This window comes from Mus caroli, unplaced genomic scaffold, assembly GCF_978045245.1.
Source record: "Mus caroli unplaced genomic scaffold, Mus_caroli_1 scaffold_8, whole genome shotgun sequence".
Taxonomy (NCBI): domain Eukaryota; kingdom Metazoa; phylum Chordata; class Mammalia; order Rodentia; family Muridae; genus Mus; species Mus caroli.
Genome location: NW_028227263.1, coordinates 39813479 through 39885567, shown reverse-complemented (window position 1 = coordinate 39885567; position 72089 = coordinate 39813479). Strand labels below are relative to the sequence as shown.

The following is a 72089-nucleotide window of genomic DNA, read 5'->3' as shown; positions in this document are numbered from 1 at the left end:
AAAAGACAACCAAACTGGTAGAAGTCCTTAAAGAAAAACAGGAAAACACATTCAAACAGGTGATGGAAATGAACAAAACCATACTAGACCTAAAAAGGGAAGTAGACACAATAAAGAAAACCCAAAATGAGGCAACACTGGAGATAGAAACCCTAGGAAAGAAATCTGGAACCATAGATGTGAGCATCAGCAACAGAATACAAGAGATGGAAGAGAGAATCTCAGGTGCAAAAGATTCCATAGAGAACATCAGCACAACAATCAAAGAAAATGGAAAATGCAAAAAGATCCTAACTCAAAACATCCAGGAAATCCAGGACACAATGAGAAGACCAAACCTACGGATAATAGGAGTGGATGAGAATGAAGATTTTCAACTCAAAGGACCAGCAAACATCTTCAACAAAATTATAGAAGAAAACTTCCCAAATCTAAAGAAAGAGATGCCCATGAACATACAAGAAGCCTACAGAACTCCAAATAGATTGGACCAGAAAATAAATACCTCCTGTCAGAACAGCAAATGCAATAAATAAAGATAGAATACTAAAAGCAGTAAGAGAAAAAGGCCAAGTAACATATAAATGCAAGCCTATCAGAATTACACCAGATTTTTCACCAGAGACTATGAAAGCCAGAAGATCCTGGACAGATGTTATACAGACACTAAAAAACACAAATTCCAGCCCAGGCTACTACCCAGCCAAACTCTCAATTAACATAGATGGAGAAACCAAAGTATTCCACGACAAAACCAAATTCACACGTTATCTTTCCACGAATCCAGCCATTCAAAGGATAATAACAGAAAAAAAAAAAAAAAAAAACAATACAAGGACGGGAACCACGCCCTAGAAAAAACAAGAAGGTAATCCCTCAACAAACCTAAAAGAAGACAGCCACAAGAACAGAATGCCAACTTTAACAACAAAAATAACGGGATGGAACAATTACTTTTCCTTAATATCTCTTAATATCAATGGACTCAACTCCCCAATAAAAAGACATAGACTAACAAACTGGCTACATAAAAAAGACCCAACATTTTGCTGCTTACAGGAAACTCATCTCAGAGAAAAAAAAGACACTACCTCAGAGTGAAAGGCTGGAAAACAATTTTCCAAGCAAATGGTCTGAAGAAACAAGCTGGAGTAGCCATTCTGATATCTGATAAGTTCGACTTCCAACCCAAAGTCATCAAAAAAGACAGGGAGGGACACTTCATACTCATCAAAGGTAAAATCCTCCAAGAGGAACTATCAATTCTGAATATCTATGCTCCAAATACAAAGGCAGCCACATTCATTAAAGACACATTAGTAAAGCTCAAAGCACACATTGCACCTCACACAATAATAGTGGGAGACTTCAACACACCACTTTCACCAATGGACAGATCATGGAAACAGAAACTAAACAGGGACACAGTGAAACTAACAGAAGTTATGAATCAAATGGATCTGGCAGATATCTACAGAACATTCTATCCTAAAACAAAAGGATATACCTTCTTCTCAGCACCTCATGGTACCTTCTCCAAAATTGACCACATAATTGGTCACAAAACAGGCCTCAACAGATACAAAAATATTGAAATTGTCCCATGCATCCTATTAGTCTCAGGTTCTTAACCATCCCATCTGAGCAATGTTGGGCATTAGTTCAAAAGTTTTGTGTGGGAATGCTTTTCTGTTTTTAAACCCTAAAGGTCTCTTGCTTATGTATGCAATAAAGTTTTTTTTTAAAGCTGAACCTATAGTTATGCTTTTAGGAGCAAAATATAAACTGAATGGGTTCTATTTAGCAATATAAACTTATATACTAACAATATTATAAACATATTGATATATGTCTGCAGTAACAATTAGTGAAAAAAAAGTGAATTTGAAGAAGAGTGGAGAGAGGTATATGAGAGGGTTTGAAGGAAAGGAGGGGGGAGAAAGCCATGTGATCAAGTAATAATCTGAAATATTAAAAAAGAAAGAAAAATATTCTGAAACAAAATAACAAACAAGAATTAAATAATAAATGAAAATTATGAACATTTAAAAATAATTATTTCAATACTTTAAAGATAATCAAAAATAATAGAAAAAGGAAAGAAAAGGAGAAAATAAGGAAGGTAAGTATACATGTTTATATTTAGTGTTTTTCTTTTTCCTTTTTTTTTTTCAGTCCAGATTTATAGACCTATTGTTCCATATCCCAAACCTTTCCAGCCCAATGCCTCTTTGGGGATGCCCCACTCCCATCCCCAACCCCACCGACACTTCTCCATGCCCTAAGCCCTCCAGTCTCTTGATGGTTAGGTGCATCTTTTCTAATTGAGTCCAGACCCAGGAATCCTCTGCTCTATGTTGAGAGCCATAAAGACAACACAAATGTCCTGATCTCTTAATCGGGCCTCTCCCCCCGAGAAGAAAAGGGGGTTAAGAGTGAGCCACCGACACAGTGACTCCGAGAACAACCACAGAATGTTCCAGTCCTAAGTCATCACCGATGTCCTGACCACACCCTGATACCACCAAGTTCCTGCTTCCCCGTGTAGCTGCAAATAGAAAAAAATTCTATTGCCCCCCCTCCCACTGATAAGTACTTCTCCTTTTGCTTGTACAATTCTATTGCCCCATCCCTCCCACTGATAAGTATCTGTACTTCCCCTTTTGCTTGTGCATTTAAACCTTGGGCCTGGCTAATACATTGTGGTCTTGATGCAATTCAGAACGTTTCCGTGTCGTTATTTACACAAGACCCTTCTCTCTCTACCACCCCCCCCATTTGGTTCTTAGGAGAAGGTCCCCTCGAGACCCTCGAATAACTGGACCTGCTGGACGGGTCAGCTCTATATGTGTTGAGGGCCTCCTATCAGCTGGTGTATGCTGCCTGGTTAGTGGCTCTGTGTCTGAGAGATCTTGGGGGTACAGGGCAGTTGAGACTGCTGGTCTTCTTATAAGGTTGCCCTCCTCCTCAGCTTCTTCCAGCTTTCCCCTAATTCAACCACAGGGGTCACTGGCTTCTATCCATGGTTTGGTTGTAAATATCTGCATCAGACTCTTTCAGCTGTTTGTTGGGACTTTTGCAGGGCAGCCATGATAGGCCCCATTTTTGTGAGCACACCATAGCATCAGTAATCATGTCAGGACTTGGGGCCTCCCCATGAGCTGGATCCAAATTTGGGCCCTTTCTGAACTTCTTTTTCCTCAGACTTTTCTCCATTTTTCTCCCTGCAGTTCTTACAGTAGGAACAATTCTGAGTCAGAGTTTTCTTTCCTTTCCTTTCCTTTTCTTTCCTTTTCTTTTCTTTTCTTTTCTTTTCTTTTCTCTTCTTTTCCTTCCCTTCCCTTCCCTTCCCTTCCTTTCTTTTCTTTTCTTTTCTTTTCTTCTTTTTTATCAGATATTTTCTTTATTTACATGTCAAATGTCATCTCCTTTCCTGGTTTTCCCACCTTCTGGAAACGCCCTAATGCTACATTCACTCTAGTAGTGACTTGTATGACAGGCCTAGAAACCTGGACACAGTTCTGAGGTGAAAAGTTCACAGAAACTTAGTCTCCTAGAACCGTGGTATCCCTTATAATGAATGCTCCAAAATTGTCCTTGCGAACGGATCTGTGTGCTTTCTTTCAGAGTTGTTTTATTATAGGCACCTCCAAACAATGACTTGTCAAATACATAAGCAAAATCAAACTTTGCTTCCTGGCCTTCACCAATGCCCTAGGTAGTCCTTGAGCCGACCCTGAGCTTGGAATTCAGTAAGAATGTTGCCTATTCGGTGACATTCAGAATTGCCTCTAGTATTTTAAGAGAAATAGTGAAAGAAATCAGGCATTACTATCTACTACATAGAAATCTCAGGGCAAACTTAGCAAAGTAAGTTTAGAATTCTTATAATAGTTATGTATGGCAGACTATATTACTTATTAGTAAAAAGTCCCCACACACAATCACTTAGAAAAATAGCCGAGTTACTCCCATATACAAGAATTTACAAGGACCTAGGAAGATGGAAGGTTGTGGTCTAAGAAGGAACTAGAGTAAATACTTAGAACTATAGATAGCTGAGTTACACCCATACACAGGAATTTACAATAGCCTAGGGAGAAGATGGACTATACCATAGACTAGAATTGGAACTATGGCAAGGGCATGAAGCCCTTGCCTCTGACTTCTAAGAGTAAGCTGACTTTAGGTGGGGTTGCTTTTGATCCCAGCTGTTAACATTGATTTTTATCCCAGTTGGCTCCAGTTAGCTTTTTGTATGCATTCCTCTGTTTTGTGTAAAAGTCACTTATAAGACTGGCGTTAGCTTTGAGACACATCACATCCAGATACAGCACTCCTTTGTGTCTGTGTCTGTTTGTCACTCTTTTCATTGCCAACTCCTTGCACACCTGTCCGGAACCCTAATTTCTCCCTCAGATTTGGGGGGGGGGGCAACTGAGGCTAGTCCAAGGCACCCTAACACATCCCCCTCCCCCTGCTTCTATGAGGGTGTGTAGGTTCATTTTTGGGTCTTCAATTCTATTACATTGATCTTCATGCCTGTCTCTGTACCCATACCTTACCGTTTTGATCATTATTTCTCTGTAATAGAGCTTGAGGTCAGGGAGTGCTTTTATTGTTGAGAATAGTTTTCACTATCCTGGGTTTTTGTTATTCAAAATGAATTTAGAAATTGCTCTTTCTAAATCTATGAAGAATTGAGTTGGAATTTTTATGGGGATTGCATTGAATCTGTAGATGGCTTTTGGCAAGATGGCCATTTTTACTATATTAATCCTGCCAATCCATGAGCATGGGAGATCTTGCCATCTTCTGAGATCTTCTTTAATTTCTTTCTTTGGGGACTTGAAGTTCTTGTCATACAGATCTTTCACTTGCTTGGTTAGTGTCACAGCAAGGTATATAATACTCTTTGTGAATATCGTGAAGGGTGTCATTTTCCTAATTACTTTCTCAGACTGTTTATACTTTGAGTAGAGGAAGGCTTCTCCATTTGTTTGAGTTAATTTTATTTCCAGCCACTTTGCTGAAGTTGTTTATCAGCTTTAGGAGTTCTCTAGTGGAATTTTTGGGGTCACTTAAGTATACATCTGCAAAGAGTGAGATTTTAACTTCTTCCTTTCCAAATTGTATCCTTTTGGTCTCCCCCCCCCCTTTTTTTTTCTAACTGCCCTAGCTAGAACTTCAAATACTATGTTGTATAGATAGAGAGAGAGTTACTCAGCCTTGTCTAGTCCTTGATTTTAGTGGGATTACAAGAAGTTTCTCTCCATTTAGTTTGATGTTCGCTATTGATTTGCTGTATATAGCTTTTACTATGTTTACATATGGGCCTTGAATTCCTAATCATTCCAAGACTTTTAACATGAAGGGATTCTGAATTTTGTCAAATGCTTTTTCAGCATCTAATGAAATGTGTTATTCCTTTGCATTTGTTTATGTAGTGGATTATGTTGATGGATTTCTATACATTGAAACATCCCTGCATTCCTGGGATGAAGCCTAGTTGGTCTTGGTGAATGATCATTTTGATGTGTTCTTGAATTTGGTTTGCAAGAATTTTCTTGAGTAATTTTGCATCAATGTTCATAAAGGAGATTGGTCTAAAGTTCTCTTTCTTTGTTTCATCTCTGTGTAATTTTGGCATACATGCAATTATGGCTTCATAGAACAAATTGGGTAGTGTTCCTTCTGTTTTTCCTTTGTGTAATAGTTTGAGGAGTATTGGCATTGGGTCCTCTTTAAATGGCTGATATAATTCTCCAGTAAACTCATCTGGTCCTGGACTTTTTTTGCTTGGGAGACTATTTATACTTGATCTTAGCCAAAAGGCCGAGAAGCGATTAGGGAGACTATTTATGACTGCTTCTATTCCTTTCTGGGACAGTTTAGATGGTTTATCTGATTTGTTTTAATTTTGGCACCTTATATGTCTCTAGAAAATTGTCCATTTCATCCAGATTTTCCAGTTTAGTTGAGTAAAAGCTTTTATAGTAACATCTGATGATTATTTTGATTTCTACGGTTTCCATTGTTATGTTTCCCTTTTCATTTCTGATTTTGTTAATTTGGATACTGTCTCCGTGGCCTCTGGTTAGTCTGGTTAAGGGCTTATCTATCTTTTTGATTTTCTCAAAGAACCAGCTCCTGTTTTTTTGATTCTTTGTATAGTTTGTTTTGTTTTGTTTTTTGTTTTGTTTCTACTTGATCTCAGCCCAGCGTTTGATTATTTCCTGCCATCTACTCATTTGAGTATATTTGCTTCTTTTTGTTCTAGAGCTTTCAGATGTGCTGTCAATTTGCTAGTGTAAGATCACTCCAGTTTCTTTTGGGGGCACTTAGAGCTATTAGTTTTCCTGTTACCATTGCTTTGATTGTGTCCCATAATTTTTGGTATGTGTCTTCATTTTCATTAAATACTAAAAAGTCTTTAATTTCTTTCTCTACATCTTCCTTGACCAAGTTATCATTGAGTAGAGCATTGTTCACCTTCCATGTGTATGTGTGTTTTCAAGTTTTTCGTTTGTTTGTTTAGGGTTTTTTGTTTGTTTGGTTGGTTGGTTGGTTGGTTTTTTTTGTTTTTTTTTTTTGTTTTGTTTTGTTTTTTTGTGGTTGGAATTTAAGACAAGCCTTAGTCTGTGGTGATCTGATAGGTTGCATGGGATTATTTCAATCTTCTTGTATCTTTTGAGTGACCAATTATATGGTCAATTTTGGAGAAGGTACCATGAAGTGCTGAGAAGAAAATATATCCTTTTGCTGTAAGATGAAATATTCTATAAATATCTGTTAGATCCATTTGGTTCATAAGTTCTGTTAGTTTCAGTGTGTCTCTGTTTAGTTTCTGTTTCCATGATCTGTCCATTGCTGAGATGGGGTGTTAAAATCTCCCACTATTATTGGATGAATTATGATATGTACTTTGAGCTTTAGTAAAGTTTCTTGAATGAATGTGGGTGCCCTTGCATTTGGAGTATAGATGCTCAGAACTGAGGGTTCATCTTGGTAGATTTTTCCTTTCACCAGCATGTAGTGTCCTTCCTTATCCTTTTTGATAACTTTTGGTTGAAAATTGATTTTATTCAACATTAGAATGGCTACTCCAGCTTGTTTCTTTGGACCATTTGCTTGGAAAACTTTTCCAACCTTATAATCTGATGTAGTGTCTGACTTTGTCACTGAGGTGTGTTTCCTGTATGCTGTAAAATTCTGGGTCCTGTTTACATATATAGTCTGTCAGTGTCTTCTTTTTATTAGGAAATCGAGTCCATTGATATTAAGAGATATTAAGGAAAAGTGATTGTTGCTTCCTGTTATTTTTGTTGTTAGAGGTGGAATTATGTTTGTGTGGTTATCTTCTTTTGGGTTTGATGAATGATTACTTTCTTGTTTTTTCCTAGGGTGTAGTTTCCCTCCTAGTGTTAGTGTTTTCCATTTATTATTCTTTGTAGGAGTTGATGTATGGAAAGATAGGTTTAAATTTGGTTTTGTCATGGAATATCTTGGTTTTTCCATCTATGGCAAATAAGATTTTTGCTGAGTGTAGTAGCCTGGGCTTGCATTTGTGTTCTCTTAGGGTCCTTATGAAATCTGCCTAGAATCTTCTAGCTTTCATGATCTCTGGTGAGAATTCTGGTATAATTCCGGTAAGTCTGACTTTATACATTACTTGACTTTTTTCCTTTACTGCTTTTAATATTCTTTCCTTTCTAGTGCATCTGGTGTTTTGATTATTATGTGATGTAGGAATTTCTTTTCTGGTCCAATCTATTTGGAATCTGTATGCTTCTGTATGTTCATGGGCATCTCTTTCTTTAGGCTACAGAAGTTTTCTTCTATAATTTTATTGAAGATATTTGCAGGCTCTTTAAGTTGGGAATCTTCACTCTCTTCTATACCTGTTTTCCTTATGTTTTGTCTTCTCACTCTGTCCTGAATTTCAGAAATGCTTTGGATTAGGATCTTTTTGCTTTTTTGCATTTTCTTTGATGGTTATGTCACTGTTTTCTATGGAATCTTCTGAACCTGAGATTTTCTCTTGTATCTCTTGTATTCTGTTGGTGGTGCTTGCCTTTACAACTCCTGATCTCTTTTCTAGGTTTTCTAACTCCGAAGTTCTCTCTTTTGTGATATCGTTTTGTTTTTCCTTTGTTAGATCTTGGATGGTTTTGCTCATTACCTTTGCTTGTTTGATTGTGTTTTCCTGTAATTCTTTAAGGAATTTTTGTGTTTCCTCTTTAAGGGCTTTTAGCTGTTTACCTGTGTTCTACTGTATCTAAGGGAGTTATTTATGTCCTTTTAAAAGTTGTCTATCATCCTTTTGTGAAGTGATTTTAGATCTGAATCTTGCTTTTCTGGTGGGATCTGGTATCCAGGACTTGCTGTGGTGGAAGAATTGGGTTCTGATGATGCCAAGTAACCTTGGTTTCTATTGCTTATGTTCTTATGCTTGCCTCCTGCAATTTGATTATCTTGAGTACTACCTCCACTCACTATATCTGACTGGAGCCTGTCCTTCCTGTGATCCTGGTTGATTCAGAACTTCTCAGAGTTCAGCTGTCTCTGTGATCCTGTGATTCTGGGATCCAGTGATCCTGAGTTCCTGGGTATGTCAGAGCTCCTAGGAGTCAAGTTGCCTCTAGGACCCTGAGACCCTGGTGTCACCAAGCTCCTTGGATCCTGCACATGTTAGAGCACCTGGGAGTGGTGGTTCCTCTTGATGTTGTGGGACTTGCTGAAGTGTTTGAGCCCAATGTCTGCTCAGGGCACCGGCCCAGCCAAAAGGAACCTGGGCCACTGGTCAGGCAGAGGTCCTGGTGCCTGGATCCCAGAGGTCCCAGTTACTCCCCAGTGCTGGAGCAGATGTGTCCCTGTCACCTCTATTCCTATAGCATCTAGGACTCCTGATCTCTTTCCTATATTTTCTATCTCCATCGCTGTCTCCCTTTGTGATTTCTTTATTGTTTTATTTCTATTTAAAAATCCTGGATGGCTTTGTTCACTTCCTTCTCCTGTTTGGTTGTGTTTTCCTATAATTCTTTAAGGAATTTTGTAATTCTTCTTTAATGTCTTTTACCTGTTTACCTGTGTTCTCTTTTATTTCTTAAGGGAGTTATTTATGTAATTCTTAGAGTCCTCTATCATCATCATGAGATGTGATTTTAAATCAGAGTCTTGCTTTTCTGGTGTGTTGAGCTACCAGGGCCTGCTGTGGTGGGAGAACTGTGTTCTGATGATGCCAAGTAGCCTTGGTTTCTGTTGTTTATGTTCGTGTGCTTGCCTTTTGGTATCTGCTTGTCACTGTTCTTAGGTGGTCTTTTTGTCTCTGACTGTGGCTTCTCCTTCCTGCAAGCCTGTGTGTCAGTACTCCTGGGTGACCTGTTCTCACTGGGAAGAATTTGGGTATGGAGTGCTATGGTACAGGGGCAACTTTGGGGTGTAGACAGAAACTAGAAGGATCCTGTCCCCAGCTGATCCTTGGTTCCTGTGTCCTCATGGGTCTGGGAGGGTCCCTCTTAGGCCAAGAATTTGAAGAGAGGTTTTGGTCTTTCCTGTGATTGCAGGTATGTAGGCACTCCTGGGAGGACAGCTCTCTCCTGTCAGTATGTGTGTATGTAGCTGTGTGGCATAGGATCAACTCTGGGCACAGACAGAAACCAGAATACTCCTATCTCAGGCAGCTCCTTGGTTCCTGTGTCCTGATGGTTCTGGGTGAGTTCCTCTGAGCAGCAGTGGTGGTCTTACCTGTGTTCATAGGTCTGTCTGCTCTCTTGGGAGGCTAGCTCTCTCCTGGCATCATTTGGGTGTAGAACATTGTGGCAGAGAACCAGCTTCAGACACTGAAGAGGTTAATTGGCCCTTTGAGTTGGGAATCTTCAACACCTATTACTCTTAGGTTTGGATTTTTCATTGTGTACTGGATTTCCTTAGATATTTGGGGGTCAGGAGCTTTTTGCATTTTCCATTTTCCTTGATTGTTGTGTCAATGTTTTCTATGGTATCTTTTACACCTGAGATTCTCTCTTTTATCTCTTGTATTCTTTTGGTGATGCTTGCATCTATGACTCCTGATCTGTTCCCTAGTTTTTGCATCTTCAAGGTTGTCTCCCTTTGTGATTTTTTTATTTTTTCTATTTCCATTTTAAATTCCTGGATGGTTTTGTTCAATTCCTTCAGTTTTTTGGTTGTGTTTTTATCTAATTCTTCGAGGTCTCTATGTGTTTCCTCTTTAAGTGCTTCTACCTGTTTACCTGTGTTCTCCTGTATTTCTTTCACATTAAAAAAAGATGTATTTATTTTATGTATGTGAGTACACTGTTGCTATCTGTACACTGTTGATGTACTCAGACATACACAAAGTGGACATCAGATCCCTATCACAGATGGTTGTGAGCCAACATGTGTTCACTGGGAATTGAATTCGGGAACTTTGGAAGAGTATTCAGTGTGATTAACTACTGAGCCTGTCTCCAGTACTTTTTTGTATTTGTTTAAGGGAGTGAATGTCCTTTTTAAAGTCCTGTATCACCATCATGAGGAGGGGTTTTAAATCAGAATTTTGCTTTTCCAATGTGTTGAGATTTCCAGGACTTGCTCTGGTGGGAGAACCAGGTTCTGAGGATGGCAAGTAGCATATGTTCCTGTGTTTATATCCTTGTGCTTTCTTCTAGTCATCTGGTTAACTCTGGTGTTATCTTGACTTGCTGTCTCTGAATGTAGCATGACCCTCCCATGAGCTTGTGAACCTGGGTATGTCCAAAATCCTGAAGGTCAAGCTGTTTCTGTGTGTGATTGGTTTATGGAGGTCTATAGCACAGTGCCTGCTGCTTTGCATATTTGCAAACCGGAAGGGTCAAGCTAGTTTTTATTATAGATCATTGTGTTCATAACTAGATAATGCTATTTTTTTTCTCTCTTTATAGCATGCATAGCACTTTCTAATACTGGGAAAGCTAACTAATAAGACTGATGCTTATGTGCTCACTTCGCCAGCACATATACTAAAATTGGAACGATACAGAGAAGATTAGCATTGCCCCTGCGCAAGGATGATACACAAATTCGTGAAGCGTTCCATATTTTTGAAAGCACACATTAGCAACTTGACAAAACACCTAAAAGCACTAGAACAAAAGGAAGCAAATTCACCCAAGAGGAGTAGACAGCAGGAAATAATCAAACTCAGGGGCAAAATCAACCAAGTGGAAACAAGAAGAACTATTCAAAGAATCAACCAATCAAGGAGCTGGTTCTTTGAGAAAATCAACAAGATAGATAAACCCTTAGCCAGACTCACTAGAGGGCACAGGGAAAGCATTCTAATTAACAAAATCAGAAATGAAAAAGGAGACATATCAACAGATCCTGAAGACATCCAAAACACCAACAGATCCTTCTACAAAAGGCTATACTCAAAAAAACTGGAGAACCAGGATGAAATGGAGAAGTTTGTAGACAGATACCAGGTACCAAAGTTGAATCAACATCAGGTTAATGATCTAAACAGCCCTATATCCCCCAAAGAAATAGAAGCAGTCATTAATAGTCTCCCAACTAAAAAAAGCCCAGGACCAGATGGGTTTAGTGCAGAGTTCTATCAGACCTTCAAAGAAGATCTAATCCCAGTTCTTCACAAACTATTCCACAAAATAGAAACAGAAGGTACTCTACCCAACTCATTCTATGAAGCCACAATTACTCTGATACCTAAACCACAAAAAGACCCAACAAAGATAGAAAACTTCAGACCAATATCGCTTATGAATATTGATGCAAAAATCCTCAATAAAGTTCTTGCTAACCGAATCCAAGAACACATCAAAACAATCATCCATCCTGACCAAGTAGGTTTCATCCCAGGGATGCAGGGATGGTTCAATATATGGAAATCCATCAATGTAATCCAGTATATAAACAAACTCAAAGACAAAAACCACATGATCATCTCGTTAGATGCGGAAAAAGCATTTGACAAGATCCAACACCCATTCATAATAAAAGTCTTGGAAAGATCAGGAATTCAAGGCACATACCTAAACATGATAAAAGCAATCTACAGCAAACTAGTAGCCAGCATCAAAGTAAATCGTGAGAAGCTTGAAGCAATCCCTCTAAAATCAGGGACTAGACAAGGCTGTCCACTTTCTCCATACCTATTCAACATTGTACTTGAAGTCCTAGACAGAGCAATTCGACAACAAAAGGAGATCAAAGGGATACAAATTGGAAATGATGAAGTAAAAATATTACTTTTTGCAGATGATATGATAGTATATATAACTGACCCTAAAAATTCCACCAGAGAACTCCTAAACCTGATAAACAGCTTCGGTGAAGTAGCTGGATATAAAATTAACTCAAACAAATCAATGGCCTTTCTCTACACAAAGAATAAACAGGCTGAGAAAGAAATTAGGGAAACAACACCCTTCTCAATAGTCACAAATAATATAAAATATCTTGGCATGACTCTAACTAAGGAAGTGAAAGATCTGTATAATAAAAACTTCAAGTCTCTGAAGAAAGAAATTATAGAAGATCTCAGAAGATGGAAAGATCTTCCATGCTCATGGATTGGCAGGATCAACATTGTAAAAATGGCTATCTTGCCAAAAGCAATCTACAGATTGAATGCAATCCCCATCAAAATTCCAACTCAATTCTTCATCGAATTAGAAAGTACAATCTGCAAATTCATCTGGAATAATAAAAAACCTAGGATAGCAAAAACTCTTCTCAAGGATAAAAGAACCTCTGGTGGAATCACCATGCCGGACCTAAAGCTTTACTACAGAGCAATTGTGATACAAAGTGCATGGTACTGGAATAGTGACAGACAAGTAGACCAATGGAATAGAATTGAAGACCCAGAAATGAACCCACACACCTATGGTCACTTGATCTTCGACAAGGGAGCTAAAACCATACAGTGGAAGAAAGACAGCATTTTCAACAAATGGTGCTGGCACAACTGGTTGTTTTCATGTAGAAGAATGTGAATCGATCCATTCCTATCTCCTTGTACTAAGGTCAAATCTAAGTGGATCAAGGAACTTCACATAAAACCAGAGACAGTGAAACTTATAGAGGAGAAAGTGGGGAAAAGCCTTGAAGATATGGGCACAGGGGAAAAATTCTTGAATAGAACAGCAATGGCTTGTGTTGTAAGATCGAGAATTGAGAAGTGGAACCTCATGAAACTGCAAAGCTTCTGCAAGGCAAAAGACACCATCAATAAGACAAAAAAAACACCAACAGATTGGGAAAGGATCTTTACCTATCCTAAATCAGATAAGGGACTAATATCTAATATATATAAAGAACTCAAGAAGGTGGACACCAGAAAATCTAATAACCCCAATAAAAAATGGGGCTCAGAACTGAAAAAGAATTCTCACCTGAGGAATACCGAATGGCAGAGAAGCACCTGAAAAAATGTTCAACATCCTTAATCATCAGGGAAATGCAAATAAAAACAACCCTGAGATTCCACTTCACACAAGTCAGAATGGCTAAGATCAAAAATTCAGGTGACAGCAGGTGCTGGCGAGGATGTGGAGAAAGAGGAACACTCCTCCATTGTTGGTGGGATTGCAAGCTTGTACAACCACTCTGGAAAGCAGTCTGGCGGTTCCTCAGAAAATTGGAAATAGTACTACCTGAGGATCCAGAAATACCTCTCCTGGGCATATATCCAGAAGATGTCCCAACCGGTAAGAAGGACACATGCTCCACTATATTCACAGCAGCCTTATTTATAATAGCCAGAAGCTGGAAGGAACCCAGATGCCCCTCAACAGAGGAATGGATACAGAAAATATGGTACATTTACACAATGGAGTACTACTCAGCTATTAAAAAGAATGAATTTATGAAATTCCTAGCCAAATGGATGGACCTGGAGGGCATCATCTTGAGTGAGTTAACACAATCACAAAGGAACTCACACAATATGTATTCACTGATAAGTGGATATTAGCCCAAAACTTAGGATACCCACGATATAAGATACAATTTGCTAAATGTATGAAACTCAAGAAGAATGAAGACCAAAGTGTGGACACTATGCCCCTTCTTAGAATTGGGAACAAAACACCCATGGAAGGAGTTACAGAAACAAAGTTTGGAGCTGTGATGAAAGGATGGACCATCTAGAGACTGCCATATCCAGGGAGCCATCCCATAATCAGCTTCCAAACGCTGACACCATTGCATACACTAGCAAGATTTTGCTGAAAGGACCCAGATATAGCTGTCTCTTGTGAGACTATGCCGGGGCCTAGCAAACACAGAAGTGGATGCTCACAGTCAGCTATTGGATGGATCACAGGGCTCCCAATGGAGAAGCTAGAGAAAGTACCCAAGGAGCTAAAGGGATATGCAACCCTATAGGGGGAACAACATGATGAACTAACCAGTACCCCGGAGCTCTTGTCTCTAGCTGCATATGAATCGAAAGATGTCCTAGTCGGCCATCACTGGAAAGAGAGGCCCATTGGACTTGCAAACTTTATATGCCCCAATACAGGGGAATGTCAGGGCCAAAGAATGGGAATGGGTGGGTAGGGAAGTGGGGGAGGGTGTGTATGGCGGACTTTGGGGATAGCATTGGAAATGTAATTGAGGAAAAAAAAATCCTACATCAAAAAAAAAAAAAAAAAAAGACTGATGCTTCTAGGTCAGTACCAGCTTGTCTTTTCCATGGAATGATGACCTAAATATGTGGTGCCTTCACCAAGGGCTTCTTACTGTCAAGTTCTGGATGGTAAGTATGAGCAATGACAATAGTGTTTAATATTTAGGGATACTGGGGGACCACTGAAAATCAACTTGAACAATAGGCAGCTCATACCTGACACTGTGCTTTCTGTTTGATAACTTAAATTGTTTGTGGAAGCTCTCTCCCCTTTATAATGTAATTCAATTTCATTCAATTTTATATGTGTATATTTATGTATTTCAGGACACTTCTTCAGTAGTCTTTTTCTACATGCAATTTTCAAAGGACATTATCACTATACATTCCTTCTCATATTCTCTTCGTTGACTTAATTTCTCATTCCTTCATATCATTTAAATCCTTCATACTACCTGTTTTTTCTCACCTCCATTGGATGCTTACCATTTCATCCACTACATAGGTTAATTTTTTTAAATTCTATGGCAATTAAAATATAAACATACCTGTGTGAAAATTCAAAACTAGCATCCACATAGGAGAGGGAACATGAAGCCTTTGTCTTGCTACAGAGTTGTAGATATAAAGAGAGCATGGTACCACCACAAAACAGACATATTGATAAGTGCTATACAGCTGAAAACATAAATATAAGCCCACACTCTTTCAGCCAACTGATTCTTAACAAAGAGGCCAAAAGAAATATTGGAATAAAGACAGCATCTTCAACAAATGGTCTTGGTCATTTGCATGATTCCAGGTAGAAGAATGAAACTAGAACATTATCTCACCCTGGCAAAAAACTCAATCATACATGGATCAAGACCCTCAGCATAAAAGCTGTTTCCTAGTTTGCTTCTCTGTTGCTGTGATAAAAAAAAAAAAAAAACTTATTGAAACCAACGTGAAGAGGAACCAGTTCATTTGGCTTATGATTTCTCAGTATAGACCATTACTGAGAAAATTAAGAAGGAAGTTAGAGGGAAGAACTGAAGCAAAACCATGGAGGAATGTTGATTATTATCTTGTTCCTCAAGGCTTGCTGAGTTGCTTTTTTGTATAGTCTAGGATTACTAGTCCTGGAATTATAATAATAATAGTGGGTGGACCCTCCTATATCCATCATTATTTAAGAAAATGCCCCATAGACAGATACCCCCAGGAAAATATGAAACAGACAATTCTTAAATTGAAATTCTTTCCTGAGTTTCCCATATGACCCTAGTTTGTGTCAAGTGAAAATATTTAATCAGCACAACTTGATAATCTGATTTCAACAGAGGAGAAAGTAGAAAATGCCCTTCAACTTACATGCATAAGAAGCACATTCTGAACAATGACTGTGGTATCACAGTCATTGAGATCAAAACTGACAATGAGGACCTCTTGAGACCAAACAGCTTCTGGATAGAAAAGGACACCATGATGATGGAAACAAGAAAGAAGGTGAAAGTTTTCATCAATTTTGCATCTGACAGAGGGTTATCTATCTAGGATATATAAAGCATTAAATCATTGCAAAATGGATTATGGAGCTAAACACAGTTCTTAGAAGAAGAAATACAAATGATCAAAATATAGTTTAAGAAATATTCAATATCGGAGATCAGCCTGCTCAGGAGATTATGCAGGCTGCAGAAGCAAAATAGGCTCTTAGACAGGGTCCCTGTGGGCCTTCATCTTCAGCCAGGAGACAGAGCTGAGACCCAGACCTCTGTGCACTTTCCCCACCAGAGGAGAGCTTGCCTGCAGAGGGTATTCTGACCACTGAGACTCAGGAGAGAGTTGGACTCCCACGAGTGCTGACAGAGACTAACAGAACCACAGGAGGAACAAGCTACAGCCAGAGACAGCTATAACAATGAACACCAGAGATTACCAGATGGTGAAAGGCAAACATAAGAATGTTACTAACAGAAACCAACACCACTCAGCATCATCAGAACACAGCACTCCCACCACAGCGAGTCCTGGATACCGGAACACACCAAAAAAGCAAGATTTGGATTTAAAAATCATATCTCATGATGCTCATAGATGATTTTAAGAAAGACATTAATAACTCACTTAAAGAAATACAGAAGAACCTGCTAAACAGGTAAAAGTTCCTGAACAAGAAACACAAAAATCCCTTAAAGAATTAGAGGAAAACACAACCAAACAGGTGATGGAATTGAAAAAAAACCATCCCAAGATCTAAAAATGGAAGTAGAAACAATAAAGAAAGCCCAAAGGGAGACAGCTTTCCTGATAGAAACCCTAGGAAAGAAATCAGGAACCATAGATGGGAGCATCAGCAACAGAATACAAGAGATGGAAGAGAGAATCTCAGATGCAGAAGATTCCATAGAGAACATGGAAACAACTATCGAAGAAAATGCAAAATGCAAAAAGATTCTAACTCAAAACATCCAGGAAATCCAGGACACAATGAGAAGACCAAACCTATGGATAATAGAAGTAGATGAGAATGAAGATTTTCAACATAAAGGGCCAGCATATATTTTCAACAAAATTATAGAAGAAAACTTCCCTAACCTAAAGAAAGAGATGCCCATGAACATACACGAAGCCTACAGAACTTTAAATAGACTGGACCAGAAAAAAATTCCTCCTGACGCATAATAATCAGAACAAAAATGCACTAAATAAAGACAGAATATTAAAAGCAGTAAGGGAAAAAGGTCAAGTAACATATATAGGCAAACCTATCAGAATTACACCAGACTTCTCACCAGAGATTATGTAATCCAGAACATCCTGGACAGATGTTATACAGGCTCTATGAGAACACAAATGCCGGCCCAGGCTACTATACCCAACAAAACTCTCAATTACCTTAGATGGAGAAACCAAAGTATTCCATGACAAAACAAAAGTCACACATTATCTTTTCAAGAATCCAGCCCTTCCAAGGATAATAAAGGGAAAATTCCAACACAAGGACAGAAATTATGTCCTAGAAAGATCAAGAAAGTAATTCTTCAACAAATCTAAAAGAAGATAGCAGAAAGAACATAATCCCTACTCTATCAACTAAAATAACAGGAAGTAACAATTACTTTTCCTTAATATCTCTTAATATCAATGGACTCAATCCACCAATAAAAAGACATAGACAAACAGCCTGCTACACAAACAGGACCCGACATTGTGCTGCTTACAGGAAATCAACCTCAGGGAAAAGGACAGACACTACCTCAGAGTAAAAGATTGGAAATCAATTTTCCAAGCAAATGGTCCAAAGAATCAAGCTGGAGTAGCCATTCTAATATCGAATAAAATCGACTTCCATCCCAAAGTTATAAAAAATGACAAGGAGGGGCACTTCATACTCATCAAAGGTAAAGTCTTCCAAGATGACCTCTCAATTCTGAATATCTATGCTCCAAATGCAAGGAAATCCACATTCATTAAGGAAACTTTAATAAACCTCAAAGCACACATTGCATCTCACACAATAATAGTGGGAGACTTCAATACCTCATTGTCATCAATGGACAGATTCTGGAAACAGAAACTAAACAGAGCAAAAAGGAAGAAGTCAAAATATTAATATTTGCAGATGATATGGTAGTATATATCAATGACCCTAAAAATTCCACCAGAGAACTCTTAAACATGATAAACAACTTCAGTGAAGTAGCTGGATATACAATTAACTTAAACACATCAGTGGTCTTTCTCTACAGAAAGGATAAACAGGATGAGAAGGAAATTAGGGAAACAACATCCTTCACAATAGTCACATATAATATAAAATACCTTGGTGTGCCTCTAACTATGAAAGTGAAAGATCTGTATGACAAGAACTTCAAGTCTCTGAAGAAAGAAATAAAATATCTCACAAGATAGAAAGGTCTCCCATGCTCATGGACTGGCAGAATTAATATAGTAAAAATGGCTACCTGGCCAAAATCAACCTACAGATTCAATGTAATCCCCATCAAAATTCCAACTCAATTCTTCACAGTTTTAGAAAGGGCAATTTGCAAATTCATCTGGAATAACAATAAAGCTAGGATAGCAAAAACTATTCTCAACAGTAAAGAACTTCTGGTGGAATCGCCAATCCTGACCTCAAGCTGTACTACAGAGCAATTGTGATTAAAACTGCATGGTATTTGTACAAGGACACACAGGTGGATCAATGGGATAGATTTGAAGACCCAGAAATGAACCCACAATCCTATGGTCACTTGATCTTTGACAAAGGTGCTAAGACTATCCAGTGGTCAAAAGACATCATTTTAAACAAATGGTACTGGCTCAACTGGCAGCTATCATGTAGAAGAATGAGAATTGATCCATGCTTATCTCCTTGTACAAAGCTCAAGTCTAAGTGGATCAAGGACCTCCACATAAAACCAGAGATACTGAAACTTATAGGGGAGAAAGTGGGGAAAAGCCTCGAATATATGGGCACATGGGGAAAATACCTGAACAGAACAACAATGGCTTGTGCTTAAGATCGAGAATCAAAAAGTGGTACCTCATAAAACTGCAAAGATTCTGTAAGGCAAAAGGCACTCTCAATAAGACAAAAAGGCCTCCAACAGATTGGGAAAGGATCTTTACCAATCCTAAATCAGATAGGGGACTAATATCCAAGATATAAAGAACTCAAGAAGTTGGATTCCAGAAAAACAAATAACCCTATTAAAAAATGGGGTACAGAGCTAAACAAAGAATTCTCAACTGAGGAATACTGAAGGGCTGAGAAGCACCTGAAAAAATGTTCAACATCCTTAATCATCAGGGAAATGCAAATGAAAACAACCCTGAGATTCCATCTCACACCAGTCAGAATGGCTAAGATCAAAAATTCAGGTTACAGCAGATGCTGGTGAGGATGTAGAGAGACAGGAACACTTCTCCATTGTTGGTGGAATTGCAAGCTGGTACAACCACTCTGGAAATCAGTCCGGAGCTTCCTCAGAAAATTGGACATAGTTCTACTGGAAGATCCAGAAGTACCTCTCCTGGGCATATACCCAGAAGATGTTCCAACTTGTAATAATGATTCATGGTCCATTATGTTCATATCAGCCTTATTTATACTAGCCATAAGCTGGAAAGAACCCAGATGTCTTTCAGCAGAAAAATGGATACAGAAAATGTGGTACATTTATTTACAAAATGGAATACTACTCAGCAGTTAAAAACAATGAATTTATGAAATTCTTAGGCAAATTGATGGATCTGAAGGATATCATCCTGAGTGAGGTAACCAAATCACAAAAGAACACACATGATACACACTCACTGATAAGTGGATATTATCCCGGAAACTTAGAATACCCAAGATACAATTTGCAAAACACATGAAACTCAAGAAGAATGAACACCAAAGTGTAGATACTTCGTTCCTTCTTAGAATGTGGAACAAAATACTCATGGAAGGAGTTACAGAGACAAAGTTCAGAGTAGAGCCTGAAGGATGGATCATCCAGAGACTGCCCGACCCAGGGATCCATCCCATATACAATCAGCAAACCCAGACACTATTGCATATGCTAGAAAGATTTTGCTAACAGTACCCTGATATAGCTATCTCTTGTGAGGCTATGCCAGTGCCTGGAAAATACAGAAGTGGATGCTTACAGTTATCTATTGGATGAAACACAAGGCCACCAAGGAAGGAGCTAGAGAAAGTACCCAAGGAGCTAAAGGTTTCTGCAACCCTATAGGAGGAACAACAATATAAACTAACAAGTACCTCCCAGAGCTGTGTCTCTAGTTGCATATGTAGTAGAGGATGGCCTAGTTGCCCATCAATGGGTGGAGAGTCCCTTGGTCTTGGAAAGATCATATGCCCCAGTACAGGGGAACACCAGGGCCAGGAAGCAGGAGTGGGTGGGTTGGGGAGCAGGGAATGGGGAGGACATAGGGGACTCTCGGGATAGCATTTGAAATGTAAGTGAAGAAAATGTCTAAGAAAAAAAAGAAATATTCAGTATCCTTAACTATCAGGGAAATGTAAAGTAAATCTACTTTGGATTTCATTCAGAAATGAAACGACATTCAGAATGGCCAAAGTCAAAATACAAATCACAAGTCATGCTGGTGAGTATTCTGGGAAAGGGGAACACTTCTATTTTTGGTGGGAGTGCAAACTGTTGGATTCCCTTTAAGAATCTATGTGATTCTTTCTTGAAACTGTATACTACATGTTCCCAATTAGTTGAAGATATCTGGGGCATGAGCCAGATATCGGTGAAGGGGAGCCACATACAGAGAATGAAAACAGAATAAGTGAGAACTGTACATTGCAAGCAGCAGAGCTGAGGGCTGGATACACAGAATACTCCTTCGAGACTAAATATGGCTAGCGCAATCCTTATAAGGAAAACATTTAATTGTGGCTGGCTTAGAGGTTCAGAGGTTCAATCTAGTATCATCAAAGCAGGAACATAGCATTATCCAGGCAGGCATGGAGCAGCAGGAGCTGAGAGGTCTACATCTTCATCTGCTGGCCTCTAAGAGAAGACTGATTTGCTAGCTGGAAGTGGGTCGGATAGCCCACACCCACAGTGATACATCTACTCCAACAAGGCCACAGCTACTCTAATAGGGCCACACCTTGTAACAGTGCCACTCCCTGGGCCCAGCATATGCAAATCATCAGAGACATCATAGCCCTCCCCCCACATTTTTGACCTGATCACCATAACAGAAATTCAGGGATGATTCCTTTTCAGACCTATATATAACACAGGGCTTTAATTTTTATGTTCATTTTATTTTATTTGAAAATCTTTTTCTTTTTTTGTCTTTCATTTGTTAAAATTGTTAAAATTATTATTTTATTTATTTATATTCCAAATGAGGTCCCCTCCCCATTTTTTGCACCACATCACCAAGAACTTCATCCCACTCCCCCTCAACTTTGCCTCTGAGGGGATGGTCCCACACTCACCCATTCACCTTCACCTCACTTGCCAACAGGATCCCACACCTTCATGCATCAAGGCTCTACAGGATTAGGTGCCTCCTCTCACACTGAGACCAGACAATTCAGTCCTCTGCTACATGTGTGCCACTGGGCCACAGAGCAGCTCATGTATGGTTGGTAGCCCAACCTCGGCAAGCTCTGAGGGGTTCATATGCTATAATTTGATCATGTTTTCACTCTCTCCCAATTCATTTCAGGTCCTCTCCATTTCCCTACTACTACAATTTTATTATTATTTTTTTATTTCAAATAAACACACAAACTTACAATAAAAAAACAAACAATAAGAAACACATAATCTCCCAGAAGAACAAAAATAGAAAACAATCAAAATCAAAGTAAAAAAGCAAAAAAATAAGCCAAAACATATTTAGTACCTATGAATAAAGCAGGAGATATCAAATAGGAGAGAAATATAATCATATTCATAGAAATCTTCAAGTCTTGTAATAGTAACTAATTTATTTTTACTTACTTAATTTATAATGCAACTAAATTGATATTAGGATGTTGAAGACTGGCTATGTCAATGATCAAAGTAGGGCATGTGTAATTGGAGACAATGTAAAGTCAGTACATGCTCACACACTTGGTGAATGAAGCAAACTCCAACAAGTGAGCTCTAACAATGTTATTTTTCTCTTAGCCTTCTAACACCATCTAAGACAAAGTTCTCTATTTATGACAAAAATTACCTCATAGCAACAAGTTGCAAATTTTCTAAAAACAATCACCAAAACACATGTTCTTCAAAAAGACAATAAAATCATCACACAAAAGGAAATTACAAGAGGAGTATCAATTGTGTATTCCTCTTTTGAAACTCATAGCTAAGTAAACATATCTCATCTAACTTTATCTCATTTTTTTCTCCATAGTAACCCTAAAGCCATAATTCTTTTGTTTTGATTAACAAAGTTTAAGCAAGCCAAGTCTACAGTAGCCAGTTTTCCATATGCTTAGATGATGATCAATCTGTATTTACGAAGAAACAATCTCTTACATCTTATTTTTGAAGTCTTGTTCAGCTAGACTGGAGAATCATCTATTCTCTATTCTATACTAATAATAGAATTATTAACTCCTTGTTCATTACCTTGCCTTTTTATGGTGCCCACCAAAACCTGTGACTATGTCTCTAGATCACAAAACCCAGGAACTCAGACACAACCTAGAATGAATGTTTTGAGCATTAACTTGTCCTAAGCCTACTTTCTTCTTCTAAGCACTATTACAGACTTGCAATGCATGAAAGCTAACTGTACTCCTTTTCAAACCTATGTAGCCCTCACTATACTACAAGGAAAGGGGCGCATTCTGCTCTTAATTCTTACTTTATCATATCTATTTAGCAGAACAACTTAAGCCATCTCCTTAAACTTTCTATCATTTACCCTAACTCCCTAAAACTATTTAAATCAAACCAGGAATTCTATAAAAAAACATTAATTCATCTAAACAATTTTATTTTATGAAAGTTTACCTTCATATAGATCTGAAGGAAAATTGCCCAATAGAGTGGGCCATCTCAAGGAAGCTCAAATGCCTACTGCAGATCCTCCTGCATGGTGTTCTCCATTAGGCTCCCTTGGCTAAAGTAAAACTTCGTTGGCCTGTCTACTGTTCTGTCTGTGGCAATTATTATTTTTTTAAGTCATTCAAGACATCTTGCTTTGTGATTTTAGTCCATGAAGCTGGAATTCTACCTTTCCCTGTAAATCTTTTGCCATATGCCCCTTCTAGCTGTGATCTGAAATGACAGACAAACCATTTCCAATATGGCTGGTTGGATGAGTCTGGGGTGATGCTCCATGCGGCATAATCACCTCCTGCTTCTCGATATTTCTTGTATCTGAATTCCTGGAGGTCATCTAAAACGAAGGTAGAATCACTTGCTACATCACTAGTACAAACATCAGTGACGAACTGGTCTGTTTTATGATAAGAAAAACCACTGACAGCCTGAGGACGGTGGAATGGCACACTGTGGTCTTCTTCATGTTGGGGAATGGTGTTTGTACAAATTGCATTACAAAAAGGACACTGTTTCCAGCAGCCACAGAGATGTTCAGAGAGAATTTCCTCAATGTCAGGAACAATTTCATCCATGTGCATACATGAAAAATAGGCTTCTACTTCCCTCATTGCAGGATCCAAAGCTTTGCTCATGGCTTCTTTGAGGAACTCAGTATCCATTAGCTCCTGGTGCTCTATGCTTACCAGTTCTCTCCGTGGGAAGATGAGGTTGCTCCCTAGGTGGTCACAGAACAAATCCAGCCAGCCAGATGCAGTGCTGCCTTTAGCTTTAGCTACCTTTGTGGAGTTATGAATGGCAGACAGGATGGTATTCTTGACATCACCTAAACTTATGTTTAAAAATGTTTCAATTTTTTCACTCTCTTTTTCTGAACAGTATCTTGTAATGTGGTCTCTAATGTAATCCCTGAAAAATTCCTCTGGCTTTTGAATGTATTTCCAGTATTTATCAAAATTTTCTTCTTCTGCTAGAGAGTAGAGAATATGTTTCTCCAGGTTAGCTCTGTTTCCATTGAATTCAGGGCAGGTGGCTCGCATGTCTCCGGCTATTCTTTGAACCATTATTTTCCATACGCTGTCAGAGATAGCAGGAGTGAGCTTGCGCCATAGGAAGTCAACAAAGGATGTGATTGAGGTGGCACCTTGGCAGGAGATCTTAAAACTCATAAAGAAATCGTCTTTCTTTCGCGCCAGATAGTTCACAGGGTCATTTGCAATCTTGAATGCCTCATGCATTTTCTTGAAATCCTTGGATGCTCTTTGGAATAAGTACAAGGATAAGTCAATGATGTAGTCTCTGGTAAATGTGTAGTCTCCCCCACAGGGTTCAGATTTCAGCTCATTTTCTATGATCTTCAAGATTTCATGAAAGTAATTGTGACTGTAATCACGCTTTTGCTTCCAAATGTTTTTAAGTGTTTCTGTAAATTTTAACCCAATGTCTTTGGTTGTCTTTTTGATGGACTCAACCTGACAGGTTTCTAAACTCTTTCTAAGTAAAAGGTATTTGTTTTTCATTTGAATATGTTTGTCATACATGATTTCAAACTTTTCTCCAGACGTTATTTTTAGTCTTTCCACAATATTTTTGTCCTTCTTGAAATATTCCAGAAGGATATTTTCAGAGTCCAAGTCAATGTTAGGCTCTGTGACATGAGGGACATTGGAAGATACATCATAAATCCAACTTGTCCAAAGTTGACTGAATTTCTCATGCAAGTCTTCATCACTTATTTCCTTACCCTTCAAATTTAAAGCTAACTTTCTGCTCCTCTCTAACAACTGATTTTCATATTGTGACTTTTGGTTATCAAGTATTTCTTGGCTTTTTTTAAGACTGATATGTTCATTGCATTTCCTTCTGGTATCTGAAATAAGTGTGTCTTTAAGGATTAGTAGCTTGTGTTCAAAATTTGCTTTCCACTGAACCAATATTTCACAATCTGGGTCTTCTTCAAAATATTTGTCAAATTCTTGTTTGATGGTTTCATATTTCTTACCAAGTGGATCCTCCAGCAAATTAGATGTGAGTGTCAGGATTTTCCCATTTTGAATCTGATTGTTCAGCTGATTCTGTAAGTCTAGTACATGACTCCTCAACTCCCAGGTCCAGTGGCTATACATGGTTTCCAGTTTGCTCATGGCTATGACCTCTTGGGTGTTTCTGAAACTGAAAATGAAGTTTTCACTGACAAGAGCTTTCCACAAATCTTGAACTCGGAATTTGAAATCTGAGATTTTTAAGATCCTTCCCCTAGATTCCTTCTGGGCACTTGAAAGAATTGCATTTCTTAGTTCCTGGACATTGTAGCAATAGCGAGGATTAGGAGGGGCCATTGGGGGATTACCATCCCAGAGGTGAGCAAAGTAGTAGACATGGCGATTGGCATCAAACTTAATTACATCACTGAAGTGGGTTATGTCTGAGCACTCTTCCAACTCAGCAGCCAATGCTGTCATTTCATCCAGTTTCTGCTCTAGTTTCCTCCGTCCTTCCATAGTTTGGTCTCTTGCTGTAACTTCTCCCACATTTTGATGGACAAAGAGGCAACTGGGGGAGATATTTACTTGTTTCATTCTCAGAAATGCTTGAACAGATATTTGTAGAATGTCCTGAATCTCTGAGGGATTCTCCCCAAAAATATTGATCAGAGTCAAGTTTCCAAGACCAATGACTAATGTTGCCAACTCATGGTCCCAATTCTGAGATTTGTTGTTGAGTTCTGGAGCTCGAAGTCCTTCTGTGTCTACAACAAGCACATAAGTAAAACCGAGTTCTTTTGTGAATGTCTCTTCCACCTTCAGGAGCTGCATGCAAGCCCCCTTGGTACACCTTCCTGCACTGACTGTGAAGTGTACACCAAACAGGGCATTCAGCAGGGTAGACTTCCCTGAGCTCTGCAGGCCAAGGACAGAGAGAACAAACAGCCTTTTGTCTCCAACTTTCTCTGTGATCTTGTCAAAAATAGCTGCTACCCACTTTAGAGGCACATATGAAGCATCCCCGTCCATCAGCTCAATGGGAACACCAGCTATCATCAGGTCTGCAGCAATTTGAGGGAGGCAGAGAAAAAGGCTATCTCTAGAGGAAGAAGTTTCTTCCAGAGCTTCATAGATCTGGCCAACTTCTCGGAGAAGGTGCTCAATTCCTAAAGTACAGTCATGAATCTCTACAGAGATGGCATCCATGTGCTTCTGACAGTGTGTCAGGTAGCCGCTCTTCTGTTCTCTTTGCTTTTCTGTTTGTATACTTAACCACAAAGATCTCTGCTTTTCATGTAATTTTTCCAGGTGTTCTTTTGTCAGGTTGTCAAAAAACAGAGTCAGCCACTGCAAAAAGTAGAGTTTGTTATGGGTTTCTGAGTAGTCTTGGAGGAGTTCAAGAACAGAGCACATTAAATCATTGAGAGGAAAGGCTTTTTCCAACTGCTGATGTCGAATTATTCTTTTCTCTGTTTCAATCTCACTCTTGTGTTGTTCGATGCTCCGATTCCCCTTTTCTCTCAGATGATAGAATTCTTTGTCTTTTTTACACCAAAGGTGCCAAAGTTGTCCTTGAAGGGGTAGTAAATTTTCTTTTGTCTGAGATAACTTGTATTCCTCCAGGAGGATCATTATACTCTGAGCCTTTTCTTGGGCTTCCTTGCAGTCTCTCTGGTCTTCATCAATAAGGAATCCTAGCTCTCGAGCTGTCTGTGAACAGTCCTCTAAACTGAGAGCAGTGTTAGAGAGCACTAGAAAATGTTTGATGGCATTGGTGAGCTCCTCTGTTAATTCTGCCTCATTTCTATTCTTGATGCCAATTCTCATTCTTTTACCAGAAATATTTACTATGACCTTTTCTTTGTCGTCAATCAAGCAGATCAAAGGTGTTGATGACTGACACAGGTGTCTGACAAGCTTTTGGTTTTCTTTATTGTTATCAGAAACTGACATGAGGACCACAATGATAGAAGAGACATGTTGGAGGAACCCAAGTTGTTGGGTATGTTCCTTGGCATCTCCATGAAGATTGGTAAAGGTCAGACAATTGTCAAACATGTCCTCACCTTCACCTGCAGGGCAGAACCAGCAGATTTCCACTACTCCCTGCATCAGGAGACAGTGTTTGTTGCTTCCTCTGCAGTGTCTGTGAAAAAACACATCATGTTTACGTTTACTGAGAAGAAAGTTCATGATCTGAGATTTGGAAGCAGAGAGGCCATTTCCAACTCTAATGAAGGACACAATGGGGGTAGAGACATGACACATCTGCTGATTTCTGTGACTGTAGCTCTTATCCTGTGGAGATTTACTTGTATCTTGCCAATTTTTCCTAATTTGTCTGAGAGACCAGAGATAAAATTCAATATGAGAAGTGTTGGGATTTGGCACCACAAGAGGGAGTGCATATTGACAAATGGAAAGTTTGGACAAAATATATTGCCTGGTAAGATCATCTGCACAGTGTAAAATGGCCATCTGGATATCCATTGGGTGAATGTGGGGCCAGTAGTCAGTGTCTGAAAGATAGCCAGGACTGTCATTGTCTTTAATGACATCCTCATATGGATCAAAATCTTCATTTTCATGATTGGAGGAACCTATGGAGATCTGTTTTCTTATGCTTTCATCATCATTTAAAACAAGATGTCTCAACCCATAATCCAACATCAGTAGCTTTTGTAGGAAATAGAATGGAAGCTCCTTTTCAGAACTTGGCTGTGAATTGCACACAGAGGTTTTATAGATCAGATGGAAGTCAGCTCTGTGCATCCTCTTTGGATAGTAATTGTCTAGGCCTAGACGTTGGAGTAAGTCCAGGAAAGGCCCATTTTCTATCATTTCCTTTGTTCTGTTTTCATTACTTTTTTGTTTATAAGTCTGTTTCTTTTCATGGCAGAGACTTTGCAATTGTTTTTTTACCTCATCCATTTGTATTGAATGGGTGGTGGCTTTATAGTCCCCCTCAATGAGTAATCTCAAATCATTCTCCAGACTTTCCCAGTCATGATGTGCTCCATGTTTTGTGAGAACATGTGCAACTTCTTCAGACAACAGTGTCCCCATATGTTGTTGTATTAATGTCAAACGTTGTCCTTTTTCTTCTGTAGAAATATCTGTGATTTCAACTGTGGCTCTTAGAGATGTGAGCACCAAGAATGCCTGGGCTCTGTAATTGCAAATATTTTTCAGTTCTTGGTATTTGTGTTGGTTGTTTTCAATTTGATCCAAGAGGAAGTTTAACTCATCACACCCCAGAAGATGCTGAAAAATACTGTTTACCAACTGATAGCCTGCACCAGCTGCAATGGAGAGTAGCAACAGCTGCATGTCTGGCTGCTGTGTTTCTCTGAGGTACTTCAAGAAGGAGCTGAGAGCTGTGGTGACTTCATATGTAGCCATTCTCTTTGCTTCTTCCACTGTTTCTGGGGGCTCATTTTTGAAACTCTCTTCCATCAGATATTTGTGGATTTTCTTTAAGGTGTTAATGAATTCAGAAAATGAGGTAATTTTGACTTGTTCTTCCTCTGACTCTGACTGATTGATCCACTGTATGATGGAGTGTGCCTGAGGAAAGTTTGTCACTTTGTAGACATGAGGTTCTAGAAGGCTGCACAACTGAGATTTAATAAACTGAGTTTTATATGTGGGTGAATTTTTGCAGAAGTTGACAATGTTTATTAGAAAATTCTGCAGATCCCAATCTGTGAGGCATGTGTTAATCCAAATGTTATAACTTTTTATTTTTTGACTCAATGTTTGCATAAAATCTACTAACTTCCTAAGCTGTTCTTCAGGATCAGAAACCTCCCAGCCTTTCATGTTCTCTAGGAAAAGCTTAGCTTCTTTTCTAGCAGTCAGAAATTCTTCCCCTTCTTGAATCTGGACATCTAGTTCAGTCAGAGCAGTGTAGTGGTCTTTGAGGCAGTTAGCCAGTTGAAGAGCGTTCTTAAATTCAGTTCTGTGACTGGACAGGATGATGTCCCAAATAGGTATCAACTGCAGTTCCCTATCAATGACAGACCAGGTTTGATTGCTAGCTACAAGGCCAGCTGTCCACTGGGCAATTCCATCTGCTTCTGCTGGTCCACCTATCTTGGCTACAGATAGTTGTACCTTGGTTTGAGAGTTTAGATGAGTTTTACTGTAAAATGCTGTTTTTGATTTTGAATTTGTTATATCTACATTTGCACCGACTTTAACTCCAAAGCCACTATAACTGCCCATAATGTAAATATTCAAAGACTCTTCTGCTTGCTGCTTTACATCAGCCAAGTGCTCACTTTTGAAACCTTCTGAAACGGCTTTCCAGCAATAGATTCCCCCCAGGTGCAGAGGGCCTTGGTTAGCATGAGAGCCAAACCTGTGGAAAAAGTTTTTAGCCCTGTGCCTCAGTAAGGGTTGTCCATCTCGGTGGTGTGTAGTCTGCTCCAGGAGTTCTTCAATACTTTTTAGTTCCTGGAGAGCAGCCTTGGAGAGTTCAAGATCATTGACGTGAAAATGGCAGGTGGCCAATGGGATGTAACTGAACCTGGCTGAGCAAAAATAAGTTTGCTTTGAATGGGATTGGTAGTTATCCTCAGATTCTGTCTGTTTGTTGTGACCCATACCAGCTTCTAGACTAAGTCCCCAACCTTCGCCTTTAACCATGGGGGTTGAACTGAAACCCATCCTCTCTATAGTCTGTGTAAACATGGCTTGTTCTTGAAAAGATGAAAATTCCTTTGTTTTTATCTCTGTGCCATGTATTGGGCCAGCAAGTGAGAACTGCTTAGGGACACTGAGTAGCTCTTCTCTCTTCTGAATCAGGGTTCTTGGGTGGTTGGTCTTATAAATTCCCTGCAGAGCCAGCCCTCCAGATGCCCATCTTACCAGGTCTCCATCTGAGAGCTTTTGACTGTGAGTCAGGGTCTGTTCCATGTGACTGAGATGTCTCTCCATTATTTCAGTGATGTCTTTTAGGGACACTTCAGCAGTTGGCCAGCACTCCTCAGGGATCTCCATTGCTTGTCTCAGCTCTGCTTCTTTTCTCCTCACTGCCTCTTCCTCTCTGTGCTTCCCTTCTGACTGCAAGGCTCTCAGAGCCTGCAGTGCCTGGCCTGCCTGCCTCTGCCTGTTCTTTATCATCTCCCTTGGAGTCTCCTGCAGCTCTGCAACACTATTTGGCTGTGAGAGGTCCAGCAGCTTCTCCAGAGCCTTTTTCTCCCAAGTGTGCTGTGTCTGCGACTTCAGCTTCTGGAGGTCTCTTTTGTCTAAATATTGTAAGGCCTGGGCAGAGGTCACACCCAAATCTTCCTGAAGCTTAGGTAGCCAGTAGTCAACAGACAGTCCTGCGTCATTCAGCATTTCCTGGAGATCGAGCCTCCTCGTGCATCTGGACTGAGGCTCATCAGGGATACACTTTTCTGTTGCCATGGCTCTGTGAGGAACAGATTGTAGTTAATTTTTGTCTGTGTCCTGACCTTAGGAAGTGTCATCTATGTGGACAAAAAAGTGAATTACTAATGATTCAACTGTTAGCCCTTTTCATCTCCCATAATTTTTCACATGTGTATTTTAAAACAACTTTGTGTGTGTGTGTGTTAAGCCTTTCATTGTGGGTGTTCGCAGCATGACATGTTTTGTTGGATACTATGGTGAGTTGCATTTTTGCCTGATTTCATTTCTTTTCAAGACAGGGCTTTGTGTGTGTGTGTGTGTGTGTGTGTGTGTGTGTGTGTGTGTATGTGTGTATGTGTGTATGTGTGTATGTGTGTATGTAGTCCTGGATATTCTGGAATCCACTCTGTAGACCAGGCTAGTCATGAACTTGGACATCTACTTGCTTCTGCATCCGGAGTGCTAGGACTAAAGTTGTGTATCAACATTGCCAGACACTTTGCCTGATTTTTTTCCACAAAATTATTATCATTTAATTTATGGATTGCTTAAAAGACACAAGATTCTTTTTGAAATCTATTTGTTTTGTTTTTGTAAAGTCTTGGCAGTTTTTTGTTTTTGTTTTAAAGCTTATTTCCCATATGTATTCTTTCCTCAAAATTTAACTAAGTGTATAGTTCTAATTTTAAAAAAAATGTTAATGACTGCATTTAAACAAGTGATCGCTTTAAAAAGCCTTTATATTAAAGAGTGAGGCCTGTAAAATGAAGGGTAGCTGCAGACTGCCTTCTCCCCCAGCCTGGGGATTTCAGATGTCTCCTCTGCCTATAGCCTTACTTCAATGAGGCTTACAGAAGTTAACAATGTTGAATATTTCATTTCACAAGCTCTGTAAAAATGAGCTGCTGTGACCTAAAAAAGGTACGGTCATATTTTCACATAATATAGTATCTTAAAAGATTATATTTGCAAAAAGAAGTGTATCCACAGAAGCACTTCTAGCTTCTGATTCAGAGTGCAGTAAATGTCCTTGGGTTTCACAAGTTTATTTCAAATCATTATTGCTCTATGATATAGGCAAAGGGTGAAACCAGTACTTGAAAGAAAACAACAGCAACAACAACAAAAACAAAAACAACAACAAAAACCAATCATATTCTTGTCCTAACAGATTAGTGAAGACAAAAACCTGGAATGTGATTCACCATTCCCTCTGTGTACCTGACTGCTCCAAACTTGGAGATCTACTTGCTTCCAACTCCTGAGTACTGGGACTAAAGTTGTGCATCGCCACTGCCTGACACTTTGCCTGATTTTTAAACTTTCTCTTGCACAGAATCAATTGCTTTGAGGGAATTAATGTGAAGGATAGTATTTGATAACATACATGACTTTGCTTGGTTGATTTTTATAAAAACAAGTGATATCATCTGTTGATTATGTTTTCTTTAAAACTTTTTGTTTAACTAGTGGTGACTGGTTCCATTCCTATTTTTCTGTTACTTTTTTCTTCCTCTTCAGACAGAGTTTTGCTATGCAGCTCATGATGGCTCAGAGCTTGTTACTTAGCCTAGGCTGGACTCTAACTCATGATTTTTTTTTTTTTTTTTTTTTTTTGGCCTCCTGACTGCTGGGATTACCAGGGGGCATCACCATGCCTGACTTTGTCATGTCTTTGTAGGTCATTTCATAATATTAAATTTCTCTCCTTGCATTTAGACATACTACTAATTTGTTTTGTTTTAGTAATTTATTCATTATTCTCCTTTTGTTAATATCTTTGAATCATATGAAGACTATTTACTAATAGCATCCACACCTGTGTATATAGACACAAATTCTCCTCTGTGTCCAATATTTTATCAATTTTATGGAAATCTCTCACTCATTGCCTCTACAACATTCAGTGAGACGAGAGTTCACACTTCAATTTCGTACTTGTTCAAGTTTTTTTTCCTCCTATCATTTTTGCCCTACTGAATTACACTACCATATGTCCAGGCCAGCAAGTGTTCTATTTTTTTTTTCTGAACATGAATTTAGTATACAACTAATACTTAATCTGCTCTCTTAAATCTGCTTTCAGTCTCATTTCATTTTGTACTCTCCTGCTATGTCTCCTTTACATTTTGACTTCTTTATATTTTGACTGAATTGCAATCATTGTTAACCCATTTGCCATGGTTTGAGTATTATCCTTTGAAGGGTGGGATTTGTGAAAAGATATTGTGTAAATTTGGTTTTGTCATGGAATACCTTGGTTTCTCCATTTATAGTAATGGAGAGTTTTGCTAGGTATAGTAGCCTGGGCTGGCATTTGTGCTCTCTTCAGATCTGTATGACATCTACCCCAGATCTTCTGACTTTTATAGTCTCTGGGGGAAAGTATTGTGTAATTCTGATAACACATTATTTAGAGTATTTAATGAGCTAAATAATCTCAATGATAAAAGCAAAATTTTGACTTGAAAGTAGACAATAGGAGACCTGGCCTGTGAGATGGCTGAGTGGCTAAGGGTCTTTGTCACTATCCCTGAGGATATGAATTTAATCTCTAGGATATACACTAAGAGAACTATCTTCTATGAGTTATGCCCTTACCTTTATTTACAATTGCATGCCTACCTTCTCTCTCTCTTTCTCTCCCTTTATTTATAATTGCATGCCTACATATTCTCTCTCTCTCTCTCTCTCTCTCTCTCTCTCTCTCTCTCTCTCTCTCTCTCTCTCATGAAAAAATTGGGCAAGATGGCTTGGCATGTAAAGGTTATTGTTGCTAAGCCTGATGACTTAAGTTCAATCCTGGTAATACCTGCCATGGCATGCAGAACACATACAGAAAACCAATCAATAAATGAATGTAACTTTTAAAGAACACATTCAGATGACTTACAGGTCTAGGAAAATCCTGACAAAATATGGTCTTGCATTTTTATTTGTTGTCTTGATTTCATTTAGTCCTGCCAGATGATCTAATAGGTTGTCAGAACAGTGTGAAATCTCTTTCTGGGAGGGTAGCTCATTCTATTGTCACTAGAACTTCAGAGTTTCCTTTTCCCCACCATGCACACTGAAGAAAATTTTAATTCTGGAGGAAGGAGGTGTCTGTTTTTTCAATAGTCTAGTAGCCAAAGACACAAAGTCAAATTTCTTTAGAACATCTTCTCTCTTGCTAGGCTAGATGAAAAGAAATAATTGGAGCATTCCATAATAATAAATGGCAATTTCAATAAAAATATGATGCTGTAGAAAATTAATGAGGAAATAGAGGACCAAAACAACATCCATAGCCCAGTAAAAGTGAGTGTAATGTAATATAAGGCTTCCCCCTAGAACAAGGTACACAAGCTTCCATAGGGCACATGGACATTTTCCATATGGTAAGCATTAGATAATATCAATAAATATTAAAAGTCTGAAGTAATGAAGATTTCTTACTTTGATCATTATGGATTTAAACTAGAAATAACAAAAGAAAAATGGGGATACTCACAAATGTGTAAATTCAAGAACATTTTGTTTAAAAGGCATGATGTCATCATATAACATATGATGGCTATTTTTGACTATCAACATGACTACCTCTGGAATTAACTAAAACCCAAGCAAATAGGTGCACCTTCAAGGATTTTTAAAATTAAATCATTGCATCTTTAAATATAGCTCTTTTGAAGTGAGAAGATCTACCATTAATCTGGGCCATACCTTCTGTTGGGAGCCTATATAATGGACATGGCTTAAGGAAGTTTGCTCTTTGCCTGTTTGCTCTCACTCTAGCTAGCAAGTCCATTCTTTCACTGTCATTGTAGCCTTTTCTTTGGGATTCTGATACATACTGAAGACCAGCTGAGACATCCAGCAGTGTAGACTGTACAATTGCTGAATTCGTGGGCCTTCTGTTGGTTAGACAGCTACTGTTGAACTAGCTGGATCATAACCTGTAGGCCATTCTAATAAATCCACCTGAACCATCTTCTAAACCATGAGCCTTATAAGGTCTCAGGTTCAGAGTTCAAGAAGGACAATAGGTAGGACTGTCCCTTTGATTAAGATACTGATTGGAAAACTTATGATATGGGAAATTTGGGGGTATTTTTGAGTTAGACAGAACTAAGAAATAGAATTTCTCTGGGATTAGCTGGGGAAGGGATGTTAGGGTCCTGGAAAACATTATAGCCATCAAAGTCACCCTGACACAATTGCTTTTCGGCTCTTGAATTCAAATAATGACATTTATGGATAGTGGAGGGTGAGTTTTAGAGAGAAGTTATAGATTCTTAGGTCAGAACTTGAAATCTGGGGGCAGGGGGCAAACAAGAGCCCGTGAGTTAGCTCATTGGTATGAGTATTAGGACCTGACTTCAAATATCCACACTTTCTATAAATAGCTGGGCATGAATCCAACATCTCCGTTTGGTCAGATCCTGTACATTCTACTCTAGGGTCGATTAGGATGGGTTCTTCTGCTCTTCTTCTCTATACATCTCCTATACATATATAGTCTAGGTCCCAGATCCTGTGCCCTGGTTTAGTCTGGTCACTCCAAGGTCACGACTGATCTCTAGGCTTCTACTAGACCCTGTTCTGCCTGTCCCTGACCACAGGCTCCTCTTACTCCACACCCAACCTCTCCACCCTTGCAATTTTTCTCCTGGGTTTTGTCAGATGAGTCTGATAATCATTCCTCCACACACTCTCCCCAACACTCAGTTTCTAAATAGGACTTCACTTGTCCAACAGTTATGGCAGCAATTAGTAGGTGGGAATTTATAAAACTAAAATGGTTTTGCACAGCTAAAGAAAAAGTCATGTGAAGAGGAAGCCCACAGAATGAGAGAGAATGTTTGTTAGCTATTGTAGTCTCCCCTCCCCCAGCCTGAAACCTGCTTGCTCAGGGGTGGAGCTTCCCGCTCAATCATTCTGCCACGCCCACTGCTGGAACCTGCCTCTTTGCTGTTCTGAAGCCATCACGTGATCACCCTGTACTGGACCCCACGATTATTTGGCGGGAATTGGGCCCCTCCCCCTTCCTTTATAACTGAGTGCTGGAATAGTAAAAATTGAACCTTGAGCAGAGAGCTTTGTCTTGGTTCCTTCCTTATCTCACACAGCCCAGCCCCTCTTCTCTTCCAGGTTTCCAAAATGCCTTTCCAGGCTAGAACCCAGGTTGTGATCTACTGGCTAGACACAACAAGCTATACATCTTATTGGCTTATAGACAATCACATTAGTTTCTTACCAGAAACCTAGCACCAACTTACATCATCACATGCCTCCAGATGCAAGCCAACTTGGTGTATAAGAGAGACTGCTCAACTACTCCAACTTTCTCTCTCTCCATTGTCTATTAACCCCTCTCTCCCCATAAGTTCCCTGCTAGCCTCTTTCTCTCCTCCTCTCTCTCTCTCTCTCTTCTCTCTTTCTGTACTTCCCTGAACACCCACTTCCTTTGTCACTACTCCTTTCCAGGTCTCCTTTCCTTCCCCACCAATATAAATTGTCTTTATATTATGTCTGTCACACAGCTGAATTGTTCAGAGGGACACCTTTCCTTTTGCTGCAATTATACCATCATTTTTAAAACACAGCACATCTGAATCAAGAAAAAACATGACTCATTCAAAAAATGAACTTGGGATCTGAACAGAGAGTTCTCAAAAGAAGAAATAAAATGGCTAAGAAATATTTTTTAAAAATGTTTGTTATCTCTGACAATTGAGGAAACTCAAAACAATTTTGATTATCATATATCTGTGTATGTATCAGCAATAATAAAGAGGCCATGATTTTAAAAAGAGCATAGAGAGATAGATATATGGGAGGGTTTAGAGGAAGGAAAGGGAAGGAGAAAATCATGTAATTGTATTACAATCTTAAAGATGAAAGAAACAAACAACAACAACCGACTTTGAGATTTCATTTTACCCCAGTCAGTGTGGCAAAGATTAACAAAAGAAATTGCAACACATGTTGGGAAGTGGGATATGGGGAGAGGAGAACTCTCATTCATTCTTTGTGGGATTTCAAACTGGTCTAGCCTTTCTGAAAACAAGTGTGGAATATCTTCAAGAAGCTAAATATAAATCATGGAGAAAGGGGACTTTCATTTGCAGTTGTTTTGATTACAAAAACATTCCAGTCATTCTGGAAATCAGTGTGGAGAATCCTCAGGAAGCTAAAAGTGAGTCTACCATATGACCCAGCTGTGTTTCTCCTTGTATGCTTGGAGGACTGACACCAACTCCACAGGAACTTGCTCATTCATTGCATACTGCATATTCATTGCTGCTGTTTTCACAATAGCTAGGAAATGGAAACAATCTAAATACCCTTCAAAGAACAAATGAAAATGAAAATGTGGCACACACACACTATGGAAAGCTTTTTGGCTATAATGAAAAATGAAATAATAAAACTTTCAAGATATGGATGGACCTAGAAAAGATTGTACTGAGACAAGATCCAGAAAGAAAAGGAGCACTAGTTCTCTCTCATTTGAGGTTCCTAGATCCAACTCTTCAGATTTAGTATATAATCTAGATTAACTGCTGAAACTAGGAAAATAAAAAGCGATGTGTGTGTGTGTATGTGTGTGTGTGTGTGTAGCCAAAGAGAAGAAATAACAAATAAGGTGCAGCTGATCTGAAAGAGGAAATGAGAAAATTTGAGGGACCCTAAATAAGGAGGGAGAGAAAGATAAATATAGAAGAATGAGAGAAGAGGACAAAATAGTATAGCTATCTGAGAAAGTCACAAGGCATCATACTATTAACTTTCTACCAAAAGTACCTATAATACACATAAATCAGTATATAAATATACATATATAGTTTAAGTGAAAATTTTTCATCTGGGCTGACAGTGCTTATCCCCAAGAGATATAGACCATCTAATAAAAACTCCAACAAAAGGCATGAGAAGCTGAGAAGCCCTCTTTAGGTCAGGGTTGCCCAAGAGACTCCCAAAACATTATGGGTTATCTCTATTGTCTCTAGTAGCCCCCCTCCCATCCTTAGAGGTAGAAGATAAGTGCTGTTGCTGAAGATACCATGCACTTCAGACACAGGGGCCAGAAGACCTGTGCTAGATCTGACCTGAAAGCTTCCTTTTTGGGAACTAGTTTTCATGTTAGCAGAAGGAGCTATGCAAGCTTCAAATGGTAGAAGCAAGCTAGGTATGATGCCTATGGACCACCACAATAACCAGAATGTCATGAAGGCTGCAGGTGTGTCACAAATACTATGGCATAACCAATAGTTCTCTAATTCAACCTAAAAACTGCTCAACAAGACAGAAATCATGCCTGGGACAGGAAACCTAACCAAATAATGAGTGCTAATGACGTCATGGATTTTGGAGACCCTGCAATTGCCACTTTACTAAACCAGCATAAGCCATAATTACATCCTAAGTATTTGTCCTTATATTTAGGACATACACTATATACACATCTAAGGATAGTCTTACTCCTCATCAAGAAAACTCTGTAACAGACTGAGACAATAAAGAAAACCGCACCAAATTAAATAGCAGAATTGTGGCGCTCAGGCCTAACTGATCCATCTACAGTACATATCCTATACCTAAGTCTCACTGATCATTGCAGAAGAGGGGATGGAAAAATTATAAAATTCAGACATATATGTATATAAAATATATAACACATATTATCTATATGGTACAGAATATATATACATTAAAATACATAAGCTTATATATGTGTGTGTGTTTCTACTATATATTACATATGATAACACATATATTATATGTTGTGTTTTTAAAAATGCAAAATAATGTGGCAGGATGGTGTACCTTAGCAGACTCTGCCAAGATGTTTCCCTAAGGAATAATCACTCTGTGACAGGGCTAGTATAAAAGATATTTTATTGTGGGAAGGGAGTTAGGGAGCAGAGGGGACCTGGAAAGGGGTAGAGGCAGAGAAAGGGGAAAAGAGAAGGACAGAGTGAGGGAAAGGGGAAGAGAGGAAGAGGTTGGCTGGGAACATGTGAGGAAAAGATAGAGAAGATGGAGGGTGGGTGAGGGAGAGGGAGTGGAATGAACGGGAAGGAGATGGGGATGGGGGAGAAGGAGGAGGAGAGGGAAAAGGACAGGAAGAATGAGAGGGGGAATGCAAGCTGAGCAGTCCTTATATGCCTGGCTCCTGGCTCTACTTGGTAGGCAGAGAAGCAAGCTGTTGCTAGGTAGGTATTTCAGGGGGAACCTAGAATAATTGCTAATTCTCTCTCTCTCTCTCTCCCCACTCTCTCCCCACTCTCTCTCCCTCTTTCTCTCCTTTGTCTCTCTTTTCTCCTCTCTATCTCCTCTTCCTCTCTCTTGTCTGTCTTTCCTTCTCTTTGAATTTTCACTATCTTTATTTTTCTTTTATATAGAAACTTTGGCAGAATAGCAGCTGTACATAAAGGTGGGACAAAATTTTAGACCAGGGTCACCACATGGGTGAGCTACCTGAACTGACCAATTCATCTCTGTACTGTTACTCAGTTTTTGCCATATAGGTTCTATAGAAATTTCCTAATCTCACAGCCCAGTGGCAGTACCCTCTTGCTAGTCAGCAGTTCTGTTTCGTTTCTGTTAAGCTCTTAGCTGGGAACCTAAAAAGAGTTTAGAACTCTTCAAAAATCTCATCCTGCTGTTGTCTGTGAAATTTATTCTTCAAGGTTACAAATCAGATGATATAGAAGCCATTGAATCCAGGGTGGCTTTGGTGGCCATTGATGTAGCAACACAAAAACATAACACTCAACTCAAGTGGGATACGCCAAATGTTGAGACCAGATGTGAGACTGGCTCCTGGTAGGCAGCTGCATAGGAAGAGGTGATAAAGGTGATGCATTTCTAAGAAGACAGGATTCTTCTTTATCCTCCTGACTTGAGAGGAAAGCCTGGCAGTTTAAAACAAAGTATATGTAGGCTTTTGACTCCCATCAGTAGGCCCCCTGCTGTGAACTGGCTAAACAAGTTCAAGGCCTACTCAGGACATACACACAACAGTTCTGGGCCAATCAACCACACTGGCTTCCTTCACATTGACCAACACTAAAGTGGGGGGGGGGGAGACTCTACAGAGGCAAAAACAAAAACAAACAAACAAAACAAAACAAAACAAAAAAACCTTTAGCCCTCAGGAAGAGACTGGAGTCCCCTACCTGGCTTTGCAGAGGGTCTTTTTTATTTTATTTTATTTTATTTTATTTTTTCTGTCTGCTGTGTGTATGCATTTCCCAACAACTTTCTCCAACTATTGACTTTTGTTGTGTTGTGCATAGCCCTGGAGCTAATTGTATTTGATGTTAATTCTGTTCTCCTGTGAGGGGTTGAGAGTAAGGAATGAGTCAGCACACAGGTGATGTCCTGTAAACCTGCTTCCCACCTTAATTTATAAAGGCTAGAGCCAGAGATGGGGTGGAGAAAGAGAGGTAGGTAGAGCTGATGAAGGTTTTTGGAGAGAAGGAGAGAGGGAGGACACAGAGGAGGAGGTGGAAAGAAAGCGGAGCAGAAGCACATGACCTGGAGAAACTGCAAGTTCTAAGGGGTCTCTTATATGGGGAAGATGCTAGTGTAGTGGTAGGTCTTCCCACTCTAGGCCCACAGCATGTATGAGTTGTGTTTTCATTGCCCAGGTTTATTTGGGTTGGAGATTTACCGCAACATTGTTGTATAAGGTATTTGGGATTTCTCTTCTGCTAATTGCTGTGCTCAAGAATTTTCCTACCTTTTTATTCTTTAAGTGGCAGAAAATTGAAACTGATCAAGGCCCCTCAGCATACCTCACCCATTAATATCAGCAATTATGGCCTGAGAACATAGATATAGGTTACCCAAATTCATGAAGTTTTTATAATAACAGAATGAAGAAAATCATGAATAGAGGCAGTTTTTCAGTGCATTGGTGGAAACATTAAATAGGTAGTTAAAACAGAATGGTGAAATCTCAGGTAAAGGCCTCAGATGCTACCTGGTAACTAACTTTTGATCCATAGAAACTAGGTTTATGTTAATATATTCCAATAAACTTTTATCTGTTACTCACAGGATGTTAGGTCTGATAAAGAGGTGGGAAAGACCAATCAGGAGGCTAAAGAGAGCCCAAGGTAAATTGTAATTAGGCTGCGAACTTGAAACATCGCAAACTCCCCATAATCACTGAAATACTAATCAGTGAATCAGCTTTCCAGGTTTATTCTGAGGTTAGAACTTCTTTCTAGGAAATTTTAATCAAAATTATCAGGGATTCTATTCTCCAGAATTGTTACTCATTTGAAGTAATAATCTGCTGTTCTTAAGAAACCGTCAACCACTTTCTCCTGTATCAGTTTGATTATAGAATACGGTAAAACATCTTAAGTTTTGCAATCAGAATGCCCAGAATGTATGAGGATGTTCCAAAGAAATGCTTCCTTGCTCTGGCTGTCTGGATTGTTGAAGCACAACACTCCAAGGGATTGGAATTATTCCCAGACCACTTCACCAGGGACACTGGAGCCTAAACAACTATGTGGCAAGGATGAGCAGGACACACCTTGACCAGGATAGGGAAAGCCAGAGGATAATGAGTTTGCAGCCTGGGTTTCTTACTGAGAATTTGTCTCAAAGCTAACAACACAAGTTAAGTAACTTGTGTGAACTCTTCCAAAAGTAACTAAAGCCAAGTGATTATAGAAAATGATTCTGTGATAGGGCAAGACAGTGCAGAGTTTCCTTCATCTTATATTCTTGGCGAGGTTATTTCACCTTTAACTAGTATTTGATCTCCTTAATGGAGAATCTCATGGAAAATTTCTCAACTCTATTCTAGGACATGAGGCTAAGATGCCCCATGTAATTTATCTTAGCTTCTGTTAAACTGCATGCTTGTGTAATATCTACCTCCTAGCTGGCTGGAATACAGATTTTCAGTGGCTATTAATTGTGTCTGGGAGGTCACCTCTTGCAGGCTCCTGTAACAGTTGTTATGTATATTTACTTAACAATGAATGGGCTCTGCTTGTATCTGTTTTTGATATTTATTTCAGGCACAAACATATTTTTAAGTATTTCCACCCCAGCAAGCAAAGTCCCTCAACAAATGGACAGATGTATGTGTTCCACGTGCAACACTCCAGGGGGCAACAGAGATACTCTTATCCCCAAAGCAAATACAAATTTATCTCACACTCCAAAAGGAATGGACCTCTCAGTGAGGCTATAGGTAGACTAAAAGTAGCTGTTGTCCCAAACAAAACAATAAAATAATTGTTAAAGGATATCACAATTTAATTAGTTTTAAAAGAAAAAAAAATACCTACTGACATTACTATGCCTATAGAAAAAAGAATTTAAGTTAACAATGCAGTGTATTCTTTGTTGTCTTGACATCCCAAGTAATTTCTTTCATATTCCTATCAAATGAAGATTTTCTGACCTCTAAGTGCAAGCTCTCTCATGTCTTCCTTAGATCAGGCATAAAATTTTATTACTCCCCTATAGGCAGGAGCAATATTCAGCCTGAATAAGCTTTAGAAAATGGATCGTTGACTATCACCTACTCCTAAAATAAAAGGACCAAAGTCTTGGAAGGGGAAAAAGAAGCTAGATAAAAAAGACAGAGAAAATTAATGGCCTGAGAGAAAATAAAGAAGTCTCTTTCCTTGGGATCTAGGTTGATTTTCCTACTTTTTTCTTGGTGAGTAATTTTCTGTTTTTTTTTCACAGCTGGATGATTTTATATTTTGGCTGCTATAAATAGGGCTCTCTTTAATGTGAGAGTTCATATATCCTTGTGACATGGTAATTTCATTTTGTTTGGTTATATGTTCAGCGGATGGTCTGTATATTTGCTCTACTGTTAGTATAATTGGGGGCTATATACTCTATCTGTAATAACTGTCTTAACTGACATTCCTACCAAATCACAAGAGTCTCTCTTATATCTTTTCTAGTATTTGTTGATATTATTTTTAAAACATTTCTATTTTATGTGAGTGGGTGTTTTGACTAGATATCTATCTGCGCATTATGTAGGTGTGTGGTGCCTGGTGCCTGTGGAAGTTAGAAGAGGGAATTGGATTTCCAGGAGCTGGAGTTATAGGCAGTTACAAGCTGCCATGTGTGTGCTGGAATTTAAACCCAGGTTCTCTAGAAGAGCAACTAAAGCCCATGTGCTATCTCACCAGCACTTAAGAGTGTGATTTATAATTTTGTATTTTTTGGTAACACCCATTTTCAATAGAGTGAGTTCTTACCTCACTATGATTTTTATTGTATTACTCTGACTAATGATACTGACTACTTTCCACACATCAATGGCCATTCATATGTTTTCATTTGGGACATTATAATCAAAATCTTTACTTCATTTTCCTTTTCAAATGAGTTTTTAGGTTCTTTCTTTATTACAAATTTACTTCTTGTCACTCCCATTTTGTTGGCTGTCTCTTTGCCCTGGTTGTTGTTTCTTTTGCTGTACACAAACTATTTTTTGTCTATATTTCTTTTCAATAAATATGAGGTTGACCAGTTTTCCCTCCTTTAGTTTTGTTTTGTTTTGTGTTTTGTTTTTTTCCATGTGGTTGCTGGAATTTGGATTGGAAGAGCAATCGGTGCTCTTAACCACTGAGCTATCTAGCCAGCCCAATTTTAATTTTTGTCAGACATGTTCCCAAATGGAGTAATATCATCTAAAATATTGCCCGGACTAATGACCTGAGACATTTTATCTGTGTTTTCTTATAGTTTCATAGTTTTAGGTTCTATGATTAATTCCTTGAGGCATCTTGAGTTGGTATTTGTAAATGGTAAGAGACAGGTATTTAGGTTTAGTCCTCTATATACAGTCATAAAGTTTCTTCAGAATCATTTTACTGAAAAGTGTGTCCTTCTCTTGCTCTGTGTATTTTTTTTCTCATGTTAAAAATCAGTGTTTCAGCAACATGGTTCAGTAAGTGAAGGTGCTTGTTATCAAGCCTGAGTTCACTCCCCAGGAGACACACACACACACACACACACACACACAATAAATAAATAAATAAATAAATAAATAAATAAATAAATAAATAAATAAATAGTAAACAAATAAATAAATGTAGAAATTAAAAGGAAAAGTTGGCTAGGATTCAGAATTTAGCTTAGTTTTAAACAGCATGCCCAGGAAACTTGGTCTAATGCACCATAAAGAAAAATGAGTTGGCTAGTTCAAGTGTGGTAAATTTCAAGATTGTTCTTTCTAATTCTGCAAAGAAAGATGTTATTTTGGCAGAGATTCATTCTATAGATTACCATGGTCTAGATAGACATTTTTAAAATCATTTATTATATTTCATATATATGAATACATTGTCGAGGGCTGTCTTCAGACACACCAGAAGAGGATATCAATTCCTGTTACAGATGGCTGTGAGCCACAGTGTGGTTGTTGGGAATTGAACTCAGGACCTCTTGAAGAAATGTCAGTGCTCTTAACCACTGAGCCATTTCTCTAGCTCTAGACATCTCAATAACAGTATTTCTTTCAAACTATGAACACAGATTACCTTTCCATCTGTTTATATTCTTTTTAATGCCATTAATTGTTAGTTTATACTTTTCATTATGAAGATTTTTACATATTTGCATACATTTATTTATAGATAACCTTGTGATGGTTACTGTAAACAAAATTATTGCCCTGTTCCCCCTTGGATTATTCACTGTTAAGATACAGAAATGTTATAGATCTTTATTAATTTTGTGTTCTGAAAACTTACTCAAAATTTTTTTTTAAACACAACACATAAAATATGTTTTTCATGCATACAATCCTTTTTATAGGATTTGTCTTCTATAAATTTTCTTCAGTTTTTCTGCCACTCAGGTTTTTTTTGTCCTTTACTTTTTTGTCTTATTCATTTTGAGACAGTCATTTACTTTACAACAAATTGCCCTTTTTACATTTAGTAAAATAAAACAAAACAAAACAAAACATTCCTATAGTTTAAAGTTTCTCCTTACAAAAATCATAATTTTCTTGGAAGTTTGCATAGATATTTCTCTTATATCCTAATAATTTTTAATTACCTGTAATAATTAGATTAATAGTAATGTAAGTTTTAAAATGTTTACTTATTTTATTATTTTACATGTTTTGATTGCATGAATGTGTGTGTACCACATGTATGCCTGGTACCTGTGGACATCTAAAGGGAACATCAAATCTCTTGAGATTGGAGTTACAGATGATTTTGAGCCACCATGGACGTACTGGAAATTGAACCCAGGTCTTCTAAAAGAACTACAAGTGCACTTAATCTCTGAGCCAACTCTTCAGCCCATCCTTAGTAATCTAAACTTATCAAGCATAATAGGAACCAAGTAACTGTGAAGTGCCATTCCAGCACTCAGCGATCACACAGTCTTTGAATCATAGCTTCTAGAAGCATGATTCTCTCACAGTCAGCTTGTCAGTGCACAGACATGTTTCCTTGAAATTTTAAATAATTTCTGTTATTTCTTTATTAAACTAAAGAGCAAAATTTTGGGTTTTTGTAGATTTAGGAGTTATGTTGTTGGTATAGAACTCCCTAAGCCTTTTTCAAATTATATACTATATATGATATTTATTTAATCAGGGTTCTAGGTATGCTTGTAAAATATTCTACCAGTGAGTTCCATCCTTATCCCAACTCACTTGGATTGCTTATGAAGATGAGCATGAGCCTCTCACTGTTATGTGACTGATCCTAAAGTCAGGGTTTTTTCAACACTTTGTTTTCTAGGAATTAACCAATGTGGGCCATTTGCAGGGCTTTCTTTTTTTAGTTTTGCTGAAAAAAGATGAAACAACTTAGAGTGGAATATAGTCATTATTTCTCATATATAAATCTTACAAAATATCATAAACACTTCTGTCGTTTCAAATAAGTTGGCAAATTATTCTTGGAAATAATTTAATTGACACACAGCATCACTTCAAAAATCAAGCATTAATCTAATACCTAAATGAGGCCTCTGTGTAAACATTTTCTTTAAGTTTTTAAAATTAGACTTGAATTATATCAACTTATATCTGAAAGGTTTCAGGTTTGGACTTTATGGGGACACTGAGATGGACTGTCTTATTTAACATTTTATCCTTAATTTTGAGGTAAGGTTTCTCTACATAGTATGGGCTGCCTCCAAGTCATAGAGATGTGCCAGCTTCTGCCTCCTGCATTCTGAAATCAAAGGTATGCACTACTGTTATCAGCTTATGTTCTCTCTCCCTCCCTTCATTTCTTCCTTCCTTCCTTTCTTCCTTTTTGAAGAGATTAATTATTAGAAGAGATTAATGTCATAGCAGGACAGTAGCATGGAAGGAGCTCTGAGCAGGATTAGGTTCCTGTGCAAGAGTGGGTATTCCTTCATAGGTTGTCTTTGTCAGGGTTTCTATTGCTGATATGAAACACTATGAACAAAAGCAACTTGGGTAGCTTATTTTGCTTATTCTTCCACATCTCTATTCAGCATTAAGGCAGGGACTTGGAGGTAGGAGATGATGCAGAAGCCATGAGGAGTGCTGGTAACTGGCTTGCTCCTCGTTGCTCTTTCATGTTCTCCACTTACTTACAGCTGAGAGTTGAAGGGCAAGGCAGGGATGTGGGCAGAGTGAGACTTTTCTCTCTTGGTGGTGAGGAGAAGAATGGAAAACTGTAGAGCTGACCGGATTCTTGCTGACTGGTGAAGTTGTCTTGAAGTCCTGGGATCGAACATAGTTTAGCTTTGAAAAAGAAAAAAGTAACTCAAGGGGCTAGCATGTAGTGTGGGCTCCAAGGAATAGTTACAAGTCAGTAATGTCGCCGGTGGAGAACATAGACTTAACCGTTTTTGTAGGCTGAGAATTTGGCATTTTTTTTCTGATCTAGAAGTTTGGCCTGAAGGAAATGCACTTGGAGGCACAGTGGGTTTTTCCATTGGAGAAGCAGTGGCTGGTGAAGGATTGCAGCCCTTCAGGTGCCTGGTTGTGAGGAGGTGAATAATGACCAGAAAGGAGTGCACTCCATCCCTGAACCAGGGGTATCTGAGTGGGCAATTGGGGTTTTTCCAAAGAAAGAGGACTTGAGTGTCACCTGGAGAAGTTAGGCTTGATCAGAACAGGGAATTTCACTAGGAAGGAAAGCTGTGTGAAGCTATTTATCTCAGAGAGAAGTTGTGTAACCAAAGTGGAGGTGCTTTGCAAGATGGTGGCTATGGTTAACAATATCCACAACGTTTTCATGTGCCTAGAGATTTGCCTATATGTGTCTATTTCTTTCCTTGTATCTTCAGTTGTATTCTATTTCCATAAATGTTTTCAAGTTACAAAGTTGCATTTTATTGAAAAAAAAAAAAAAAACTGTGTCCGTTGTTAACTGATCCCAGTAAAGACAGGGAAATTATATATCTAGATTTCTCTAGCAATTCTCTTCTAACTAAATAAACTTAAATGTTAAATCCTATGTGACAAAAACGAACTTATTCTGCCTTTTGACCGGGTTAATTTTTCATGGTTTTCTTATTGCTTTCTTTTTAAAAAAAATCTTCTCTCTAGCCCTTATTCTTTTTCTTTTTCTACTTCTTTTTTTTTAATTGAGTATTTCTATGTTGGTCTGATTCCTGGACCAGGCTGGCTCAAATTTTCAGAGATTCTCCTCCTTTTGCCTCTTGAGTATTGGGACTGAAGGCATGAGCCACTACACCTGGCTTATTTTTAGTAGTTATGTCATCTTCCCAGTCTTAAAACTTCTGATGTTTATCCCCCTCCTCTCCTCTGTTCCTGTGTTCCTTTTCCCTTTCTCTCCTTCCCTTCATTCCCCTTCCCTTTCCCTGTCTTCTGTTCTCTTCTCTTTCCTCTCTACTTTTTCCTCTCACCCTCTCTAACTTCTCATCCCCAGTTTCTTTCCTCAGATTTCAGAAGTAAGTTAAGTCACTCAAAATTGCATTTCTCCCAAGCATGTGCTAATTCAAGGAGAAACTCCTACTCTCCAGTTTTCCTAATGAAAACCTTATATTAGCATCTCTATAGACTTCATCAAAATCTTCTCAACATTTTATCACCTTTCCAATTAAGTATCGTTTTAGGACATTTAATTTCTTCATCTCTTATAAGATCCTCCCAGGTGCAATAGTTCTCTTTCATCTTATATTGAAACATTTCCACCTGAAAATTATTTTATGCTTGGAAATTCTCATTCTCCTAGATTTGACTCTGTCCTCACCTTTGACTGAAAGACATTCTATGATGGTTCTCCCAACAAAGACCAAGATAAGCCTTTCTTCTTCTGTTCTCTATCTCTGTTAACTATGTCGGTAATCATATATGTTGTTATTAGTTACTAGAGCAATTTTTATTTTTTCCTTTCAAGCCATGCTTAAACAAACCATGTGAGTCTTAGGATAGAGGAGTGTGAGGAAAGAAATGTTCACAAGATGACAGTAGAGGAGCACACAACAGGGTTATTAATGAAAGTGTCCTTTGCTCACCCAGAAACCATGTATTTTATTGCTCTTTATCTTGTGCCCTCTCTAAAGCTCTGCCTCATAGTAGGGATTTAACTGAGGCTTAAGTGAAAAAGAAACAAAACCTAAGTTGGGTAGTTCTATACATGCATAGTTATAAATTTTTAATTTTTTAAAAGCTTAAATATTTTTTAATTTATATTTTTCCCATTAATTTTTTAAAATTTATTCACTTTATATTCACTGGCCTGCCTCCTCCTGATCTCCCCTCACATAGCCCCTCCCCACCCCTTTCTTCTCCTCTGAGAGGGTGAAGGCCTCCCTGAATATCCCCTACCCTGGCACATCAAGTCTCTGCAGGGCTAGGCACATCCTCTCTCACAAAAAAAAAAAAAAAAAAATGTTTTTTAAATCAAATTAAATTTACATTTATTCATTTATTTAGGTTTTTTTTCTTTTTCTTTTCTTTCTTTCTTTTTTCTTTTTTTTTTTTTTTTTTTTTGATAGAGTCTCTTTATGTAGCTCTGGCTGTCCTGGAATTTGCTAAGTAGAACAGGCTGGTGTTGAACTTAGAGAGCTGCCTGTCTCTGCCTCCTAAGTGCTGGTATTAAAGGGATGGACCACCACACAAGGTTTAGAATTTAATTGCTTTAGATTTTTTATTTATTATCACTTTTTGTATGTATATGTCCCTGTGAAGGCCAGAAGAGTGCATTGGAGCTCCTGGAGTAGAAATTACGGGTGGTTTTATGCTACCTGATATGAGTGGTAGAAATTGAATTTGGGTCTTTTTAAACCTCTGAGCCATTTCTCCCCTCTCTTTGTATATTTAACTTGAACTTTTGGTAAAATAGTAGTTTGGAGAATATATACAGGAGGATTCACTAATTCTAAACTCCTTGTATAAATCCAACCTGTGTTTTTAATTGGTTGGATTTAATTGAGTTACAAAATTCTCATCAAAGAAGAGAATGTAACAGATGACAAAGAAATTGACAAGGAACTGTCAAGGATTTTGAATATTTATACTAACTCACTATACTAATGGAACAGAAACTGCATTTGGGAAACCAATCAATGTTAGATCAGTTTTTGTAGGATAGTTTAAAATCATTAAATATTTTCTGCTTTTGTCTCTCTCTATCTAGGAAAGGATTATTTGCCTTTCTGAATGCAGTGTTCATCCTTTTAAAACTGTAAACTGCCTCTATACAGGAATGTAGTAACTAAGAATGAAGCTACTTTTATTCACAAAAAAATATGACTTACAATGTAGAAAATCTTAAAGGGTGAACAACAAAAACTGCCTTGAACTAACATAAGTATATGAAAATTTCCAGGTACAAGTTTAAAATAAAAAATGCTTTTCATATATCAACAAAGAATAATTGAATTTTGTTTCAAATTAAGAGCTAATTACTATTTAAAGCAGTTAAATGTAAACCTAACAAAACATGTACAAGGGTTATGTGAAGGAGACTACAAAATTCTGATGGAACAGATTGAAGAGTATGTAAACAATGAAGAAATACTCCATAATTCATGCTGTTAAAATTCTAATTGCCCTACAGATCCCTAGATGAGTCAACAGAGTGTACATACCTGCAAATTATAAAAAAAAAAGATTAATTATATGTGATATGATTAGGGCAGTTGTACAATGCTCAACTACATACTGTGGAGGCTCAGAACTAGGTTCAAAATCCAGGAAGGATGACTTTGCACTGTCAATCTAATGTGTAAAACCTTGAAGAGTTGCTGAAATTGAGTACATGCTGAATATCTGAACATCTGGACTCTAATATCAGCAGGTGGCCACAGCAATAGAAACAGCCAGTGGGAAAAGAAAGGTAGCCTGTATCTTGCTTCATCTCACTTCTTCAGAGGAGCAGTTTATACTGTTAATAATCTCACCCTTATCCAGGGCAGGTGCTTCCTTACTCTTCACTATCTGACATGTCAACCCTATCTGAAAAAGTCTTCACAGGCATTCACTTGTGGTGAACAATTCTAGACTTCTTCTACCCAGTTATGTTGTCACTGCCTATCTATTATCACACTAGCTCTTTACAGCTTGATCTGTTGTGGATAGCTCTGGGGCTATTTGTAATTTGATGCTAATTCTGTTCTTCTGTGAGCGGTTGTGAGCAAGAAATGAGTCAGCACTCAGGTGATTTCCTGTAAACCTTCTTCCCACCTTAATTTGTAAAATAAAGGCTAGAGGCAGTGATTGGACAGATAAAGAGAAGGTGGAGCTGAAAGATGGGAGAGAAAAGAGGAGGAATGGGAGGGAGAGAGGATGAAGAAGGAGGTGGAAGAAAAGTGGAGCAAAAGCACATAGCCTGGAGAAACTAACTACAAGTTATAAGGGGTATCATAGATGGGGAAGATGGTAGTGTAGTGGTAGATTTGCCCAATCCCTGTGCACAGCTTGTATTCATATTAATTGAGTTGTGTTTTTATTTCCAGGGCATATTTGGGTTGGAGATTTACCACAACATTGATCATCATAAATTCACTATAATCCTAACAAAACCCCCACCAAGTTATTTTCTAAATAATTAACCAAATGAAGTTTATATGAAAGAAGAAAAGGAACAGAACAACTAGTTCAGCATTAAAAGAGAAAAGTAGAATACTGACACTTAAAGGCTTAATAAATAGGTACATCAATCAGTGACACACAGCATTGATGAAGACTTTTAAAAATCAATGGAAAATAATAGGACCCCAAATATACCATGTAAGTAGTATTAATTAATTTTTGACCAAGGAGGAAAGACATTGTCACAGAGGAAGATTGACTTTTCTCAGCATATGGCTTTGGGAATGTCCATATTCACATCCACATATATTTAAAAAACCTTGGTGTATACACACTTCTTTATAAAATGAACTCAAGGAATATAAGAACAGAAAAATCACAGTTGACATCTATATATCTACTGGTAAATCTGATACATCTACTGCTTAGGTAGTCTTGATGTCTCTAAGCCCAGGGAAGTGGTATTTAAAGTCTATTTCATAAATTACTAAAATGGTTTAAGTACAACCTTACATGATATCTGATCCCCTCAACCAAATGTTTTAAAGAAAAAATTAGAAATTTATTTTAATTCATAAAATAATTTTCATGAAGCTATAAACTTAAACATTGACTACCTAAATCTTAATATTTGTAAACTTGCTTATAAGAATTAATAAATTAAATTTTATTATTTAAAACCATGATGATAAAAACCACAAAATCAAAAAATGTTTTATGTTAGTCAAATATATTGATATACATAAAAATCCTTTGATTAGATTAGATAAAAACAATTGATTTGTTTTCAAAAATTAGCCTTTATATACAAATGATAACTGTAAGATTTTCATGAAGACTGTGATAAATACAGAATGTTAGCTATACGTACATATATATTTGTGAAATATCTTTGCATTACTTTTCCATTTCATAATGGGAATTACAGAAGATCCGACCCCACAAACAGTAGCATTCATAGTGTAGGGAAGCTTACTTCATACACTTCTTTTAAAAGTTTACTCATTTAGTATTGCTAACACAATATAATATATCTTAATGATAAATTTCAACTAACAGTTGTGTCATTTATGTGTAAAAACTATTTGCTACCTGATTGTGTTTTCCCCCAAACAAAACAAAACAGCTTTCTCCCTAAGTTTCTTATCTTACTAATTTAAGACCAAGAAGACAAAAATGCATGAAAACAGAAAGCAGACTCCAGGACTGCTAACTTATTTCTCCTGAGTTTCAAATACAGATTTGAATATATTAATTTGAAATATAGATATCTTGTTAGGAAGCAAGAACTTTCTAAATTTTGTTGGCTCAAAAATATATAACAGAATAACTAATATCAAGTAAAATAAAAATATAAATATAAAATGTTGTGAATACAATATACTTTGGTAGGAATATTAAAAGCATAATTTTAGATGAGAGGGCATATGATTTGTAGGTTTTATGGTAACTAAAAGTGTATGTGTATCACAAAATGGTTTATAAAAGTTAAAACTTGAAAAATAGTATATTGAGTCAGTGAGATAGCTCAGTGGGTAAAGGCATCGGAGGACTGAGTTTCATCCTCAGACCTCGGAACTGACCACCACAGATATGCTGTGTCACCCAAATTCCCAAGACACACACACACCCACACAGAGTAAATATGAAAGTATTATAGTTTATAAAACCTTTCTTAAAGTACAAGGATTTTATGTTTTATTAAAATAGCTGTATATGTTTCTAATTAGGAAACTCTGTATTAAAGGAATAAAGGTTTATTTAAAAATATTTCTCAAGCTTCATTTTAGTGTTATAGAACCAAATTTTATTCATTTGTCAATACTGCTGTAACTGAAGCCCTGGTTGTTCAATCATCGTTAGAGGCCGAAATCAATGAGGATATAAAGTATAAAAGGAATATCAGTATTTTGGCCATTTCTCCCAGGTCAACAGATTACAAGGGAGCAGAGGAAAATAGGATGTCTCTAGGAGGCTTACAACTTCAGTAAATCAGCTGCCTTCCTAGTCTGAGAGGCCAGGGAGCAAGAACTCAAAGATCTGACTACAACCAGTACATCATCCACATGATTGGAACCATCATGGAAGGAAATGTTTTCAATGCTTTCAAGGAAAGCCATGTTTAACAAGCCCCTGACCCATACAAAAAATCCCAGCACTCGGGAGGCAGAGGCAGGTGGATTTCTGAGTTCGAGGCCAGCCTGGTCTACAAAGTGAGTTCCAGAACAGCCAGGGCTATACAGAGAAACCCTGTCTCGAAAAAACCAAAAAAAAAAAAAAAAAAAAACACAACTTTTAAGAAATTAAAAGAACCAACAAAAGAAGGCAGATTTTAGCATTTAGCTTTCTCGCTCTTTCTTTCTTTCTTTCTTTCTTTCTTTCTTTCTTTCTTTCTCTCTCTCTCTCTCTCTCTCTCTCTCTCTCTCTCTCTCTCTCTCTCCTCTCTCTCCCTCTCTCTTGCTTTCTTTCTTTCTTTTCAATTTAGGTATTTTTAATTGGATTTTTTTTCTTTATTTACATTTCAAATGTTATCCCCTTTTCCTGGTTTCTTCTCCAAAAAACACCCTCCACCTTTACTCTATCCCCTCCCCCTGCTCACCAACCCATCCACTCAACTTCCTGGTCCTGGCATTCTCCCACACTGGGACACAGAGCCTTCACAGGACCAAGATTAAAGATTAAAGATTCAATTCCTGTTTTGTTGTCAGTTTTTAGAGGTGGCATGGACCAAAGTCTGGTTTTCCTGTGAGCCTTGGGTTCTAGCAACATGAAAATGTTAAATTCCTATCTGTGGCTTTAGTATGTCACAACCCACGAATGTCTCTACTTTTCATAGTTTCTCTTTCTACTCTAGTTTTTAAGTCTATTGTTCTTTTCTGTCTACCCATTTTCCTCGGTTCACTTACTTGTGTGCTTGAAACCCAGTCTTCAGATTGTTGCTCTAGAGCGCAGTTGGAGGTGGACATGCACCTTCCTCCAGCCTGCTAGGCTGCTGACCATCTGCTGAGGCTCAGAAAGGGCTCTATGGGGTAAAGGACTGAAATCACACTCAGAAACAGGCACCTCCCTTTTCCTTCCTGTTCACAGGTTTCATTTCATTCTTGTGTCTCTTGTGTAAGTTCTTGTAGCTAAATATGGTCAGAAGAAGATTTATGTGAGTTTTAGAGAGAGAGAGAGAAAAAAAAAAAAAGCACGCAACAAAATAAAACCCAAATCAAACTAATTGGCAATCTTAGTAGCTGTCATGTGGGGGCAGGGTGTGGGTAAGAGGAAAGAAGTAATACTTTCAGAATCAGAGCTTTAAATTTTATAATAGCCAGAAGCTGTAAAGAACCCAGATGTCCCTCAACAGAGGAATGGATACAGAAAATGTAGAACATTTACATAATGGAGTACTACTACTCCATTCCAGTGAAGTCTGCCTGATGGGTCAAAAGACCTAAAGGTAGTCACGAGGGAGTTTCAAGGAAACTATGCCTCCTGGAACCTTGCCCATATACTCAAACCCTGTCCCTGCATTAGTCTGATGTATGGATCTGTGTGCTTTCTCGTATTATAAGTGCCTTTAAAGATTGATTTTTGACATATAGCTAAGCCTCCACCAATGTTCTAATGTGCTAGAAAATCCTTGAAGCCCATGGTGAACTTGGAATTCAGCAAAAATGTTACCTATTCAGTAACATTCAAATTCACTTCTTGTAGAGACATTGAAACTAATTAGGCATTACAAAGAAAAGAACTAGAAAAGCTCAGGGCTGGTCTGCATGGTGATTACTTGGGATAATAGCCTAGTCTCACCCAAACAAGGGAATACACAATGGCCTAGGGAATAGGTGTGTTAACCATGAAAGAGTTAGTGGAAGGGAATTGCCCTGGGACAGGTTTCTTCACTAGGCCCAAAGGAATAGCATAATCAGGTATTTACTAAGAACCCCTGGTGGTGGGTTTAACAATAGACTAGCATTACATCAGAGCATTCACCTGGCTCCATTTTAAGTGGTAAACTAGGCCTGGTCTCCTCCATCTTTTGATGTATGCATTCCTTTTGTTTTGTGTCACTGTAACTTGGCAGATGTGTCCCCCTGGATTTTCTTGGTTTTCTTCTGTATAAAAAGTCTGGGTTTCATTTGGACATTACATTCATATCCAACATACTCTCTTGTGTGGTGTCTGTTTGTCACGCACTCCTTTGCCCACCTGCAACCAGAAACCCATTCCCTGCAGATAGGAAACCCAAAAGAGGATAGTCTGCGGCAGAATACTACTCAGCTATTAAAAACAATGAATTTATGAAATTCTTAGGCAAATGGATGGATCTGGAGGATATCATCCTGAGTGAGGTAATCCAATCACACATACACACACACACGATATGAATTCACTAATATGTGGTTATTAGCCCAGAAGCTTGAAATATCCAAGATACAATTCATAAACCACATGAAACTCAAGAAGAAGGAAGACCACAGCGTGGATATTTCAATCCTTCTTAGAAGGGAGAACAAAATACCCATGGAAGGAGTTACAGAGAAAAAGTGTGGAGCAGAGACTGAAGGAATGACCATCAAGAAACTGCCCCACCTGGGGATCCATCCCATATAAAGTTACCAAACACAGACACTATTGTGGATGCCAACAAGTGCTTGTAAAGAGCAAAAACTTATAATTTTGGGTCTTATAGCATTGTAGTATCTAAGTTCAAGAAATCCAGGGCTAAAAGTTGTAAAGAATAGACCCAGGTGGGTCCAGGCACAGCCAAACCCACCCTATAGCTGGGAGCGTCCGCCCATAAAAGATAAAAAAAAAAAAAAAGGAATGCAGGAACTGGCCAGGGCTATTAAAGTTGACCAAATGGCCATCTGGCAGGATGGCGCCTCCCAGGCGGCTCCCTCTAGCCCACCATAAATCATACATTAACCAGGTGCCCTGCTGACCTCAATAAGTCCCAGGCCCTTGTCCCTCCCCCTTAGCTGGCACATACTATCCTGTTAACTTGTAACCCTGCTGATGTTTGAATAAGCCAATCATGTGTAACCATGCCAATTCTTTCTGCTCCCCCCTTTTGGTTTGTGATTTTTTTCTTCATAAGCCTATGAGAAGTATGGGCCGGGGTCAAACTCCTCTGCTCCCTGCCCGGTGCATAAGTTTCAACCCCAGCATGCTGGCTTGAGCTCTCCTTGTTGTTTGTGTGTTTGTGTACCATTAAAACCTCTTGTGGTTACAGCAAGTTCAGTCTCAGCTTCCTACTGGATGCATGCCTTCCTGAAAAGGGTCTCCCTCAGGGGGTCTTTCACTTGCTGACAGGAGCCTGAAATAACTGTCTCCTGAGAGGCTCTGCCAGTGCTTGACAAATACAGAAGTGGATGATCACAGCAATCCATTGGACTGAGCACAAGGTCCCCAATGAGCTAGAGAACGTGCCCATGGAGCTGAAGGGGTTTGCAACACCATAGGAGAAACAACAATATGAACCAATCAGTACCCTCAGAGCTCCCAGGGACTAAACTACCAAACAATCAGTACACATGGTGGGACTCATGGCTCCAGCAGCATATGTAGCAGAGGATAGCCTAGTCGGTCATCAATGGGAGGAGAAGCCCTTGGTCCTGTGAAGGCTCTATGCCCCAGTGTAGGAGAATGCCAGAGCCAGGAAGATAGGGTGGGTGGATTGGTGAGCAGGGGAAGCTGGGAGGGGATAGGGGGTTTTAAGAGGGAAAACCAGGGAAGGGGATAACATTCGAAATGTAAATAAAAAAAATATCTAGCCGGGCGTGGTGGCGCACGCCTTTAATCCCAGCACTCGGGAGGCAGAGGCAGGCGGATTTCTGAGTTCGAGGCCAGCCTGGTCTACAAAGTGAGCTCCAGGACAGCCAGGGCTATACAGAGAAACCCTGTCTCGAAAAACCAAAAAAAAAAAAAAAAAAAAAAAAATATCTAATAACAAAATAAAATAAAACAAAATAAAAAGAAAGAAAGAAACTCTGCAGCCAGTTACACAGCACCCAGAGGAGGAGGCTCCACTCCCAGGTGCTCTAGCACACCCAGGATCTTAGGATAAGGGGTGAGTAGGATACAACATCTGTCCCAACATCACCTGGAGTAACTGGAACCAGTAGGATCCAGGAACTCAGAAACCTGTCCAAGCAGTGGCTCAGGTTCCTTCAGGTCTACACTGGTTTACCTTGGGCGTGAATATGCAGCCAGTCCCACAGTACCCAGAGGAGGCTCAAATCCCAGGTGCACTAACACAGCCAGGATCCCAGGATCCCTCCATCCCAGGAGCTTGGTCACACCAGGATCTCAGGGTCCCAGAGGCAGCTTGAATCCCAGGAACGCTGACACACCCAGAATTTCAGGATTGTAGGATCCCAGAATCAGAGGATGTCAGAGACACCTGGGCTATGAAGGGTTTTGACACAACTAGGATTACAGGAAGGACAGGATCCAGTCAGATAGCAAGGGCAGGTAGCACTAGAGATATTCAGATGGCCAGAGGCAAGGGTAAGAACATAAGCAACAAAAACCAATGTTACTTGGCATCATCATAACCCAATTCTCCCACCATAACAAGTCCTAGATACACCATCATAAAAGAAAAGCAAGACTCAGATCTAAAATCACTTCTCATGACAATGATAGAGGACTTTAAGAAGGACATAAATAACTCGCTTAAAGAAATACAGGAGGACATAGGTAAACAGGTAAAAGCCCTTAAAGAGGAAACACAAAAATCCCTTAAAAAATTACAGGAAAACACAATCAAACAGGCAAAGTAATTTTTACTCACTCTATTATGGGATTGATTGGCATTCCTACCAAACCTAAAAAGACTGATCTGTTACAGTGCAGCTTTTTCCCATTTTTTTTCCTGGTCATTCTTGGTTGTTGCCCTCCTCCCCTGCCCCTGCCCCTGCCCCCATGAAAATTTAGAAAATTCCATGACTTGATTATTTTTCCACCATAAAGCTTCCCATGAATCAACTTCCTTCCTACTATGTTATCTTCTTGACTCATCCCCTCCCAGGGACTCTACTACCTCTCTCCTACCATCAATCCATCCTCAGGCTCCTCCTCCCCACTGCTGTTATCCATCATTCTCCAATACTAATCAATAGCAGGTCCCTTATTCCTCTGTGTTAGATTCAATATATAATTCCTGAGAGATTTTGAGGGACTTAATTTTATAATTATCAGGCTACATTTTGTGGCCTACTGACTCACTCCATGATCAAGTATTATGGCAGTAAAAAATCCAGATGACTTTTACCCTTAAAGGTAAGGCTGATGACTAAGTACAGAAGCTATAATTTCTACCTACTTGGCCATCTTCAACCTTCTATCTGATAGTCCTCTTTTTGTCTCTCATTTCCTAGTCCTGAATCTCAAAAATACTTAGTTTATTATTTACCTTAACTCATCTTGTCACAATGTCTCTACTTCTATACAGACTCTCACATCCAAAACTCTACTCCTCTGATCTTGCTAGTCCATTTGTCATCAAATTTGCAGTTCATAACTTATGCCTTAAGCCAGGTCTGCACACCCATCATCAATGAGCCAATTAAAAGAGCAGTATTAATAGAAGAAAGAAGAAAAATGAGACTTTCTTATGTGGCCTTTGTGAGAAGAAGTACAAAGAGATCCCCCAAGTCCATCAAGTCCATCTTCAGGATCTTGAAATGTTAAATGGAGGGAAAGCAAGGATCAGCACACATGAGTAGTTTCGTATATATAAAATCATCCCAATCTGGTACTGAAGGCTTAGGGCTTAGATGAGTTCCTAGACTTTTCAGTTTATGCTGTATGCATGAAGAAGCTCATTCTAACATCAGTGAGGAAATCGCAGAATGGCAATGGCAGAATAAATGCACTTGCCCACAAGCATGAAGATAAAGAGACAAAAAGCAAATTTCCCTTTTTCTATCTTTCTTTTATCTGAGTTGTGGTAACCATGTTTTGGGTGGGCCTTCAAACTCCAAATAATCTGACCAAAAGAGTCCCACACATGTGAGCTCCGTAGCTTACATTTTAGGTGATTCCAGATGTAGTCAAGTAGACAACAAAGATTAACTATCACATCAGACATCCCCCTTATAAGGATCAGATACCTTCACCATGAACTTACCATAGCTTTACTCCACCTCTCTCTTAATCCAACATACATCAAAGCCATGAAACTACAAAGCAGGACATATTTCTCCTGCTCCCAGACCAAATGCAATCTTCGCTCCTTTTTGGGACTTAAGTTTGTATTTGGACCCAAAAAATTAGGGTCTTAGTTAAAATTATTTACCAAGATATTCATGGTCCCCTCTAGACCCCTCCCAACCTACCTAGAATTTATGATTTAAGCTTAAAGAGGCCCCTCTGTCCTCTTCTGCTTTAGAGAACCTAGACCCTAAAGAAAGAACCCCATCCAGCTGAAGTTTGTGTCATTGTCATAGAAACCATCTTAGAAGCCTACATTCGAATTCACAACAGACAGAATTCACTGAAATTCCACTAGTCTAAAACCAAAAGGTTATTGCCCACACTGACCATGAACATGCATACCTCACTCTCTGCTCTCATGACTTAATTTGGTAAAAGTGAGGCTTTCTCACCTCAGAGCAGATTCATTTAATTAAAAGCAAATTATTGTATAAGCTCTTATAACTTGCCTTTGCCATCAGGACACCAGGGCATTTTTGAGCAGACAGCCAAAGACAACACTGGAACTGATGTTATTGCTGAACTGGAAGCACTATCCTCTTCTTCATATCCTTCTAATACACAGTGTCCTCCTCTACTAATGTACATGTCCTATTCCTTGTCTCAGGAGAGCCTATTTAACCTCATCACAGGGTTCTCAACTAGAAAAAAAGAAGCCATTTTCAAAGACTCGGGTATATTTTCAGTAACTATCATTTTCTTTTCAGGCTCCTACTTGCACATTATATGGTGAATTCCATGTGAGATATCTCACTTTGCTCTCTCCTCTCCCTAGGCTATAGGCTCTCTAAATCACCCTCAAGCTGTCACCAAAGGGGCTGTTAGGCAACCTCCCTTTCTTACCCATAGGCCCGAGATCATCTTCTATGACAGGACTGAAAATTTTCCTTCTATTGACTCTGCTTTCTTCTCTCATTGGTAGACATACTGTCTGGTTGAATGTTAGCATTCTCTACTAGGTATGAGAGAGCACAGAAAGAGTTTTCTTACATCCTTCTTCATTTTGGTCTGCTTCCAGCTATCTACAATCTGACAGCAGACTTGATATTGTTTCTAAGATAACTCAATATCTCACTCCCACCTTAGGTATTAACTATTCTTTTCATATCCCTACAGACCACTATCCTCCAGAAATTTAGAATACACCAACACTGTTCTCAAACAACACTTATCTAAAATAATGTGTGAACTCAAACTGTTCTAACCAACTCTTCTCCCCACTGCTCTGCTTCACTTATGAGGTCCTCTCAGGCATTCCCTTAGCCTCAGCCCCTTCAGATCCATTTCAGGGCAAGTCCACTACACAGCCCTCTTCCTAGAACCTCTCACATTTCTTGATGTATGGTCTGTCTTACAGCTGACTTGATGCATTTACAACCTTTACCTAGCTTCTTTAAGCACTATCCTATGCTTACTCCTCATCCTGCAGTCTTATGATCTCCACTTGGGTGTCTGAGTTTACATTTTAAACTTCTGCTGTTTATCTCAAACACATTAGCCAAAAGAAACATGAATGAGGCAATGTCTGCTTTGAGCCTTATATCTTATTTGATGGCACCTAAAACCTTTCAGTTGGTAGAAGTTAGGGGTTTGCTTGAGTTTTCTGAAATACTTACCTAATAGTTACAAGATTGTTAGGTCAAGTACAGAAGTGGACACAAATGACTGTTTAGGGACTAAGACAGCCCAAAGCAACTTGTGAGACATACAACTTTCCAACTCTCCAAAACAGTTTGGTTCTAATCAGTCAGCCTTGTAGAAAGATTTTTAGCCTCTTCTCCCCCTAATAACTTCTGCTAATAACTTCTTCTTATCTTTTAGGCCAGTCCCCACCATTTCCTCAACAGTTTCATTTCCCAGTCAAAGCCCATTTCTCAGAAATGCCTATTTTTTAAAGACAGGCAAAAGGGAAGTGTCAGTCAGCTGGATGTCTGTTGGTTAACCTATTTCTTTTGCAAGCTCTTTTTCCTTACATTTTCTTGTTTCTTCTAATTTTTCTTTTGCTGTTACTCCCCAAATTTTTACACTGTTCAAATTGTTGAAGTAAGAAGACTTGATAGCACAGTCCTTTTTTCTGATATGTTCAGAGCACTGTGAAAGCTTAACAAGTTCTCAACACTATTGTTTGTAGAGGAGGGCACCTAATGTACAGTGGAGTCAGGAGGAAAGGAGAAAACTGTTTTACCCCATTTATCTTGGGATGGGCTGAGCTCTAAAGGCCACTTTAGATAACAGTTATGCAAATAGCCAGACCAAATGCTAATAAGAACCAAGTGCAGTCTCCTCTGGAAACAGCCAAGTACCTTCCTTACCCCCTGCTAATCTACACATTACAAAGGTGATTATTTTTCTATAGATAAATATCTGAATTCATTTCATAAAGTAAGTGTGGACGCAAAAAAAGTTTTGCACATTTGAATCAAATGTCTTCAGCCACAAACTTCACATGAATGTATGTTTTTTCTCCAAATGAATTATTAAAGTTTCATGGAGTATTTCAAGCTCTTATATATTGGAATTTCTTAGATTTCTTCCAATCTATTCATATTCTAAAAGGGGGAACCTTTAAGTTGCTTATAAACCATAGTTCATTTGCATTTCTAATCACTCAGCTAGAAGCTAATTTCTCATTCTGACTGCCTTGGAGAAAAATGTCTCCAGGCTCCCCAAATCCATCTTCCAAACCTCAGTTCTGGTGGTTTTCTTTTGGGAATATGTCATTCTGACCCTCTCAGCTCTGAGCTTCTCAACTACATGTAGACTTCTTCCATTTAGTACCCTACACTCTTATTCATTCATTCATTTATTTATTTACATCCCAAATGTTGCCCCTCATTCCAGTCTCACATTTGTCTCTGAGAGGACAGCACCCTTTTCCTATCTCCAGACCATGCTGTGCCAAGTCTCTGCAGGATTCGATGCATCCTCTTCTATAAAGCCAGAAAAGACAGCCCTCTGCTACATATGTGTCCAGACCTCAAGCCAGTCTGTATATGCTATTTGCTTGGTGGCTCAGTCTCTGGGAGCTCCCAGAGGTCCAGGTTAGTTGACTCCGGGGATTTTTCTGTGGGGTTGCCATCTCTTTGTGGGCTTTTAATCTTTCCCCTAACTCTTCTACAGGGGTCCCCAACCTCCTTACAATGTTTGTCTGTGGGTACCTGCATCTGTGTCAGTCAACTGCTGGGTGGAGCCTCTCAGAGAAGTGCTATGCTAGCCTCCTGTCTACAGGCACAACTTAGCATCATTAATAGTGTGAGGCATTTATACCAGCCCATGGGATGGGTCTCAAAATGTTGGCTGTTCCTTCAGTCTCTGCTCCATCTTTGTCCCTCCTTTTCTTTGAGACAGGACCAATGTTGTATCAAAAGTTTTGTAGGTGGGTTGGTGTCCACATCCCTCCACTAGGGGTCCTATCTGGCTACTGGAGGTAGTCTCTTCAGGTTCCATATCCCAAATGTTGGTCATTTTGCTAAGGCCACCTGCATTGACTCCTCATCCTGTGTCTCTGGGATTCCTTACAGAATCCCTCCATCCCTGACTCCTGGCAGCTGCATATTTCCATTTGTTCATCTGGCCCTCTAGAGATCTCTCCTGTCTTTCCCCATACCTGATCCTCCATTCTATTACCTAGCTCTCCACCCACCCAGATCCCTCCCACTCTCTGACTCCCATGACTATTTTGCTCCCTCTTCTAAGTGGGATTCAAGCATCCTCACTTGGGCCCCTCTTCTTATTTAACTTTTTTGGGCCTGTTGTCTCTATATGGGTATTCTGAATTTTTGACTAATGTTCACTCATTGGTGAGAATATACCATGCATATCCTTTGGGGACTGGGTTACCTCACTCAAGATGATATTTTCTAGTTCCATTCATTTGTCTGCAAAATTCATGATTTCCTTGTTTTTAATAGCTGATTTTACATTGTGTAAATGCACCACATTTTCTGTATCCATTTTTTGGTTGAGGGACATCTGGGTTGCTTCCAGCTCCTGGCTATTATGAATAAATCTGCTATGAACATAATGATACTCCACACTCTTGGTCCTTATACATACCTCTAGAATGTCTTATCTTGCACTTCACTGAAGAAGCTTAGGGTAGATGACAGAGCTCCTGATGAGCTAAAACCCATTTCCAGTGGAGTATGGAGCCAGTGCTTGGCATGAATGAAGCAGCACGAGGGTAGGGAGCCACAGTGATCAACTTCCTTCTTCCAGCCTCCTCCCAGGCCTGATCAATTTTATAAAAAGAGGGTCACTGAGGCAGACTGTTATTTAAGAAGCTGATTTATTAGAGCAAAAAGTCAGGCACAGAACAGTGCTATAGGGCTTAAGGAATGGTCAGACACTCAGCAAGGGGCACTGTAGACTATGTAGCATCACCTAACACATTAGCATGGTAGAGGCTTGATATTGGTGCTTAACACTTCCCCTGCAGATTCAATCTATATTTAGTTAAGACATATTTTTGGGAGAGACTGACAAAAGTTTCTCACTAGTAGACAGACCCTTGGATTTTTTAAATGTGAACTTGGATGAAAGATTCAAGTCACAGTTCAGTAACTAGATTGAAATTTCTTGGAACCTCTCTTTCTTATCTCCCCCCATTCATATCTTTCTCTGAGTTATCTACACTACTCATCTGGACAAGAAAGAGAAGGGAAAACTATAGCCCTGGCCTTTTCACATCTACAGTGCAGAATTAACAGCAGGATTTCAACCATACTTGCAAGTGCTGGTAATATTTTTAAGTAAATATTTTCTTTATTTACATTTCAAATGTTATAACCTTTCCTTGTTTTCTCTCTGAAAATCTGCTACCCCATTCCTCCAACTCCTGCTCACCAACACACCCACTCCTATTTCCCTGTCCTGACATTCCCTGACACTGGGGTATCCAGCCTTCACAGGACCAAGGGCCTCTCCTCCCATTGATGTTCATCAAGACCCCTACTCCTATGATGTTGCTGACAGAGATGCCAGAACATAGATTTGCCTACAAAAACAACTTGTTATGGACATTTGGAGTGATATCTAAAACTCCAAATACTTGGGTATGGTCCCAGCTGCCTGAAATAAAGATTTTTCAATTGGCTATAAACTATATCTCATTGGTCAGCACTGGTTTCAAAGGATTTCTGGGGTGGCTTGGTGTCTACATTTCTTTTTTGGTAGTTTCCTGAATACCTTCCTGTGCCCAAAACACTAGCATGTAGGGTTAAAGGCTCTATGTAGACATCAGCCTGACTTTTCCATATTCAATGAGTTCTATAGGGGTTGTCTTCAGCAAGGAGGTCTTGCTATTAGTTTGTGGAAAATAAATTATTGTCTTGGCAACAGCTTGAGTTGTTTGGGGATTCTCATGAAACCCCTTTGGCCATAACTCAATTCAGTATAATCCAATCTTGGTGCTGAAAGCTTCATTTGGTGACAAAAGATACCCAGTTGGGACTTTGTCTCCCTCATTATTTGGCAATTCCCTTTATGTCCCCTTCATATAAACATATATTTTAGGAAGAGTCTACTGTATTGGATTTCTATACTACTCCTCAAATGGCCATTGATTTTCACAGTCTTTCCCCATATACCTTACTTTGTCTGCTTTCCCTACTCTTTCAGATTTAATTCTCTTGTTACAGTTTGCAAGCACATCCACCCTCAAGTATCTTTTCTACATTCCTTTCCAAACAAAATCTATCTGTACCCCTTAGTCCTTTACTGTATCCTTACACTCTGCTCTATGGGTTGTAGCTTGGTTATCATTAACTTAATAGCTAATATCCACTTGTAATTGAGGATATTTTATATTTGTCTTTCAGAGCCTGGGATACTTATGATGCTTTATTTTTTCTAGTTCTATCTGTTTGCCTCAAGATGTAATTTTTTTAACAGCTGAGTAACATTTCATTATGTAAATGTTCCACATTTTCTTTTTTCATTCTTCTGTTGAGGGACATCTAGGTTGTTTCCAGTTTTTGATTGTTTTGAATAAAGCAATGATGACCATGGCTGAGCAAGTCTCCTTGTGCTAAGATAAAACTCAGGTCTATATCCTAGAGTGAGTTTGCTTTACATGATGCTAATGACTAAGGACACTAATCATTTCCTTAAGTACTACTCAGCTATTTGGGTTTCCTTTACTGATTTAATTCTCTGATTAGATCTGTAACCCATTTTTTCTTTTAATTATCTCTTCTCTCATATATTACATCCTGGCTGCACTCTCCCCTCCCTAACCTCTTTGAGTCTCTCTTCCCTCTTTTCCTGTGTTCCACCCCCTCTTCATCTCAGAAAAGAGCAGACCTTCTGGGGACATCCAGCAACCATAGCATAATAAGACCAGGTTAATGCTATCATATCAAGACTGGATGAAGCAATTCTGTAGGCAGGAGGAAAAGGGTAGCAAAGGCAGGCAAAAAGATTTAGAGACAGTCCCTGCTCCCACTATTTGGAATCACACAAGAACAGAGAGCCACACACCATGGCATATATTCAGAGAACCATGACCATACAGGCTCCATGACCTCTGTGAGCTCACTTGAGTCCCAGTCAGCTTATTCTGTAGGCCATGTTCTTATGGTATCCTTGTCCCTTTGGAAACTCTAATCCTACTCCCCCTCCTCCACAGGACTCAACAAGCTCCACCTAATACTTGCCTGTGGGACTCTGAATCTGCTCCCATCAGTAGCTGCACAAAGTCTCTCTGATGATGATTATATTAGGCTTTGGTCCCAGCACATCCTGTAGGCATTAAAAACTGTAGGTGGGAGGTTTTGTGCCTGTGTTAGTGTCTGTTTGAACCATTTGGTTAATAAACTCTGTTATCTCCATTATTTTCTGTTTATTTTATGTCTGGACAAGCTGTGCAGAGGTGAGAGTGGGGTATTAGATATTAGAAAAGCTATACAGGCTTGGCCTTTTTACTCTGATATAATGCCACTTTTTGATGTTGATGTATATTTTGTGTATACAGCAGAATGATTGAAGTTTTTGTAACCATTTTGTTATTCTATGTCTTGATTATTAGGGAATTGACTCCAATGATAGTCATAGATACCAATGATTGTTAATTCCCGTTTTGTTATAATTATTGTTTTGTATGTGTGTTTTGGGGGTTTTTTTGGTTATGTTAATGTAAGTTTATTGCCTGTGTTTTCATGGGTGTAGTTAACCACCTTGGGTTAGAATTTTCCTTCTAGCACTTTCTGTACGGCTGGATTTGTGGATAGATATAATTGGAATTTGACTTTATCATGAAATATCTTGTTTTCTGATCTATGGTGGTTGAAAATTTTACTGTGTCTAGTAGTCTGGGTTGGTATCTGTGGTCTCTTAGAGTCTGCAGCCCATTTTTCCAGACCCTTCTGGCTTATAGAATTTTCATTGAGAAGTTGTATATAATCTTGATAGGCCTGCCTTTATATGTTACTTGACCTTTTTCTCTTGCAGCTTTTAATATCCTTTCTTTGTTTTCTGTGATTAGTATTTTTATTATGTGGGAAGGGGATTTTCTGTTTTGGTCCAATCTATTTGGTGTTTTGTAAGCTTCTGGTACATGTCCTTCTTTGGATTAGGGAAATTTTCTTTTATGGTTTTGTTAAAATATTTTCTGGGTTTTTGAATATAAGGACTAACTCAAGACATCATGGAGTAAAAAAAAAAATAATAATAGTAATAAAAAAAAACTTTGTCTAGACACCAGATAAGGATAAAGGGAGGCACCTCCTTGCTTTCTCTAAGTTCACTGGAATTAACTGGTAAGAATGCATAAAAACATTTTGAAGACTTATTAGCATTCAAAAATAAATAAATTAAATATGGAAAAACCCCACAGAAATTCAATTACCATCTGGTATACTATGAAGAAGAAAAGATTGAGGAACGGAAACAATATTTAGAGTTCTCATATTATTTTCACATGAATGAACAGCACCAAAAATAGACTCTGCAGTTAGAATGTATTTAGGAAAGAGACAGAATCTAGTAAGGGAAGTTACCTTCCTCAGTCTTCTTTCTTAGACAAATAACAGAAATGTGTGGTGCAGATAGAAGGTAATTATGTTCCCTTTGGTAGGGAATCCTAGGAAATAGAAATAGACATTAAAACCCTCCCAAACAAAAAAGCCCAGAGCCAGATGGTTTCAGTGCAGAATTCTATCAGACCTTCAAAGAAGAGGTAATATCAAGACTCCTCAAACTATTTCACCAAATAGAAACAGACAGAATGCTACTTAATTCATTCTAGAAAGCCACAGTTACTCTGATACCCAAGCCACACAAAGACCCAGCAGAGAAAGAGAACTTCAGGCCAATTTCACTCATGAATATAAATGCAAAAATACTCAATAAAATTCTTGCAAATTGAATCCAAGAACACATCAAAACCATCATTCACTATGATCAAATAGGCTTCATCCCAGGGATGCAGGAATGGTTCAATATATGGAAATCCATCAACATAATCCTCTATATAAACAAACTCAAGGAAAAAAAATCACATGATCATCTTATTAGATGCTGAAAAAGTGTTTGACAAAATACAACACCTCTTCATGTCAAAAGTCCTGGAGAGATCAGGAATTCATGGCACATACCTAAACATAATAAAAACAATATATACCAGAACCAACAGCCAACATCAAATTAAATGGAGAGAAAATAGAAGCAATCCCACTAAAATTGGGGACAAGACAATGTTGCCCCCTCTCTCCCTATCTATTCAATATAGTACTCAAAGTTCTACCTAGAGCAACAAAAGGATATCAAGGAGATACAAATTGGAAAGGAAGAATTCAAAGTATCACCATTTGCAGATGATATGATAGTGTACATAAGAAACCCCAAACATTCCACCAGAGAACTACAGCAGATAAACAACTTCAGCAAAGTAACAGGATATAAAATAAACTCAAACATATCAGTAGCTTTCCTTCATATAAATGATAAATGGGCTGAGAAAAAATTTAGGGAAACAACACCCTTCACAATAGTCACAAATAATATAAAATATCTTCGAGTAACTCTAGCCAAGCAAGTGAAAGATCAGTATGACAAGAACTTCAAATCGCTGAAAAAAGAAATCAAAGAAGACATCAGAAGATGGAAAGATCTCCCATGCTCATGGATTGGTAAGATTAACATAGTGAAAATGGCCATCTTACTAAGAGCAATATACAGATTCAATGCAATTCCCATCAAAATTCTAACACAATTCTTCACAGACATGGAAAGAGAAATTGTCAACTTCATATGGGAAAAAATCCAATTTTTTGACTAAAAATTCTCAACAATAAAAGAATCTTCTGGGGAAAGATTAGCCAAAATGCACAACAGTGAGGAGTGGGAACTCCAAGAGTCCACCTCCAGTAGATTGATAGGTTTCTCGAGGAGGGATGTGGTTACTAACTAAAATTTGACCCAGCATTATTCCTGCCTAAAAGAAGTACAGGGACAAGACAAACACAAAAACAAACAAACAAACAAACAAACAAAACAAAACAAAACAAGAAAAGGATAAAGGAAAGGAAGTCCAATGGTCATCCCAACTTGGGATTCATGTCACAGTGGGGCACCAAGTACTGACACTATTACTGTTGCTATGATGTACTTACAGACAGGAGCTAGCAATGACTATTCTCTTAGAGGTCCTTCCAGCCGCTAACTGAGGCAGATGCAGATACTTCCACCCAATCACTGAACTGAAGTCATGAGACCTATGGTTGGATTGGAAGGATTGAAGAATCTGAAGGGGAAGGTGATCCCATAGGAAGACCAGCAGTCTCAACTAACCAGGACCCCAGGGAACTCCCAGAGACTGATCCACCAACCAGGAGGTAGCATACACTGGTCCCCTCCAGCACATATGTAGCAGAGGACTGCCTGGTCTGGCCTCAGTGGGAGAAGATGTGCCTAATTCTGTTGAGACTTGAGGCCACAGTGAGCACCCTCTCAGAGGTAAGGGGGAGGAGGAATGGGATGAGGATGTGTGAGGGGTATCAGGAGGAGGGGCAATGGCTGGAATGTAAATAAAATAAAATAAAATGAAATAAAAAGTATCCCATTAAAAAATCCTATCACACATCAAAGTAGAACAAAATCAAGCCACAGAAGAAAAAGAGCCTAACAAAATGCATTAGAGTCAGAAATCCACTTGTTGCAGTAAATCTCCAACTCAAATATTCCTCAGCAATGAAAACACAATTCAGTTAATATGAATACATGCTGTGTACCTAGATTGGGCAGATCTACCACTACACTACCATCTTCCACATCTATTTTTTCACAAGAGTTAATACTATTAATTAATTAATTAATTTCTTTGTTTCATCTATGAGACCCCTTATAACTTGCAGATTCTCCAGGCCATGTGCTTCTGCTCCGGTTGTTTTCTTCCTTCTCCTCCTCTGCATTCTCTCTCTCTCCCTCTCCCTCTCCCTCTCCCTCTCCCTCTCCCTCTCCCATTTTCTCCTCTCCCCCTAAACCTTCAGTACCACCTTCCTTTTATCTGCCCAATCATTAGCTTTTCTTTATTTTACAAATTAAGGTGGAAAGCAGTTTTACAGGAAATCACCTGAGTGCTGACTCATTCTTTGTTTCCAGTCCCTCACCTGAAATTGGAATTAACATCAAATATAATTAGCCCAGGGGCTATCTGCAACACCCACTACTTTGCACATTTGGGAATCCCATAAAAAACACTACACTAGAATTTATATTATGATATAAATTCAGAAAACTTGGTGAGGACCTATGCATCCTGCCTCAGTCTCTATGAGTTTACATTTGGTCAATTGATTTAGATGACCTTTTTTCCTTGGTGGTTTTCATCCCCTGGGGATATTTCTTTTTTTCCACCTCTTCTTTTACAGGGTTCCCTGAGCTGTGAAGTGTAGGATTTGATGGAGGCATTCCACTTAGGACTGAAGGTTCCAAGGTCTCTCACTGTGTAACATCCTGATGTGAGTCTCTCTCTCTCTCTCTCTCTCTCTCTCTCTCTCTCTCTCTCTCTCTCTCTCTCTCTCTCTCTCTCTCTCTCTCTTTCTCTCTCTGTTTTTCATTAGTTTCCATATGCTGCAAAAGGAGCTTCTCTGATGATGGTTGTGGTTGAGGAAGACACTGAAATATGAGTATACCGGAATATCATTACAAGTCATTTTACCACTACAATTTTTCCTTTTTTAAAACAAACAAACAAACAAACAAACAAACAAACAAACAAACCACCTTGGGTTTTTCCCTAGGTGCCTACACTATCTAGTTTCAGATTATTTGTAGCCCAAGCAGTGTTGGGTATTGGTTCTACCTCATGGAGTGGGCATTAAGTGAGATCAGTAATTGGTTGGTTACACCCATGAGCTTTGTGCCACCATTGCCTTAGCATACCTTGCAGGTAGTACACAAGTAGATAAAGAGGTTTTGGATGGTTTGCTGTTTAGGTTTCTCTTTTGCTAGCATGCAGAGTACCTCTTCCTATACCAAAGACCCTGGAAGAGAGGGCTGAAGGATCTAAACAGGCATCAGCTTAACATTCCCATGTTCAACAAACTGTGTAGGTATTGTTTTCAATAATGGGTTCCGCTGTCAGTTTTGGCAAAACAACCTATAGTCTTGCAAACACCCTGAGTTGTTTTTTGTTTGTTTGCTTGCTTGCTTGTTTTTGTTTTTTGTTTTGTTTTGTTTTGTTTTGTTTTGTTTTGTTTTTCGAGACAGGGTTTCTCTGTATAGCCCTGGCTGTCCTGGCACTCACTTTGTAGAACAGGCTGGCCTTGATCTCAAAAATCCACCTGCCTCTGCCTCCCAAGTGCTGGGATTAAAGGCATGCATCACCATGTCTGGCCCCAGGCTGAGTTGTTATAGATTCCTGTGGGGCCACTTTGGCCAACAGCCGAGTTAGATATAATCCAAACCCAGTACTGGAAGCCTTGTTTGGTGACAAGAGATGGTCAGTTGGAAATCTGTCTCCCTCATTATTTGGCAATTTCATTTAGATTGCCTTCATATAAGTATATATTTTAGGTTTCTATTGTATTAAGTTTCTATGTTACCCTCAAATTTCTCTTCAAGTTTGGCGTCTCTCACCTCATTTCCTCCCATTCCTCTCTTACTCCTCTCCCTCCCCACTTGATATGCCCTTTCCATATCTTCTGTGGTTCTATGGATTATAGTTTGGTTATTGACTTAAGAGCTAATATTTGCATATAAGACAATATATACCATATTTGACTTCCTACATCTGGGATAACATACTCAGGAAGATTATTTTTCTAGATACATCTATATTTATGCCAATTTCATGTAGTTTTTTAAACAGCTGAGTAATCTGATGGTGTAAATGTAACATATTTTCTTTACCCATTCTTCTGTTGAGGGACATCTAGGCTGTCTCCATTTTCTAGATATTAAGAATAGAGTAACACTGAACAAGTGTCATTGTGAGAGAATGAAGCATCTTTGGGGCATATGCCTAAGTGTGGTATAGCTGGGTCTTGAGGTATATTGATTTGCAGCTTCCTGAAAAACTACCACACTGATTTTCTTAGTGACTGTATGTGTTTGCGTAACCCAAACAAGCAATATATGAGTGTTCCTCTTAGTCCATATGCTTGCCAGGATGAGCTGTCACTTGTTTTGTTGATGTTAGCAATTATGCAGGTATAAGATGAAATCTCACAGTAGTTTTGATTTGCCTTTCTCTGATAGCTAAGGTTGAAGAACATTTCTTTAAGTGTTTCTCAATCACTTGCGTTTGCTCTAATGAATATTCTCTTTTTGAATCTATATCCAAATTTTTATTGGGTTATTTCTTTTCTTTTTTTTTTTTGGTTTTTTTTTTTTTTTTTTTGGTTTTTCGAGACAGGGTTTCTCTGTGTAGTCGTGGCTGTCCTGGAACTCACTCTGTAGCCCAGGCTGGCCTCGAACTCAGAAATCCGCCTACCTCTGCCTCCCAAGTGCTGGGATTAAAGGCGTGCGCCACCACGCCCGGCCCTTTATTTTCTTAATATCTACTTTCTTCAGTTCTTTCTATATTTTGGATATTATCCATTTATTTATTTATGTATGTATGTATTTATTTATTTATCTCCATTAATTTATTTATTATAGCCCTTCTACCTCCTCTTCTCCAAGTCCCACCCATACACCTCTCCCCCATTTCTTCATACCCTTTGTGCCAATGAGTTCAAAGCTATTGCCCCACTTTCTCTTCTTTCAGGTTCTATGTAACTGGTTTTATGTTGTGGTCTTTAAACTGCTTGGACTTGAGTTTTGTGTGGGGTGATGAATATAGATTTGCATCTTTCTACTACCAGACATTCAGTTTGGCCAGTGTTAAAGTTGAAAATGCTCCCCCCCCC

General features: G+C 38.7%; 1 protein-coding gene and 1 non-coding gene across 2 annotated transcripts; one reads left to right on the top strand and one right to left on the bottom strand.

Annotated features, from left to right (window-relative positions):
* The first annotated feature begins 10979 nt into the window (after positions 1-10979).
* Positions 10980-11086, top strand: LOC115030339 (U6 spliceosomal RNA). The gene has a single exon (XR_003835917.1). It is a non-coding gene; the product is annotated as a U6 spliceosomal RNA (small nuclear RNA).
* A 10430-nt stretch (positions 11087-21516) lies between these two features.
* On the bottom strand, positions 21517-53515 carry LOC110288526 (interferon-induced very large GTPase 1-like). Its single transcript, XM_085841430.1, has 3 exons — positions 53433-53515; positions 46114-46263; positions 21517-30573 (listed from the first exon to the last, which is right to left on the bottom strand). The coding sequence occupies exons 2-3, from the start codon at positions 46254-46256 to the stop codon at positions 23277-23279; spliced, it is 7440 nt and encodes a 2479-aa protein (XP_085697556.1). The 5' UTR covers positions 46257-46263; positions 53433-53515; the 3' UTR covers positions 21517-23276.
* Between the last annotated feature and the right edge of the window lie 18574 nt (positions 53516-72089).

What these genes read in the sequence shown, in the direction of transcription:
- LOC110288526 (XM_085841430.1), bottom strand. Translation starts at nt 46,256, where the DNA reads ATGTTCGATCCCAGGACTTCAAGACAACTTCACCAGTCAGCAAGAATC. An exon ending in TTGCCCTTCAACTCTCAGCT is followed by an intron (nt 30,574 to 46,113) that starts GTAAGTAAGTGG and finishes TGTTCCTCACAG; the next exon opens with AGCCATGGCAACAGAAAAGT.